The sequence below is a fragment of the Panthera pardus genome, unplaced genomic scaffold (genome assembly GCF_024362965.1).
Source record: "Panthera pardus isolate Hobbes unplaced genomic scaffold, ASM2436296v1 HiC_scaffold_13, whole genome shotgun sequence".
Lineage (NCBI taxonomy): Eukaryota > Metazoa > Chordata > Mammalia > Carnivora > Felidae > Panthera > Panthera pardus.
Window position 1 is genome coordinate 190129421 of NW_026526688.1, and position 72089 is coordinate 190201509.

A 72089-nucleotide genomic window follows, 5' to 3' on the forward strand; every position below is an offset into this window, starting at 1 on the left:
CATAAGGGACTCTTAAATACAGAGGACCAACTGAGGGTTGATGGCGGGGGGGGGGGGGGGGGGGGATGGGTGCAAGGGGGAGGGGCGGGGAGGGAGGAGGGGGGGGATGGGTGCAAGGGGAGAGGGGAAAATGGGTGATGGGCATTGAGGTGAGGGCACTTGTTGGGATGAGCACTGGGTGTTGTATGTAAGCGATGAATCACGGGAATCTACCCCTGAAACCAAGAGCACACTGTATACACTGTATAAATTATATTTTAAAAAATTAAAAATAATTTTTAAAAGATCAAAATGAAAGAGAAGACATTCTTCTCTTAAGGCAATTGTAGCTGGACAATGGGCACAGGAGAAATTCCTGACAACTCTTATTAAAGAGTTACCCTCATCTCCCCTACAGGTTGAGATATTTGGTGGAGAATTCTCAGATTCTCCAGAATTGCAGCAGCTTCCAGTTTGAGAATGATCGATCTACTTTGGTACTTCCAGTTGAGATGTCAGTGTTGACTCATCTGACTTGCAGGAGACCCTCTAGCTTTCAGCGGGAGCTTCACTGATCCCTGACCCTCCGCCTCTTCCAACAGATATTTAATCCCCTCATTCTACATTAAAACAATTATACCTGAATATATAGGGTGGCTTCTGTCTTCCTGACAGAACCTTGACTGATATGTTAATTGTTCGGACTTTCTGAGTTCCGCGGTATTTTTCACCTTATGTTTACAATCTAAATGTCCTTTTACTACAGTCTCTCTCTCCCTTTCCTCTTTCATCCTATTGTCACTCTCATACCCTCTGCATATCTTGAGTATTTAGACAAATTTGTATTATTTTGTAATAGTTACCTTTATACTTCATTCTTTTTTTTCTTTTTGAATAATGTCTACTTGTTTTCTACCACAAGCGAGTTTTTTTGAGTAAAACCTCTTCCTTCTCTGCCTTCTCTCTCATTGTACCTAATTTAAGGACATATACTTTAACTCCTAGTTTATGTCCATTAGGCAATCAATAAACTCATTCTGCTTTCCTTCCTCTCATTCTTCCTAAAATGATTTTAGTTCTATTGATAAAATTATATTCAATGCTTACTGTAAATACTTATGACAGTGCTTCTTTAGGCTTTTTCAATACCCTAAGATCCTTCTCTAGTACATTTCTTATGAAGGACTCACAAAAAAGTAATTGACACTATGCATGTTAGTAATAGGATATCTATATTATGTAAAATGTATTTACATTTTAACATCAGTTTGGATGTGTGACTGTGGGCTTACATTTTTTTTCTCACATATATTACTACATTGTCTTCTGGCACAAAACAGTACTTGCATAAATTCTGATAACCATCTTATTTTTCTTGCAAATGACTCTATCTTTTGGGGAAGATGCCTAAAAATTGTTTCTCTAATGTCCAGAATTGTGCTAAAAATTAATCTTCCTGGTGTAGTGTGTCCTTTCAATATGTAGTTTCAAGTAATTTTTTATTCCAAGAAAATTTAGTTGAATTCCAATTTCTAGTATGGTTTCTTCTCCTCCTCTCCTTCTTCCGCTATGACTACCATTATACATATGTTGCATCATCATTACCCCTTTGTGTATATATCATTATCTCAAAGCCGTTTTTTTCTTTATTTCTATTGTCTTTCCTTTTTTCTCTTCTTTCCACTACCTACATCCCTATGACCTATCTGTGGTCTTCTTTCTTGTTTAAACTTTACTTCTGAGGTTATCTTTTTTTCTTTCATTCCTTATTGTTGTACGAAATCTGTTGGTTCTTTATATTCTCATTTGTTGAATGAATTTTCACCAAGATTTTCTAATTATGATTTCTATTGTTTCCTTAATTCCTTTTTGGATGATTTCAAATACCAACATAGGTTTTATCTCTTTTTGTGCATGTCTTTCTGGAAATAATTAAATGTCTACAGGCATGTTGTTTTGCTCACTTTACTTACAAAAATTTAAAAGATTTCTATTACAATATATTTCAACAGCTGATTTCTAAGTGAAAATAGGTTTTCCTGGACTCCTAGAAGGGGAGGGTAGGCTAAAATACCATCTAATCACATGACCCTAGAGCAATTTTCTCCACTCTTGTCATATAAGATTCAAAAAGATGGCCTTCTATTTTCTGAGATGTGCTAGCTCTATTCCTTTTGCTGACTTTTATATGAACTATCTCCTTTGTACTTAATGCCTATTTTCTGCTCAGTGTGCATTCCACTCACTGTAATTTCACCTACATCTGGTGCTTTATTCTAAAAGTGAGGATTTCATTAACCACAAGGCTCAACGTTGTCTGAAATTCCTTTGGTCACCATTAATTTCCTTGAAAAGCTAAGCCTCTGTAGACACTTCTAGTTGAGCTGCTTAAGATTTTTCCATCAAGTTTTCTACAACAAATGCACCAATTTCTGGATTGTTCAGTGCTCAGGGACATTTGAAGATTATTTACTCCCTGTTTCTGCTTTTTCTTGCATATTTGTTGAAATCATACAGTTCTTACTGCTGTTTTTGGTTTGACCCCACACATAAAGGAATAATTTTCATATGATTTTCTTGTATATGTTACCTGTTATATTACTGATATGTTATTTTAGTGGTTATATCTATTTCTGTAAGGAGGTTCTGGGCTATTCAAATAAATACACCATCAGCTACCATGCAAACAGAATATTTATATTTGTAACTACTACCCATAGACAAAATGTATTGAAAGTGAAAAAAATATAGCCATTAGAAAAATTTTTTTTCAAATGTTATCTTTAAGATAGACTTAGAGCTACAAATCCAAAATTTATTGCATTTGTATATCTTTTAGCAAGGCACATTGTTGTGATCAAGAGAAGGTTAATTTCATCAAACTTAAGAAAAAAATACCTGATTATTATAAGTCTAGGTGAATCCAACTCAAAAATGGGTTTTTTTTTTATTGTCCATGAAACCACTTAAAGCCCTGGGGCTTATTTTGATGTGTATCGAACATAAGGCTGAATAGTCTCTTAGCGCTTTCTCTTTCAGATTTCTAAGATTTCAGTAAAATAGCTTCCCTGGTGTACCTAGGAAGACCCAAACACGTGTAATTTATGTGAGAGACCATGAATTAATCCCATCCCTCTCCCTAGTGAACGAGTTTTCATGTAAAGTTTTCACTTGATATAATGGTGAGTGATAAAAATATTTAATTTCCAATTAATCTATAGCACAAGAATGTGGATTCTAACATGGACTAAAGTACTAAGCTGTGTTACCAAAAAAAGAGACTATCAACTCAAAGAACAAATCCTTAAACTAATTTAAGGTGTGTCACTCCCTGTATTAGCCAATAAGCATTAAGTAGAAAGCATTTTTCCAAAATGTAGGCTTTAGAATAGAACTTGGAATTCTCTCATTTTCAATCTTCAATTTTATAAATCTAAAATTCTCCTCCCTGGGGTGCATAGGTGGCTCAGTCAGTTGAGCGTCCAACTTTGGCTCAGGTCATGATCTCACAGCTCGTGAGTTCGAGCCCCACGTCAGGCTCTGTGCTGACAGCTCAGAGCCTGGAGCCTGCTTTGGATTCTGTGTCTCCCTCTCTCTCTGCCCCTAACCCACTTGCATTCTGTCTTTGTCTCTATCAAAAATAAATAAACATTAAAAAATATTTTAATTAAAAAATAAATAAAACATAAAAATAAAAAATAAAAATAAAAAATACAATTCTCCTCCCTACTCATAGTAGAGGGTCATTTATCTATAAGATAACATGATTTAAGTCAGTTCTCCTCTGATCATGTGCACTGTGGCTGAATTACAGATCCAAGGTTATTTTTTAATCGTTTGAAATGCTCTTAAATTCAGAGAATACAGTTGGAAGCAGATTAGGCTGAATTCTAGGAAAATCCTCTTCCTGGTACTTAATGAAAGCAAGGTGAATCAAATTTCAGTTTGAGTATTGTAAACCAAAATATGCAAACCCTATCTTGGCTTTCAAAAATCTTTGTTGGAAGAATCATAGTGTTCAAATTTGGAAAACCTGCTGAGTTTTCCCTATCTGGCATAAGTGGTCAATTTTGGCCTTTTTCCCAGGGAAATGTTGCACATAGGATTTGATAAAGGAGTTTCATATTGGGCTATTTCCCAAATGCTTAGAGAAGACATATTTCCATTCTAGACCAGAGAGGCCCAGAGAAAGAACAAGGAAAAAATTAACTGTGTTCTGAACAATCAGGATAAAATCAGGAAATATAAACTGAACAAGATCGCATCATTCTGAACCACAAAAATTTGCTCAGTCCAAAATTCCATTTCTTTACCCAGAAACATGTGCATTATCCTTGAAAGATCCCCCAGAATCCCAGAGCGCATCCCTTCCTAACTCAACAAGCTCCCCTTAAGGTATTTTTTAAATTAACAACAATATGATTATTATAAATTGATTGAAAATAAATAAGAGCAATGCTTTGCTTAAAATCAGGAACATATTAAGCCTCACCGCATGAGATATAATCCATGAGCACAATAATAAAACAAGTGAGTGGCATTATGTCAGAGACTTGCAGCTGTGAAAATTTCTGCCTCAGTATAGTATTCATTTTCTTCCCAGGTTCTTGGGGGAAAAAACTAAATATAGAGGGAATCTGATTAGAATGCACATTGCTCTGTAACATGGACTACAACTCAGTCTTTCTGTATCTAGTAAAACTCCCTTGACATTACAAACCTAACCATCAATATTAGACAAATTTCAATAAGCAAGCTTGACAAATTCCCCAAATCTTAAGATATCTTTAACATTGTCTTATCCTACTTTTGCCCCACATTATTGGTAGAGAGAGGACATAATTTCTCCAAGCTTACACAGCTAAGTGCAAGAGCCCTGAGTAGCATACCATTTCCCACATTGGTATTATCTTGAAGACAGTAGCACTAGACTGAAGATTTTCAGCAAATTCCTATTTCCAATTCACTCCTCAGTCCTCGGTCCTGTATTTCCAACTTCTTCATGAATGAACAATAAGCCCTCATCGTCAACATTTTCCAAAATTATTCATTTTCCCTTTCTCCCAAATAAAACTCTTTCTTCTCCTATTTTACCTCTTATAGTGGGTGATGTCAGCATTCATCCAATCTTCCAGTGGAACACCACCGAGGTTATCCTAACCTTTCTTTTTTTCCTTTATCTTGTATGATGATTTGCTTCTACCTCCTGCCCCTCTTGTTTCCCAAGTTTCTCATCAGACTGTTAGTCCTCTATCCAATCCAGAGCGCTTCTGAGTTCGAGTCACCATTATTCTTACCTTTTAATTGAAAATAACTCCTAATTGAATTCTTGTCTCTGTTACTTCTTTGACCCATTAACCATTCAGCCCTGAAAGTGCTACTTTTAAAATATGTCTTATTGTACCATTCCTTGGTCTGGAGTTTTCTATAGGGGCATTTCCTCATTACTTTTCTACAAATTTCTCCATCTCCATTCAATGATCCTAAAGAGGACATTAGGTTTCATATGAAACAACTAGCCCATTACTTGGCGAGGTCATTCTGATATTTTCCCAAAGCTCATCCATAAAATACGTAAGTTTTGCTTTAAGAAAAGCAAATGAAAATGTATAAATTAAACAGTATAAGAGAGTTAGACACAAATGCATTGACTTTCCCAATTGTTTACCCTTATCTCATTAATAGGAGTTTTGTTTTATGTATTTTGTAATATGGGGGTTTTTTTGCATTTTTGTTTTATTTTGTTTTTGTTTTTTTTAATAATCCTAGAAATTATCTCCAAAACCATACATAGTGTTATATATCTATTGCTGATTTTCAACTTGATACAGTATATCTTCCTAATATAAAATAAAATGGTTATGATTCAATTACCTCCTGTCGTGCTTTTCATATACCTGTTCTTCCCAAATTATGTCAAATTTTATTTCCAGTGTCCTATTCATTTATATAGATTTGCATACTTACTTAAATTTTTACAACCTATCAAATGAAGACATTTCTTTCCTTTTCATGATATTAGCTAATACAATGCCCCATGTACTTCTATGTTTTATTTACCACTACTTTTTCCATAAATGCTTCTGATATTTATTCTTTTTATTTTTATAAACCGAGTTCAATGAACAAATATTTATTGAACACATACCACACAATACAAGGATAATGGCACTTCATCGTGTTTCAAGTTGCTGCTAAACATCCTACAATTCACAGGACAGCCCCCCACACTAAAGAATTATCTAACCCCAAATGCCAATAGTCAGATTCAGAAAAACTGCACTAAGGTCATATAACTTTCATAGGATTTTATTTATTACAGTGAATCCATTTTCTTCAATGACTTCCTTAAACTTTTGACTTGCTGTTCTACTTTAGTTTATTCATCTTCTAAGCCAACTGTACAGTTAAAAGCTGGATTTTTAAATTTTACTCAAATTTTACATGATGTGTTTTGAATCCCATGTCTTCCTTCTTCCTGTATTTTGTCTTAAATTTGTTGGAGTGCATTCTAGAAAATCACTTTAGGAGGTTAGTGGTAAACTTTAGGAGTCCATGTATATCCAAATATGTGTCTAAGCTGCACTTGCCCTTGATATTTTGGCAAGGAATAGCCTTTTCCTTTGGAACTTAGAATAACTTTTCCCCCCCACTGTCACATTCAGTTTTGCTGACGAAAAGTCAAATACCATTCTAATTCTCATTTCTTTGTGAGTAGCCAGCTTGTTGTTTTGTCTCTGTGTATTTTTGGAATCTTTTAAAATATCTTTTATACTCTGAGATTTCATGAGGGATGTGCCTAACTGTGAATTTCCATTCATCCTCCTCTGTCCTTGATGGACTCTTTTGTGCTGATGATGCACATCATAGTTTAGCTCTAGGAAGTTTCATCTTACTATTCCTTCCCTATTTTCCCCTTCATTTTACTATCCTAAGACAATCTGTCCAGCTCCTATTAGAAATCAAATATTGAATCATATGCGCTCTAAAGCCAGGATGTCACTGAATCCCAATTATATCTCTTATTACCTGAGTGACTCTGTACAAGTTACTTTACTTCTGTGGAGCTCAGTTCTTGAGTATGTAAAATGGAGACTACAATAGCACCTACTTCATAAGGTAATTGTAAGGATTGTGCTGGCATTCACTTAAACAAATTAAAAGTTTATCTGGCTCATAATGCCTTTAAAATTTTTTCTAACATTATTTCTATATGTTTAGTATACTACACTCTGCTATCTCTATAGGTCAATAAAAATACTTCTGGCCATTGCAAAATGACAATTATACAACTTTTCTCCTAGATAAGATTAGATAGCAATTAGCAAAAATAATACATATGTAATTTACTTATCAGTTCTGTTTCTATAAATACTAGACTGTCAATATGATCACAGATCCATTTAATTACTTCAGCTTTGCAAAACCATTCCAAAGATTGTGAAAAGGAAGTTTTAGTGAATGAATCTCTCCACTAACAGATGCTACCAGTTGTTACATACATACATGTGTATACATACACATATATACAAAGAACAAAACCTCATACAACAATTCAACAGACCTTGACAATACCATTCCTTCTACATCAACTCCATTAAGAAATATCGGACATTCCCTTTCCCCTTTTGACACTCATTTTTCAGAATACCGCCCCCCCCCCGACCCCGCCAATCTGAGGAAAGAGCATAGTCTTTGCATCAAAAGACTTAACTTCCATCTTCTCTCCATCATGTGCTACCTGCAAAGTCTTAAGTAAGGTACCTCCCAAGGTTTCAGTCTTCCTTTAGTTTCTGAAATGCAGTTAACCAAGTGGTGTAAATGAGATAGACAGTACATGGCATATAGCAAATATGCAAGCTTAATCTCTTCTTTTCTAACCCTGATTTCAAGCAAATTAACTAATGGGAGAAAGAATGAGGTGTAGAGAGTGATCACAGACTATAGCTGAACCTGCACATAAAACTCTCTAATTTGGTTCTACACCTGTAGAACCAAAGTATTTGGTATTTCATAAGTGACTATGGTATCATCATATATTTCACATCTCTCTCTTTATATTTCACTTTAACCAACACTCACATTTCTTTCAAGTTTCATTTTGTTGAACTTTAAATGCTCATTATAGACAAGGTATATGGAATGTTTACGTTCTCGTGTCTAAGTTTCTATCACTTTCAACCTGTCAGGAATATTTATTTCTCCTAAGAATAACAGTACTGAAAACATAGGTTTTCTTCTTAAAAAGAACTACTATTTCTTTTCCTCAATGGGAATTCTTGATATTTTGGCACAAATATATGGAAAAAATAAAATCTAGTTGGATGAGTCCCAAAAGGAGAAATATTTGACAGGCTTGTTCTGTTAATAGTAATTAACTTAAAATGCAAATTTTAACATCACTCTCTATATAATAAAATCTCTTCGGCTAACCTCAGAGTATTAAGTGATTACAATTTTAATGGAAAATTTCTGGCAAAATATTCACCATTGGCTTGTATAATGTCCCAAAGAAGGTCTTTTAATACCACCAAAGGGAGAAGGTTAAAGTCCATTGAAAGTGCCCTTCATTTTCCTGGAATGGTGCCTAGCTCTTGGAAAGCAATTTACAAAAGGCCTTTCTTTCTACTATAATCTTTTTTTTCCTTCCTGATGACTCTTTTATTTTAATGCTTATATAGAGTGCCAGATAGCCACTTAATGCAATGTTCTGGTGCATTAGGCAGTGTTCATGAATGAGTGAAAAGATCTAAGATATGGAGAATGTGAAGATTGGGAAGGACATGAAAAAATGAGCTAGTATCATTGCCAGTATCATTTATTAATATCAGCTGAAGAGATCATTGCTTTTGCAAAGAGAGGCACCGACCACCTCATTTGTTAAAAACAATTCCACTCAAAGTAACCACCAGTTAAGGAGGATGTTTTCCATCTTCTCCCCCTTTCTCTTTAACCTATACCCATATATCAGAGTCATCACAACCATTATAAAATTCCTTAGCTGCCGTCTCTGAAAACTGTCAAATTCCAGATTTTTTCAACTAATATTTTATTTAAAGGAGGTAGGACAAAAACATGTATAATTTCAGTTATTCAGCCCAGTGGTGGATTAGCTTCCTACTGCTTTACTGCTGCTGTAAAAAACAAAACGAAACAAAACAAAAAAACTGTATTGGATTAAAACCATACAAATTCGTTCTCCTAGTTTTAGAGGTCAGAAGTCTAAAATCAATGTGCTGGTGGGGCTCTGTTCCTTCTGTGAGATTCAGAGGAGAATCCATTTTCTTGTTGTTGCTGTTTTTGTTGTTGTTATTTTATCTTCTAGAGGCTGTTTGCACTTCTTGATTCGTGCCCCCTTCCTCCATCTTACAATGGATCAATTCATCCTATGTTTCCATTATCCTCTCATCTTTTTCTTCTATGGTCAAATCTCCTTCCCCCCCTCCCTCTAATAAGGACATGTGTGATTACATTAGCCCCATCTAGATAGTCCAGGATAATCTTCATATCTCATATTTCATCATCACAACTGCAAGGTCCCTTCTGCCATATAAGGTAACACCAGTTCCCAGAAGTGGGACGTGGACCTCTTCAGAGGACCATTATTCAGGTCACAAGTAGAAGTGAATATGCAGACTCCATGATGCATTCAGACAAGTTTCAAAAATTACATATTTGCCAGGTATTAGACCTATTTACATAGAAATATGAGAACCACTATACTATTTACAAGAATTTCCCATAAAGAAAAAGACTCATCAAAACTATTAAGCGGGGCACTTGGGTAGCTCAGTTGGTTAAGTGTCCGACTTCGGCTAAGATCACGATCTCATGGTTCATGAGTTCAAACCCTGCCTCAGGCTCTCTGCTCTTAGCGCAGAGCCTGGAGCCTGCTTCAGATTCTGTGTCTCCCTCTCTCTCTCTGCCCACCCCCTGCCCCGTTCACACCCTGTCTCTCTCTCACATATAAATAGACCGTAATTTTTTTTTAAAGTATTAAGCAACATGATTACAAAAACATTTTAGAAATTAAGAATGGAAATAATAAGTCCAAAATAAAAATGCGTACAGTTGAAATGTAAAGATTTCAATATGATTCATATACTTATTACCTCAAAAGTTCCTTTTTTGTTGTTTTCACCTAAAGGGCTAAGGCTATTTGTAGTAGTTGATATGTTTTAGCTGCTAAAATAAGTTATATGGCTTCCTTAAAAATATTTAGATATTTTATAACTATTTGAGAATGCTTTTGGTAAGGTCCCTTTTGAGGAAATGTCTTAGATGGCTCGGGGCCCTATTTACAAATGTCTGGAAGGTCAAATGATATTTGTCAGTCAGTCATATTTTTTTTAAATGTATTCATCTTAAGACCAAAACTGGATACTGTGATTGAGTTGAAAAAGTTCTGATTTCCAGGAGAGTTCTATGTTTAAGGCCACTGAAATGAATTTTCCAGATAAACTTAGAATTTAAAGGTCAAGGGAAAGAGTTAATAATGAATAAATTATCAAAAAAAGTGCTTCTGTTTTGTTTTTCACAAACCATATACCAAGTCAAGGTTTAAATGAATAGTATCTTAAAATGATAATGACGCCGATAACAATATTACTGGTTGGCATTTTATACATTCACATGCACAAACATACGTACACATATATCCATGGAATTTTTTTTTTAAATCTCCACATATAATACTGAATCTGGATATGGAAATAATGCCATAGGTAAATAAAGTTCAGAGATAGCATACATAAAATTGCATACTAAATGCCAAGACCAGGGTAACCAAGATTATGCAGTCTTTTTATCTCCCACAGATCTAATTTGGAATACAAGTCTTTGCAATCTGATTCTAGCAATTACCTGGAATTGATACATATCGATATCATGAACCCTAAATTTGGGAGGAGCTTTAAGAAAAACAGCATATTTGTTGAAAAATGTAAATACCAAAAGATACAGGTTCAGGTCCAACTTCTGTTCTTAATAGCTGTAAATTCAAGAAAATTACTCACTTCTCCAAAAGTCAGTAATTTCTTTTTTTTTAATAATTAATTTATTTTTAAATTACATCCAGCCTAGTTAGCATGTAGTGCAATAATGATTTCAGGAGTAGATTCCAGTGATTCATCCCCTATGTATACTACCCAGTGCTCATCTCAGCAAGTGTCTTCCTTAATGCCACTTTTCCGTTTAGCCCAACCCCCCACCCACAGCCCTTCTAGCAACCTTCAGTTTATTCTTTGTATTTCAGAGTCTCTCATGTTTTCTCCCCTTCCCTGTTTTTATATTATTTTTGCTTCCCTTCCCTTATGTTTATCTGTTTTGTATCTCAAATTCCCCATATGAGTGAAGTCATATGATATTTGTCTTTCTCTGACTGACTTACTTCACTTAGCATAATAACCTTTAGTTCTATCTACCTTGTTACAAATGGCAAGATTTCATTCTTTTTGATTGCTAATACTCAATTGTGTGTGTGTGTGTGTGTGTGTGTGTGTGTGTGTATATATATACATATATATATATATATATATATATATATATATATATATATATATATATCACAACATCTTTATCCATTCATCTGTTGATGGACATTTGGGCTCTTTCCATACTTTGGCTATTGTCAAATCTGTAATTTCTGGGAGAGTTTTAAAACTTGACAATCGGTAGGAAAGAGGAAAACATATTAGCTAGTCCTTACATTCTTAGTTCAGAAGTCATATGCTCAAAGATGTAGAGTAACTCAAACATTCAACTGGAAGCATAAGTAACTTTTTTCACCAGTCTGCATGCCTCAACTAAGACACTCCACACATCTACAAAAGTTGAGTTCATTTTACTAGCTCACACAGAATCCTCTGCATGTGTTATCATTATGCTACATATAAACCAGGCTCACTACTCTCATCTCAAGCAACTGGTGGCCGTATAAGCAAGTCCAGGTGATGGTTTCCACAGTTCAATTTATACATCACATTGTACACATGATTTATTTTAAAGGTTATTTATCAGGTATGTGGTTTCTAGATACACAGGTACTTCTCCAGTTTTTGTTAAGGTGGCTGTCTTGTCCCACCCCATGTAGAATTAACTACACCCACAGCATTAATACTTTCTATCTCTTCCTAGCCTCTCTCTACTCTCTCCTTGAACCTCTGTTCTAAGGAAAGACCACAGAAAAAAGGCTCCAGCTGAAGATGCAGATATCACCCAAAATCTCTTCTTCAGTTCATGGCAAACACTATGTATAAAAAGAATTGCAGACATTTTCTGGAAGAGATGAGCCTCTGAGTGGATTTCTCTGGATGGAAATTTATTGTACCCAGTCTGTCAACAAAACTGACAAATTGATGCAGCTGGGAAAACTCAATTCTTTCTCTACTGACAATATATTACAGAGTCCAAGCATGGATTCATTTGTCTTTATTTCAAAGTTTCAAGCATATACTTTATTATAAGAACTGCACTAGTCTGTATGTACATTTGTACATATGCAAATATGTAAGCATTTTTGCAAAACACGGGTCAATCGATTGGCAGGTAAAAATTTTAATTATCTTTACAATAATTCAATTTCATTTTCAGGGCTTTCTGACAATATTCTGGTTAGAGAACTACCACATTTTCAAAAGACATGTTGCTTTTTCAGTCCTAGAAAAAATATAACAGCTTGCTCCCCTTTGAGAGATATCATAATTTCACTTCAAAAAACTTATGATGAGTTAAAGTAACCTTGTCCAAAGCCACTATGATGTTCTTCTGAAGCTAGATATGGTAGTATTTATTCTACCATAAGAATAAGTTGGGAAGAAATGCATATTTAATCACTCTAACTGACATGTACTACACCGGATGGTAATTTCAACCAAATATTTTAGATCATTATTAAAGGTCTTAAGATATCAGTTTTAATCACTGAGTGCATTTATCATCCTGGTTGTTTCAAACCATCAAAGTTTAGACAAGAGAAGTCAGCTACCTACAAATCTCTTCTGGAAACAATAACTCTATGGTTCTTATGTATTTATTCCTATTTATAAACTTACATTTCCAACAAAGCTTAAAGAAGAAAGAAAATTATTTTATTTTTCGATGAGTTCTAAATTACAAAATAATCCATTTCAGGTGTACATGTCTGGGGGTTGTGGTGATGTGAAACTAGATTTCAAGCTTTGCATGGTAATAGTGCCCTCTCCTATCAGCTGCCTTTGTTCCGGGTACAACAGCCTTCAGGACCGCCAACTCACCACATCAGGTAACAAGGCAGGAATTGTGGCAATTTACTGAGTCAATTTTGAGTGTTCCAGAGATCCTAAATAAGATTTGCTAGAACTGTAAATGTCTGTACTTTTGAGTAAGTTCATGGTTCCTTGTCATCTTGTAACAGCTATCTTTGGTATAAACAACAGCCTCCAATTTCCCTAGAAATCACATTTTTGCGTTTAACAAATCTTACAATATCCAAAATCCAAAATCTTCTTATAAAACTGAGACATTTGGAATATTTAGAATAAATTTATTCTAGCTACAAAATTGAACTTCTTAAATAAAACTCCACAGTGTCCATGTCAAAATTTAAATTGTTAGCTGGTAGTTTGTGGCAAAGATGGTTAAGTAATGAAGCAAATTTGAAATTATATATTTCTCTGTTGAGATTATCATTATTTGTCTTACCCAAGGCAAATGACTTGAACTGGATGTCTGAAATACAACTTATTCAGGAATAGTTCTGTAAACATATTTAAATAAACTGTAGAGGTATTTTATAAAAGTAGTATTTATACTAAAACATGATATTTATTACTTCTTTTGTACTTCAAATCAGAAACACAACAGAAGAATTAACACAAATCTTCTAAGTTCTGTTCTGAGACAAACTATTTTAAATTTATTAACTTTGACACTCTCTTATGTTACTTGAAGACATAGGATAAAAAATACAAGGATATTTAGTTCCAAGATAATTCCTGGGCCACAACAATCAAAAACCATGGGCTCTCTTGAAACAATTTTTTAACCTTTTTCATCATCAGTATTGTGATCTTTCCCAAATATGCATGTAAGCAAGACTGGTATTAAATATAAGGAATCAACTATTTGATAAGAAGTACAAAATCTAATTTTGGGTTTAGCTGTGATTTCAGTTTCCAAGAGGCTCTCTTTCCCACTCAAACATCTCTCTAGTATGTTTATTCATTTTGATTTAAAGAAAGGAAAGGAAGAAGGGAGGGAAGGGCAGAGAGGTAAAAGAAGAAAGAAGGAAAGAAGGAAAAAAGTAAGGAAGTGAGGGAGGGAAGAATCTAGAATAGGAAGTCCATACTTCCAGCACAGCACAATTAGACATTTCTCTCGAGTGAGAATATTCACTGGAGCACATGAAGCACTGCTCAAACCTGTACAGCAGTTACCCTTTGTCCCCATTACGTACCAGCTAAAGTATAAGGGCAAAGATTCACATGGGACAAGTGTGGGAGCTACTTTGTCATAGAAGCATCTTTCTTCATAAAAGCCAAGATCTCATTTCAGCCCAAGGGTTCCCCCAAGAAATGCACTCAGTTAGAAGATTCACTTGCACTCAGGGGAACCCAAGGCATGGTTCCCATCACATATTTATAATGCACCCAGGCCACTGCCATGTACCAAATCAGAAGTTGTCTTTACTATAAATGCTAATGATTCACTATTATCAGATTTCCAGGTAAACTAGCAAAAGGAGAAAGTGCTTTATTAATCAAAGGCTATAGAGCAAAATATGTGTAGCTATTTTCTGGTACTTGTTCTTAAAATCCTTTGCTATTGATTATGACTGTGTTTTTAAATCATAAAAATAATATATACTTACCTGCACTCAAAAGAACCCAATATGTACAATATGTACAATATCTGGGAAGTTAAATATATGGAAGCAAGAGAAAGAATAATATATCTATAACCCTACCAAATGGAAACACCACTGTTTGGATATTCATTTATTTCTTTTCAACCCTATTAAATGTGTTTTACATAATGGGAACCATTATTCTCAGCATTTTCCAGCTTGTTACCATATTTTAGCTCAATATTACATCATAAATGATTTCTCTGACATTGCATCATGTAGAGATATGAAATCTGTTGATTCTTGTCAAGTTTCTAACATGTAGGTACTTGTGCACTATTTTCAATAAATATTTACAAAATTTCACAAAATATATTCATTTGAGTCCTGTGTTTAATTTAGTTGTTTTTGTTTTGTTTTGTGGGGCTTGAACTCGGACCCTAAATCAAGACCAGAGCTGAGATCAAGAATCAGATGCCTAACAGACTGAGCCACCCAGGTGCCCCCCTGTGTTTAATTTTATTTTGAAATACATTAACACAAACTCTCTATATAAATGTATATATGTATACATGCATGTGTGCGTGTATTTATTTATTTATTTATTTATTTACAAATTTTGGCTTAAAGACTGATATTGAATAGATTACCAGTGCACCCACCAAATAAAAAATCGCCAATATATTTCAAGTCCACTGTGTATGCCTGATCTCAGTCTTCTTCCATGTAAGAGGTAACCTCTGTCATTAATTCTGTGTTTATTATTGTTTCTCCTTTTTATTGTCTTTGTCATATGTTTATATTCCCAAAAGAATGCATTGTTTAAGTTCTCATTGTTTTTGTTTTTGTTTTCAAAGTTTATTTTGAGAGAGAAGGGGGAGAGGGGCAAAGAGAGAGGAGAGAGAGAATCCTAAGCAGGCTAAGTACTGTCAGAGTAGAGCTGGACACAGTGCTAGATGTAACTAATTGTGAGGTCATGACCAGAGGCAAAATCAAGAGTCCAAAGCTTAACTAACGAGCCACCCAGGCACCACAGGTTCGCATGTTTTAAACTTTATATTAAAAAATATATATTTTTTGCTTGCTTTCAGGACTTGCTTTCAGGATTGTCCTCCTGATTTTTGTATTCATCTTTGTTGATGTACGTGTCTAAATTCATTTGTTTTCACTCCTGTTTAGTATGAGTTGCATTATTTTAACATAATTTATTTATTTACTTTGTTGTCATGAGAATTTTTCCCCAGGCTTCTAGTTTTACAACTGATATTGCAAATAATGCTAAGCTACAAATATTTAAAAGAACTAAAAGTTTTTTTTAAGTATTAAAAAGTATTTGCTTAGTGTTATTTTCAATTCTTTTAGTTGCAAACTCCCACTTTCTTATGCCTTTTGTAATCGCCTTGCAGTTGGACTTTTTTAAGCCATTGCTCAATACGCTTGTCTATTACCTGGAGATTACGTTCATTTTGATTACTGATATATTTGGATTTAGTTCTATTTCCTGTTTTGCTTTCTATTTATCCTACACGCTCTATGATTCTTTATTTTTCGTCTTTTTGAGAAAGTATTTGACTAGATATTATTTTTTTCTCATGACTTTCTTCTCCCTTTATTAGATCAGAAAGTATTTCTTTTTTATTTCCTCATTTTCTCTCCAGATATCTTAATATGTCAATCTTTTAAGCAAAGATAACATTAATCAGTATCTTTACCCTGTTCTTCCTCAATATCTTTGACTATAGTCATCTTTTTTATTAAATTCATTCGACAAAGCAGTCTAGTATTCTTTCAAGTTATTAAGATGAAGAAGACATGGTCTGTAGCCTCTAAGAATAAACATTCTTGTTATAAGAGTTTTACAAAAATATCTTCCCTGTTCATGGAAGTAAGTGAAATGAGAGCATGGTGGAAAGTGTCATAGGGGAAGAATAGTCCATCCATCCTGAAATACAAATATTCCTGCAGGACTTGATGATGGGCTTGGTTCCTGACAATGATGAGGAAAAAGGATACAAAAGAAAGTTGAGGAAGAGATATTTTAGTCCCCCCCATAAAATGCATAAGCATAAGCTCAGATGTCAAAAACTGCCATCTAGACGAAAACTTCCCAGTGTATTAAAGGTGCTGAAGCAAAGAGAACAGATCAAGAAGTACTAGATTTTTCTAGAAGAAAGCAGAGAGGAAGTAAAGAGACTCCAGTAATTTAGAACATCTGATGTATCCAGAGCACCTGGAATACTAGAAAGGAAATTGCTAGGTCAAAGGTATAAATGATGTTAAAATTCTTGATATATTTCAGATAGTTTTCATAACTATGTCTGCCATTCTCTTTGATGTTCCTCCTATTCCCTTACATCTCCCCCTTTAAAGCCAACTTTCCTGGCTTGCATTTAAAATACCAGCCTTCCCTGATTTAGTATAGCACATTGAAACGAGTCTAAGTGAATTCAAAACTCCTCCCTTTTCCTAGGAATTTCTCCATCGTCATTCCCTGGAACAAGGAAGGGCAGCAGCCTGCCTTATAATGTGTGACTCTGAGACCAGGTCATGGCTGTTAAACTCAACAAATCATCCAATACTGTCTAAAACCACCATCTTCCCTCTCACAGAAATTTGGGGCTCAGATTAATAGTAATTTGTGTCAGACTCAAATTCTGTATGTACTTGGACCTATGACTTACACATTCATTAACTGTGAACTTGTCATATTATATACAATGTAGAAGAAGGGGAGTAGGGTAGGAAAGAATATCTATTTGGTGTAGACAGATATTTCGGAGAACTCGGGTCTAGTACCATAGCAAGGCTGGAAGGCCTAGGGAGCAGAAACTCAGAGAAACAGAGAAACTTGCCAGACTTAATCCCTTCCCAAGGCCACTATCAATCTATTCTCCGTAGTGTAGCCAGATTAATCTCCCTAAAACTCAAATGTCTTTGTCACTTTCCTGCTTGGCAACTTGTTCACGATTCCCTATCACCTACCTAGGATAAATGCTTAGCAACTAATATGTTATATAAAGTCCTTCCTATCTTTTTCTTCCTTATTTCCCAGCCTCAACCATCAAAGACACTCTCTGCACTCACTAAAGTCCAGTCATGCTGAATGTGCCATGTATTCTCTCACTTCTAGAGCATTACAGTTTCTGTTCTCTATGCATGTTTATTCATGACATCAATTCCAGTGTACTTTTCAAGACTCTGCTCATGACCTCTCCTCCCAGAATCCTGTCCTTAGACACCAGACCGTGGTCTCAGAGAACTCTAAAAATTTCCTTTAGGAGTTACCATATTACGCTTACATGTTTTATATGTGTGTGCACACATATTGAGCCTCTACTAGCCTATAAACATATGTGTAATACCAAATTTTACTGAATAGATGTAACTCATTCCAGGGTTTATGGCTCAATGGGGTGGAGCACTGCATGGTCTTTAGGAGACCATGTGAATCTTAAACTGAGCACTTTAAAGCAGTGCACAACCTGCATAACCATGCATTGTGGACCTATTGGTCTATTTTTCTCACACACAACTCAACCCCCCTTCGCCCCCCCAAAAGGAAGGTGATTTATTTAGTTTTGTAAAAGTAAGACCTAGCAATAGTACCCAGTAAAAGCAGGGCTTCAGTTCAATTGCTGAATTACTGACAGGTGAAAATAAGATTATTATTTAGTCTATTATTTTTATTTAGCAAGTCTTTGATTACAAGTGAGTTTTTTGAAGTTGATAAAACATTTAATTACTTTCTGATGAATTATGGGACTTTTTCCTTTTTGATCCGTATGAACTTTATGTATAAATGATATTACCGTTTAATGTGTCATATGTGTTGCATGTAGTGTTTGCTTCCAGTTTTCTATTTGAATTTTAATTTTATGATATTTTTACAAAATATTTCAAAAGCATCAAATCTCATATATCCTTTTGTGATTTTTCCCTTGCTTTTATGATGAGAGCATCTTCTCATCCCATCTTACAGATTAAAGTATATTTACATCTGTTTCATCCTTTTTTATTTAATCCTGCAACTATCTGGGGTTTGTTTTGTGGTGTGGTGTGACTTAAGACTTACAATTACTTTTGTTGGAGAGAAAATAATAACCAATTTGTTTCAGAGTCAAATTAAAAGGGAGAGTCTTTATTTGCTTGGCCATCTAACTGCACAGTGCAAGGGAAGAGTATCTTTCACTTTTTCAAAACTGTATTTCGAAGTCATAAAAATCACCATTGGCTGGACCCTGAGGCTACGTGTTCAAAAACCCAATGTGTTGTATGCTGTTACTGTTTCCATATTCTTGTTAGCACTTTTATTTTCTGTTGTTATTGTTAGCACTTTTAAATAATTGAATAAAGTAAATTATCATGCTGCTTTGCAAGAAAAAGAGCTTATATGTGATGTCTGAGGTTGATCCAAGAGTTGGAAATTATATTTCAGTCCCTGCTCATGCCAAGATCACATATTTTAATCTAGAGACCATTTTGACTCCCAACACAGTGTTAACTGCTAATCCTTCTGAAATCAGGGGAAGGACATAATCTTCTAAATTCCACTGAAGAAAAAGTATTCCAGATAGGTCAAATGAACATAACCAAACTCAAGAATAAATATTTCAAAATTGTAAGTTTTATGTAGTTTTTGTGAACTAGTACATAGGAACTGGAGTCCACCATTAAAATGTTAGTGGCTACCTTGGGCTGTTATTGTAAGCTATTAAGGAGCCACGTTCCACTGATCTCTGCTATCAGGTGTGTGCCTGACATCAGGTGTCAGGCAGATTGGACTTGCTGGTTTAAAATGGCTTCCTGGGTCATACGTGATGACTGGATCCTCCCTCCACCTGCTCCCTTACCCTCCAGCAGGCTAGCCCAGCTTGTCCACATGCTCAGTTCCAAGGGCATGAGCCTGGAAACTGTTAAGACCTCTTGGGGCATAGGCTTGAAACTGTCACAATGTCACATTTGTCACACCCTCCAGATCAAAGGTTTAACAGATACAAGGCATGGGGAAATTGAGCCCACCACTAAATGGGCAGTATTGCAAAGAATGATGGCCATTTTTGCAATTTCGCACAAAGAGATGTAGCTTTGTGTTTCATTCTGGGAATCTCTACTTTGCAGGTGGGATGGAGCGAGGTCTTCAAGTGAAGCAGAAAGGATCTCATTATGACACTGGTGGGCTCTATCCCACACTCCCCTTGTTGACCTGTTCCTCCACTAAAAATAAAAAATCCTCTTTTACTGCATTTGTATAAGGTGGATAACAAGAGTATATTCTTTAGTGAAACTGCAGTAAAACTTTTCATGGGCCTAAAGCATTGTGTATAATGTGCCTTTTGGATAAATCAACGCTTATTGCAGGGGAAAGAAAGAAGAGACTTCTAAATCATCCTCATTTACTTTTTCACTAATCTACTTTCTGTCTTCATGAATTTGTCTATTCTGACATTTTGCATAAATGGATTCATACAATATGTGGTCTTTTTTATCTGGCTATTTTCATTTAGCAAAACACTTTCAAGGATCATCTTTTCATAGCATACATTAAGTACTTTATTCCTTTTTATAGCTAAATAATATCCCATTGTATAAATACACTGCATTTTGTTTATCCATTTATTAGTTGATGGACATTGAGATTGTGTCTACTTTTTCCCTAATTTAAATTATACTTGTATAAGCATTCATGTAGAAGTTTTTGTGCAGACATGTTTTCAATTCTCTTGGAGATATATATAGAAATAGATATATATACATAGACATATAGATCTATACACACACAGAGAGATATATGTACACACCTTAGAATGGAATTGCGAAAGTGAAACACTATGTTTCACTGTTTTAAGAATTGCCAGACTATTGTCCAAAGTAGCTGCACCATTTTATATTCCCACTTGTAGTTTATGTGGGTTCTGATTTCCTCACATCACTCATTATTATTATTCACCAGTACTTGTTATTATCTGACTTTTTTATTACAGCCATCCTTGTGGGTAAACTGTCTCACTGTGATTTTGATTTCCATTTCCCTGATGACTAACCAGGCTTACCCTCTTTTCATGTGCTTATTGCCATTTACATATCTTCTTTGGAGAAATATCTATTTAAGTCCTTTTGGCCTATTTAATTGGGTTATTTTTTTTTATAGTTGACTTGTAAAAGGTTTTTCGGTACATATTCTCTATATGAGTCCCTAACCAGATATATGATTTGCAAACATTTTCACCCATGTATAGGTTGTCTTTTCATCTTCTTGGTTGTGTCCTTCATAGCACAAAAGTATTTTAAATTTTAATTGAGTCCAATTTATCTATTTTTACTTTGGGTATAATATTTAAGAAACCATTGCCTAATTCAAAGTCAAAGGAAATCTTCAAAGGAAGATTTACTCCCATGTTTCCTTCTAGTTTCAGCTTTTACACTATGCCTTTGATTCATTTTGAGTTAATGTTCGTATATTGTATAAGGTGGGGGTCTAATGTTATCCTTTTGCACATAGATAGGTAGTTGTCTGGATCTGTTGAAAAAAACTGTTGTAAAAACTATTCTTTTTTTTAAGTTGAAGTATAGCTGACGTGCAATGTTATTTTAGTTTCAGGTATGCAACATAGTGATTCCACAATACTATACATTATGCTATGCTCTGCAGGGTATGTGTAGTTACCATCTGTCTCCATACAAAGCCATTATGATATTACTGACTGTATTTCCTGTGCTGTACTTTTCATCCTTGTGGCTTATTTATTTATAACTGGAAGTCTGTTCCTCTAAAATCTATTCTTTCTCCCAGTGTATTGTCTTGACACCCATGTCAAAAATCAATTGACTATGAGAGTTTATTTCTGGACTCTCAATTCTGTTCCATTGATACAAATCCTTATGCCAGTACCACACTGCACTGATTACTGTAGCTTTTTAATAAATTTTGAAATTTCAAAGTGTTAGTCCTCTGATTTTGTTTCCTTTTTACACAATTGTTTTGGCCATTATGGGTCCATTTCCCTATGAATTTTGGAAAGCTGGTCAATTTCTGAAAAAACAAAAAGGGCAGCTAGATATTGATAGGAATTCCTTGAGTTTGTAGATTAATTTTGGGAGTATTATCACCTTAACAATATTAAATCTTTCATTCCATAAAAATAATGTCTTTCCACTTATTTAGATCATTTAAAATTTCCTTTAATGATATTGTATACTTCCCAATGTACAAGTCTTATACTTCTTTTGTTCTAGTTTATTTTTAATGAATGTATTGTTCTTGACATTATTGTAAATATTTTCTTAATTTCCCATAGTTTTAACCTTAGCTGCTATCTAGAATCAGTTACAATATCAAGACAACTTAGTAAGTATCTAATATATATATACTAACAACTTTTAAGCACAATGAAAATTTTGGCTTATGGAGGATACAAGGATTCAATAAATAAAGCATGAAATAATATGAAAAACATGTTGATCTCTGGCCCAAGTTCTTTGAACAGAGCTCCTAAAATCTTTACAATTTCCTAGGTAATAGGAACACTAGGAACATCTTTTGTTCTAGTATTTGAACTTTGACCCTGGTTCCTGATACAAAGCTCCTAAATCCTTTAGAATGTCCTGGGTAATAGGAATACCTTTTGTCCTAATGAGGCAACTCTTAGTGGGCTCCCAGATGGTTTCAGGATGGGAGCTGGTCACCAGAATGACCAAGCCATGATTAGAAGCTTAGAACTTTCCATACTACCTCCCACTTTCAGGGAGGGGAGTGGGACTGGACACTGAGCTGACTGACCATACCTATGTGTTGAGGACCTCATAAAAAAATCCCAAAAGTACAGGGTTCAGAGAGCTTCCAGATTGGTGGACACATCCACGTGCTGCAACTCCATGGGGGCAGAATGTCTTGTGCTAGAGACACTTCCAGACTCACTCTGTGCATCTCTTCATCTGACTGTTCGTCTTTACCCTTTATTATTTCCTTTACAGTACACTGATAAACATAATTTAGTGTTTCCCTGAGTTCTGTGAGCCATTCTAACAAATTACTGAATCCAAGGAGGGGGTCATGGGAACCCCAAACTATAGAGAGTCAGTCAGAAGTACAAATGACAGCCTGAGACTTGCAACAGACTTCTGAATTGGCACAGTCTTGTGGGACTGAGCACTTAACTTGTGAGATCTGATGCTATCTCCCAGTACTAGACAGTATCAGAACTGAAATGAATTATAGGACACCCTACTTGGTGTCACAGAGTATTCACTGATGTGTAAAAAGCCCACACATCTGGTTTCAGCAGTATTGTGAGTATGAGAGTAAAAAGGAAACACAGGAATGTTTCCCCAAACTGTTGTAGGACACTCTTATGCCATATTAAATGGCAGAGTATCTGCTATATAATAAATGCTTGTGAATAGCAAATAAATGAATGACATAATGATGGCAGTGGTGATAACAATGTTTGCTTTACTTATTTTTTATAATTTTTTAAATTAATTCATTTTGAGATAGAGTGAGAGCATGAGCGGGGGAGGGGTAGAGAGAGAGAGAATCCCAAGCAAGCCCTGCACTGTTAGTACAGAGCCTGATGCAGGGCTTGAACTCACGAACCATGATATCATGACTTGAGCTGAAATCATGAGTCAGATGCTTAACCAACTGAGCCACCCAGGCACCCTGATGTTTGCTTTAATCAAAGGCAGAATATGTAGCCTCTTAGTCTATTCATAACCCTACTTCCTAATTCCTGTCTCTCACTCTATACTCCAAGAATTCCAACTACTTATATCTCCTAGAATGTGCTATTTCACTCTCATACACATCAAAGAATATGCCTGGAACACTTTTATGTCCCCTGCCCAAAGCTCCCTATCTTTGCCTAACTCTTTCTTACCTCTCTAGTCTCAGCCCTGTCTAACTGCCACTTCCATTAAGAAGGCTTTCCCAACATTTTCAGGTTGGGTTAGGGGCCCTCCATGTGTCTCCCATGGTGACTCCCAATTATCCCTGTGGTGGCACCATCACATATCTCTTTGGTTGTCATGCCTACTAGGTTGTAAGCTCCTTGAGGTCTATCTTCACCATCCAGAACAAAGGCTGCTACATACCAAGTGTTCAAAACATAATCAAACACAAATGAATAAAATTATCCAGAGCAGTCTGTGTCTCTAGGGTATTGGATTCAATCAACATTTCTCCCTTATTTTCCTGTTTTCTTTGTTCTTCCATTACCTTTCTACAATTGTCTTACTCTTTATTTTAATTTTTATTGTCATGTGTCTATTGTCAAACATGGTCCTGGTTGAAAGCATCTTGAATGATTCCCTCTGACCTTAAAATGGTCATAAAACCAATTAATTGGTAAATAAAACCATGATGAGACAACTCTGAAGATGGATGCAAATCACATTTCCAGACCCATTGCCTATTCCCACAATACCCACACACCAACTGGGGTTGAAATCATATCATGCATTTGAAAAGACAATTTTTGACTCACTGGATGTGGTAGTATTTGGTATTTTAAAACTATGTATAAAATCACTATGTTTTCAAATCAGTCTATTGTTTCACTCTATTCTCTTCTTTTCACCAACATGTTCTCTGTATTGCACATCTGACCTAAGGTTTACTGACCATGAGATGTTAGGCATGTCATTTTACTTCTCTGACTCCTGGCAATGATATGTGAACACTAACACCCATTTCTCATGTCATATGGAAGGAATGAAATCTAAAAAGTCATGTAAGCTGTCATACCCTATTCCTGGCATATTGAATATGTATAATGATTTCCTTCTCTATCCACCCAACCTCCTATATAGACACAACTACGATCTTCAGATAAACGCCTAGATAGAAACCTTATTTTTTAGTAGGCATGTGGTTGATGGTCACTTTGAACCATTTATCAATAAAAAATAATAATAATAAACATACTATGAGAAAAACAAAATAAATTGATTTCTTACATTCCTTTTCTTTGTTATTTTTATAAATGTTATTTAAATCTAAGAAATTATTATACTCTCTTGGGATTGGCTCTGGTTACTCCTCAATATATGTACCTCCTTTTAGAATGTCAGTGTTGTTCATGGACACTACCGTATTTTGCTCAGAGTTGAGTATTTTCCAAAACCCTGCAACCCATTTCCCCTATAAATTATTCTTATTAATGTTCCCATACTAAAATGCCTACATATTGCATTTTTTTTTAGTGCAGGGGGTGATTTCAATATTTCAAAGACCCCTATAAATCAAACATAGTGTTGTAAAAACCAAGCAATTTGGCTGGAAAAGCAAAGACATGGTTCCTGTCTGACATTTGCATCAGAAAGTCAGCCAAGCTTCTGAGTGCATTAGTCCATGGAAACAAGAGTCCTCTTATGATAAACAAGCGCTCTGGGAGACAGGGTATTATCACAAAGAGGATTATTTATGCTAGTTCGAGAAACAAGAAAAGGGGAAAAATGTAATCCCCTTCAGATCTTGAGGCTGCTGATCAAATAAAAATTTCAAAGTAAAATTTTTGAAAATTGGCTCTGAGAGTGCTTATGGTTTTAGTCAGAAAATAAGCGGGCAGAGGGACCTGGGAATGGGAGAATATCGACAAATAGAAGAGCTAATGCTGAATTCTCTTGAAGCAGGATTTTAATTCTCTTAAATATCAGAAGCTACCCCAACTTCATTATAGACCTCATTGGAAATAAAACCATCTCTGTGGGAAAAAAAATAGACTTGTATATATTCATTCAGAAATGCACACTCATTTGGAAACACAGATATGAAGTCCAGACTAGAAAACATACCCTCAAAAAACACCCAAATATGCCCATTCACAAAATTTGCATATTGATTCTGAAGTCATAGATAGGCTTAGGGATGAAAAACAGGACCAAGGGTTTAGCCAAATCTGTAATGCTCAAGAGCATAAAGTGTCTTTAAAGTTAAAATGCCAAACAAAAATTAATATCTTCTATTTTTTCTTTAACATGGTTCAAGAAAATTCTCATCTAGATTGGTCTCTGGTATTATTTTATTCAAGACAAAGAAAATTTCTTCTAATATATACAAAGGAAGCATGATTTTTACTTATATCATAAACATATAAAGCAATCTGGGTCTGTTCTGAAAAATAGATGAAAAAATGAGGGAAACAAAAAAACCAAGTCTTTCATACATACCAGGTTAAAAACTGACTGTAAAAACAACAACAACAACAACAAAAACTGACTGTAGTGACTGTGGTCACCTGTGAGAAAGTCAGACTCATTTCAGAAACCATAGAATAACAGTATCAAACATATCAGAAATGATGCAGTTTGTCAGGCATGGCTTTAAATCCCAACTCTGTCTGCCATTTATAAGTTCTATAGCACTGGAAAAGATGTTTATCCTCTCTGTGCCTCATTCTCTGCATCTTTAAATGGAGGTAATAAATATTTAACTTTCAGACCTTTGTTAGTATTCCATAGTCTCTCGTTTTAGTTATAATGCCAGGTACATATTAAGGTACTCATTCAACATAATTATTATATATTAATATAAAAGTTGCTTAAAATAGTTCATAGATTACATTTAATTTAAATCAACTCTAACATAATCTAATTCAAGCTACATTAAATGAGTAACAAAAGATGTTTAAAAGAGATTAAGAATTTGAAAGCACAACTGTATGACTAAAACACTCTTTTATTCCAAATGGCTGTTTATCAGTAAAATTCCTGGGATTTCAGGAGAAAGGGAGCCCTTGATGTGCAGCCACAATAAAACAGATGAGCAGACCACAGTGCACAGGTTAGAGGTGACCTTAGGGGAGATGACAGGTCTCCAGAAACAACAACATAGTGGTAAACAACAACATAGTGTCAAGTGGAAAATCCACCCCATCAAGCAGTTGTCTTCATTACTCAGCACCAAAAAAAAAAAAAAAAAAAAAAAGGGTCTGATGGATGTTTCCCAGTGAATCAGCCACCTGCTGTTGGTGCTCTTGTGTCCTAGGGACTCAGGTTTGAAGCAATCTTCCATTCTACGTCTCTGTAATCTTATATCCTAAGTTATATCCTAAAGGATAGGTGCAGCTTGATTATGAGATAAGAATATGGCAATTTAACAAGGGACAGTGGCTAAATGGAGGGGATCTAAGTTCAATACCAGAAGAGAATGGAGCTAATAAAGAACATGTTTGGAGCTATTAAGAGAATGCAATGGAAAGATTAATGTAGAACACTTAGCACATGATAAGTTCTCAGGAAATGTTGGTAAATGTTTTTATAGAAAAGTGTACAATAGAATCAACTATTATTCTTAAACGAGCATATTAAGTTATTACTTTAATATTATGTCTAACAAGAACTTCTGTCAACATGTCCAAAGACTGAGATTAGGATCAAATGTCAGAGATCAAAAACATCGAAGACAACAAGACAATGAGACCCAAGAAGGGGATCAAGATAGTGACAGTAAATTACAATAGGGAATTACTAAGAACCTTTTGTTAGCCAAAGAATAGAAAGGGAGATAGCTTATGCCAGAGGAACAAGAATGGGACAAATATAATTCCTACAGCCCATTTCACATCCCTGTTCCTCATTTCAACTTTCAACTACTTGTGCCCCATGAGACCTTTGCTACCTGCAAATGAATATCTTTTCTTTTCCTAGGTCATTATATCATAACCATGTCCCACACGACCAAAACCTTGCTTTGTGACTTCAAAATGACAGCTGATAAATATGTTAAAACTGCCCATGTTGAGGAGATATTTTATTTTATTTTTAATGCTTATTTATTTACTTTTGAGAGAGAGCACAGGCAGGGGAGGGACAGAGAGAGAGAGGGGGAGATACAGAATACAAAGTAGGCTCCAGGCTCTGAGCTGTCAGTGCAGAGCCCAATGCGGGGCTTGAACTCCTGAACTGTGAGATCAGGACCTGAGCCAAAGCAGGAAGCTTAACCAACTGAGCCACCTAGGTGCCCCTTGAGGAGATATTTTAAAAGTCTCTGGCCCACTTCTACACTCAGGATATAGATTTTTTTTCTCATAGTGTTTGTGGGAGGGGGGAAGCACAATTTATTATAGACTGAAATGTATTTCATCAAAATCCGTATGTTAAAGCTCTGACTCCCAATGTGACTGAATTTGGAGATAGGACATTTAACCTTAAATTAAATGAGTTCCTAATATAGAGATTTCAATCTCTCCCTGTCTCCCCCAACCCCCTGTGCAGGCACAGAAGGAAGCCCATGTGAGGACACAGTGAGAAGGTAGCCTTCTGCAACCCAAAAGAAAGGTCTCACCAGAGACCAGATACCAACTCTGCCATCGCCTTGCTATTGGACGTGAAGCCTCTAGCACTGTTAAAAAATAAATGTCTATGGTTGAAGCCACGCAGTCTGTGATATTCTGTTACTGGGGAGGAAGAAATTTTCCTCTGTCCAAGATTTTTTGTCTGGACTATTAAATTTGCATGAAACAGATTAACAGGAGAAAATCAAATTTAGTGTCCTATGTATAAGGAATCCACAAAGACATGAAATTCCAAAGACAGGCAACAGGAGGCTTACCTGACATCCTGGGCCAAGGAGAGGAGTAGGAGTCTCAAAGAGGAGGAAGATCATTACCAGATCTGTAAGAGATGTCTGGAAAAAAAAAAAAAAAAGGCTGCCCTGTTATACAGATAAGTTTCTTAGGTGAAAAGGAATCTCTGTTAATAGCTCTCTTTCTGATATAGATTCTCCTTTACAATGTAAATTGAGGTAGCTGAAGGGGAAGTTAAAAGCTTTTCCTGAATTAGTTGGGTTTGATTGCATTTTACTCAAAATAGTCTTCATGTCTAAATGATCCATATTGGGGCAGCCTACCCTTGGCCCCCACACATGTGTCACAGTAGCCCTTACACACTAATATATGTACAGCCTTATCCAAAGGACTGCATAAAGTGGTGGAAATTTCAGATATCCTCAAAGACAGGATAAATAAAACATACGAGTATGGTAGATTTTATAAAGTCCTCAAATTAATCTGCATAAAGTCTTAACAGCATTTTTCTATTATCATAGTTAAAAATTTTGCTTAATTCCGGGGCACCCGGGTGGCTCAGTCGGTTAAGTATCTGACTTCAGCTCAGGTCATGATCTCACAGGTCGTGGGTTCGAGCCCCGCGTTGGGCTCTGTGCTGACAGCTCAGAGCCTGGAGGCTGTTCTGGATTCTGTCTCCCTTTCTCTCTGCCCCGCCCCCACTCACACTCTGTCTCTGTCTCTCTCAAAAATAAACATTAAAAAAAAAAAACTAAAAAAAAATTTTTGCTTAATTCTGCACACTTGAAAATTAATATATTATAGGGCTCACTGAGTGTTTATTATTCAAATATTGACTGATAACCAAGGAGAGAAAACTTTCCAAAAGCTACTAATACTAGGATTCTGAATTTATTCATCAGCTTTTGGTGGGTGGGGACACTAAGATGAGGAATCTATAGAGGTGAGACTGTAATGTGAAATGCTGAGAGCATAGCATTCTTTTTGTTATGGCTCTCATTAATCAATGAATTTCACCAAATAAATCAACTGAGATTCTCTTTATAACCATGATACTCCATATACAGGCACATCTGTTTTCAAATTCTAGGTTCTCAGTGTTTGTTGCCTCCTACTAAAACCTCCCTACTTCCCTCCAAAGTTACCTTTCAACCTTTCTTTAAGGAGGATTGATAAGGTAAAAAAAGGAGTGTAAAATCTAGTGGAATCTGAGTCTTTTTTTTTTTTTTTTAATTTTTTTTTTAACGTTTATTTATTTTTGAGACAGAGAGAGACAGAGCATGAATGGGGCAGGGGCAGAGAGAGAGGGAGATACAGAATCTGAAACAGGCTCCAGGGTCTGAGCAGTCAGCACAGAGCCTGACGCGGGGCTTGAACTCACGGACCTCGAGATCATGACCTGAGCCGAAGTCGGATGCTTAACCGACTGAGCCACCCAGGCGCCCCAAGAGTCTAATACAATAAAAAAAGTCAAAGGATTTTAAAAGTATATAACTCTAATATTAGATAGTTGATTTAACATTTTTAACGCTTAAAAGGTTTTAAGATTTTTTTTCTTTTCTTCTTTTCTTAGAGAGAGAGAGAGAGAAAGAGAGCAAGCACGAGTCGGGGAGAGGGGCAGATGGAGAGAGAGAGAATCTTAAGTAGGCTCCATGCTCAGAGGGGAGCCTAGGATCATGATCTGATCTGAAATCAAGAGTCAGATGCTCAACCAGCAGAGCCACCCAGGGCCCCCTAAGATTGTTTTAAAATAATTGGAAGCTCCTGGGGCACCTGGATGGTTCCATTGGTTAAGCATCGGACTTCGCCTCAGGTAGTGATCTCATGGTTCTTGAATTCCACCCCCACAACGGGCTCACTACTATCACCTTGTCAGCGCAGAGCCCATTTCGGAACCTCTGTCCCCCCCTCTCTTTGCCCCTGCCCTGCTTGCATGCTCCTGCTGGGAAAATAAGTAAAGTTCTGCACCATAAGATGGCCATGGGACTAACATAAACTCTAGTTCCTAGCTTAGAGACTCTTCTTCCAGAGGTTCTTCTTCCTGCCCTGCTTGCCATGGGTGCCAAATTACTACTAATGGGGAATGCGGAAGTAACAGAGGATAAATTGTCCCCCATGCTTGTGCTTGGGACTCAGATCTCTGGAGAAGGAGCTCCTCTGAGCCCCAAGGTGTAAAATAAGACTCAGATCCACCAAGATCTCCGAGTGCCACTTGGTTTTTCTGCCAGCGATCCAGCCTGGTTCCGTAACACTCTCTCTCAAAAAATAAGTAAAACATTAAAAAAAATAATTGAAGTTGCTCAGAAATTTCTCCCCATGAACGGGAGGAGTGAGACAGTGATTATGAACTGCTGAATATGTCCTCTTAATGCATGGATATATTCCCTAGTATTCTTATTATCACTGGCCCTACAGCATTTTCCCTCGCACGCACCTAACTTTTCTTATCATTTTCCTAAGGAGAAAGCTCAAAAATTATTGTGTAAGCTATCCTTCCAGACACATATTTATTTATCCAGGGCAATTTTTAAACAATTTCATGGCTCATAGACATCTGACCTCAAAATTTTGGCAAACTGATAGGCTTGTGCAACGTTTTTGCTCCTGCATTTTTTATTATCTTGTCATCCTTGTATTTTCAGGGTTGAATTTGTTTTGTGTGCAAACTTATATTACTTGTGTTCCCAGGTTTTTCTCTCAAATTGAAAATTCAACTAAAGCTGATGGTTTAAAAAATGGAGATTTTAACTACCCAAGGCATATAGGAGAATCTGTGAGACCTGTCTAATCATATAATCAAGTAATTGAAAACAAACCTTGCTCCCCCCGACCCCCCAAGGGCTTAACTCTAGCTACTACTTTCAATGATTTAATTTTCTTCCTGTTATGTCATCTCCCACAAGATTGCCTGCAAAACAGGCTTGCCAATGGCATGTGAAAACTGCAGCTGCCTGTTTCCTGATGGGTGGCAAAACAACATTAAGTAGATATGTGTTTTCCTTCTCTTTTAGAGCTGAGAACCTAGTATAGTGCTGCTGCCTTGATTATAATCATTCTTCTTCTTTGATCTACATATTTAAGTGACTTTTGACAAGTACTCTCCTCTCTCTGAATTTCAACTATCTTATCCATTGAATGTAGACAATAAGAGCACCCCTAGAGAACTGTGCAATGACATGCATGTGATACAGATTACTAATTATTCCCTAGTATCCATTTTTCCTTTTCTATTTTTAATAATGAAGCCACTGGGTTTCAGCGGAGCACTAGCCTCCTGGTTAAAGACTATACATCGCAGACTCCCTTGCAGCTAGTTAAGACCCCCTAAGTTTCCGCCAGCTAAGGCCAGCTAATTGTGATGGAAGTGACGTGTTCAACTCCTTGATAGTGTCCTTAAATGAAGTTCCTTCTCCCCTCTGTCCTCTGTCCTCTTTCCCAGGCTTAAATTTAACATTCTTCTGGGTATGTCTGTGAGGTGTTTCCAGATGAGATTAGCATCTGAATCATGGATCCCCTTCCTTCATAAGGTGGCACCCTCCAATCTGGTGAGGGCCTGAATAGAACAAAAGGTGGAGGAAGGAGGGATTCACCCCCTTTTCCTGCCTCGCTGTCTGAGCTGCATCATCTCATCTGATCTTTGGCTTTCAGACTCAGATTTAGACCACTGGCTCCTCTATTTCTCAAGTCTTCAAATCTGAACTGAATTACCAGCCAGCTTTCCTGGGTCTACAGCTTGCAGATGACAGATCGTGGGACCTCTTGGCTTCCGTAATCATATGAGCCAATTCCTCATAAATATCTCATGACATAGATACAGATCTATTTAAAAAGACACAAGCCCAAAATGGAACCATTTGCCGCCCCCCCCCCCCCCACAAGAACAGCTAACGGAGACTTACTTACAATTTCAACCTATCCCAGGAATGTGACCTTTTAAGAGTCAGTCTAAAATTTCCTGATCCACACTAGTGAGGTCATCTGCATAATAAAAACAAAACCCTATTGTTGCAGTTGCCTTCATCCCAAAAAGGGGTCCTGCCCAGAAACAAACCTTTCTTTTCTTTTGCTAATAAGTTCTCACCCCACCCTCTCATCTGTAAAAACCTTTTATTATGTACAACTCCTCAGAGCAGCTCTCTACCACTGGATGGGATGCTGCCAGGTTCATGAATTGCTACTACTAACTCTGTTTCTCTGGAGAGCCTTAATACCCGTAAACATGCAAATTCTGTGGAAGTACTTATCAGATAAAAGAGCTATTTAATCATGTATTTAAATGTCTGTGATTTCCCTGCTTTAATCTGATTCATCTTTAGGTATCAGATCAAATACGCCTTTCTCTCTGAATTCTTCCTTGATTTTCTTAGGCATTTAGACACTTGCTGTGCTCTGTTTTCACATGATGGGTTATAATGCTTATCACATCCTATTATGTATCTTGTCATTTCTTGGTCTCCCTCAAGTCAAAAGCTTGATTTCCTTAACCTTAGCTCAGGCCCTAACTGGCTTATAGTAGGTGTTCAATAAATATTTTAAAATAAATAACTAATGCCAATAATATCTTCAACCTTTACAATATGTCAACCACATTCTGATCCCACAAGGTAAGGGGCTATTATTTGCCCCAATGCACAGGTGAAAAGCTAAAAATTAAACAACTTGTTCAAAATCATACAGCCAGAGCTTTGCGCAGTGGCGGTATTATAGCCAATGAGGTTTACCCAATGCACGATTATTGCTTATTCAAAATTACACAGCCAGTAGGAATCAAGGAAGATTAGACCCAAGGTTTATATGATATCAGTTCGTGAACACTTAACCACAACTTTGCACCCCTTCTCAGCTGACGGAGAACATGAACCAACCAGAAGTGCCAAGCACCAGCTGTGTGCCTCTTATTGTGCTAGGCACCAAGGTAATAAAAAAGTTATAAAAATCATTACTTCTGGCTCTCAAAAACAGATGTCCTGTTTAAACAGAGGCAAAGAATATACAAGTAAATTCTCAATCGTGTGTGATGGGTGGAGGGAGAAAATGACTAAAAATCAAATAAATATCCCCTAATGGTCTCCACCAGTTTCATCTAAATTCATGAAGGGAAATGATGAAGTTCAATGATCTGCCATATGATGGTGGTATAAAAACTCTTCTCTCCATAAGCATATTTATTTCTAGCTTCACTAGAATGATGGACTATTTATTCACGAAAATAGCCTGGTAAGAAAATACACTAAACTATGAGCTAGGATTAGCATAGATTTCCAAAGAAACTAATCATGCCCAAAAACATGAGTCTTTTTGTCATACCATTCTAAGATAAGTCAATTAAAGATCATTGAAGAAGTACTGGATTATATTTCATTTATTCAGACCCAAGTTAGTGCCTCAGGAAAACTTGCGCTCATATTAAGCAAAATTGTTATAGGTGCTGAACGAGTACTGTCTAATATACTGCATACTAACTGAAAGGTCATAAAACAAAGAGTAATCACAAATTGCCTGGCATTTAGATGAAAATGCTCAGACTACAAGAATTTACAAAACAGATATAATGCAAAAGTGATGACTGTGCCAGATTATTTCTATAAACCGAAATGCAGAAAATCGTAACTCTCTTATAAATGGGAGGGCCAAAATGTCAAATAAAACAATAGTTTGAGAGGTTATCCTCCACCTATCTAGTATTTGTTTTTTTTATATAACTATACACACTACGCACATAGTATCATTTTCATGATTCATTCAACAATTCATTCAACATGAATTCATTCATTCAAGTTAGTACCCGCTCTACAGAAGGCATTAGAAATAGGTAGAAATAGGGGCACCTGGGTGGCTCTGTCGGTTGAGCATCTTTTGATATCAGCTCAGGTCATGATCTCACGGTCATGACATTTAGCCCTCCCTGCATGGGGCTCTGTGCTGAGCGTGGATCCTTCTTGGGATTCTCTCCCCTCTCTCTCTGCCCCTCCCCCACTAGTGCTCTCCCTCTGTCAAAAATAAATAAACTTAAAAAAAAAATGTAGATAGAGACCAAAGACTTTGTCTTGTAGAATGTTACACACATTAAATCATTTAATTAAGAGTATGCCATGGCTATTATAGGCTGACCATGTCCCCTCAAAAGACCTCCTTCCCCCATAAATATGACTTCATCTGGAAATACATTCTTTGTAGATATGATCAAGGTAAGGTCATTAGAATAGGCTAATTCAATATGATTAGTGATCTTATAAGAAGAGAGACACAAAGACAGATAAAAAGGAAGGTGCTTATGTGAAGATGAAGGCAGAGACTGGAGGTAGGCTGTCAAAAGCTAAAGAACTACTGGGACTATCAGAAGCTAGAAGAAACAAGGAAGGATTCTTCCCAGGATCCCCTAACTGACCCTGAATTTTCAGACTTCTAGACTCTGGAACTGAGAAAAGAAACTTACTGTTTTAAGAGAAAGAGAGAAAGAGAGACAGAGAGAGAGAGAGAGAGAGAGGCCAACCAGCTGACATTTCCTTGGTGCTTAATGTGTGTCATGCTTTGAAGTAGGAGCTATTCATAATGTATCTTTTTTTTTTTTAAGTTTCTTTATTTATTTTGAGAGAGAAAGAGTGAACAAGGGAGGGGCAGAGGGAGAGAGAAAATCCCAAGCAAGCTCTGCACTGTCAGTGCAGAGCCCACGGGGGCTAGATCCCACAACCACCCTGAGCCAAATTCATGAGTCGTTTGCTTAACCAGCTGAGCCACTCAGGTGCCCCCATAATTTATCTTATTTAAAGATGGTGTAGTTCTGTACTTCAGAGCCTGGTCTCACATGCCAGCTGTTTGCCCTTGGCCAAGTCAGATAACTTCTCTGTTCCTCAGTTGATTCACAGGGTTGCCGTAAGGATTAAATACGGTAAGACATGTGAAGTGTTCACATTATCACTATCTTGGTCTTCCAACTCTCAGAGGTAGCGGCCAAAAGAGCATATGCCTCAGTATCTGTGAGACCTGAAGTCATATCTTGTTCCACTAGTTTCTATTTTGTGACCTGTGGCTAGTGTAGTCAACAATTTGCACTTCAGTTTCTTCATAATTAAACTGAGGACGATACCTATTTTTTAAGACGGTTTTAAGGATGAAAGGTAATGAACTCAATTTGCCTATCACCATGCCTGGCAAAATAAAAATTCTCATAGAATAGAAGCTGTTATTGTTAAGAAAATTGCATTGCCCTTGGAGCTCACTACTTCAATTTCAAATTCCAATGGTTGTTCAGAAGCTATTTATATTTTAATAAAAAATTCTGATTGCATGTTCATAATCTTTCATGATTAAAAGCATATACATCCATAATCCCACAGCCCACCAAGCTTATATCCCTAAACCCTTGAGCAAGTTTTTCTTCTATATTACTTTTTATTCTGCACTATTTTTAAAGACATACCAGATGTCTGAAGGGTGAAGGGGTCAGTTAAAACTACTGTTCAGTGTCAGACATGGTAAATTACTTATCCTACGCAAACATGTTCTTAACATCCAGATGCATTTTGCATAGCTGTTGCTTGCTTAAAAACCAAAGATTAAAAAAAATATTTGAGATACTCAGTTTTATGACTTATATGAGATTAACTTAGAAATACCTATTTCATGAAAATATTAACTTGGTTTGGTTTCAGTTTTATAATTCATTTTAAGATCATTTTATTCTATATAAATTCCACCTGTCTTTAATTTAATTAAAAGCAATTAATATTTACTAAGGATTTACTGTGTGCTAGGTCCTGGGAATAAAAATACAAAAATGGTATACCCCTTGCTATCTAAGAATCTGAATCTATTGTCACAGATAAATTGGAGACTTTGATTATCACTAGAGCAGGGTCATTATATATTTGGTACACTCTGTAAAAGTATTCAAAACTATTAGTAATCAAAAAAACAAACAAACAAACAAAAAACTATTAGTAATTATTATTACGAAAACAAGATTAATTCTATTGATCTTTGACTCAAAATATACAATTCCAGGGGCGCCTGGGTGGCTCGGTCGGTTAAGCGTCCGACTTCGGCTCAGGTCATGATCTCACGGTCCGTGGGTTCGAGCCGCGCGTCGGGCTCTGTGCTGACAGCTCAGAGCCTGGAGCCTGTTTCAGATTCTGTGTCTCCTTCTCTCTGTGACCCTCCCCCGTTCATGCTCTGTCTCTCTCTGTCTCAAAAATAAAATAAAACGTTAAAAAAAAATTTAAAAAAAATATATACAATTCCAATATAACAAAGTTGTACACAACTTAAGGTCTTTTTATAATTAGTTGTAAGTATATATGCAGGTTCAAATCTTCTAGTTAATTTTGTTTGTGTACTTCCTTGCTTGCTTGCTTTTTTCTATTTTAGTTAATTAATTCCATCAGTGTTTTATGGCTGGGTAAGAGGGTATAGTGTTGAATCTGGGGCACTACAGAAATCCTTGTCAATGAAGAATCATCTAGGTTGTCAGAAAATTTGAGTACTTTCCTCACATAGGGGGAAAATATTTTAAAATAGAAAAACTCACAAAAATATTTTAAAATGGGTTGTAACTTATCTCATACCATAAATATGTGGTTGACATCCAACAGATCGTCTATATTTATTGAATAAAACCATCTTCCATATTTAGCTATCAGAGCAAGGTATTTGAAAATAGGTAACAAATATAGGAAAGTGAATAAAGCAATTCTAAATGTCATTCAGCCTCCCATTTAAAAGACTTGAAAAAAGATGACTGTTCCCTCACTGTACCACAGACTGAGTGTCCCAAGTGTTAGATGAAATTAATCTGAAAAAATGAAGGTCAAGATGTAAAGGTCAAAATGACACTCTACCCTTCTCATAGTGTTTATGCATTATACCAGATAGTTTTCATATGATCGTTTCTTATCATCTAAAAAAAATATCCTGGAATGCAGGATAGCTCTTCTTATATTCATTTTACAATGAGAAATCTAACACTCAGAGAAAGAATTTTTACAAGGTTACATAATTAGTAAATGGAAGTATAGAAAGTAAGGTTCAAGACTTTTGACTCTATAATGTAATCTGGTAAAAATATGTAGGTCATTTTTTGACCATTTTAACTTCTGGGCTACTTACACTCTCTCTAGCATACTAGTTCTGTTTTATGTGCTAGACAATTCCAATATACTTTTTTAGATTATTCTTCCCCATCTTGGCCTCTCTCTTTCAGTGTTGATGCCAACTCACCTGCCACAGTCACTCATGCCCATGGCTCCACCTCAACCTTATCATTTCCAGCTATGGTGACTGTCCTGTGTCTTTGTTCCATGCATACCCTTCTCTGACCAGCATCCCCTTTCTTTCCAGCTTACTCTATATTCCAATTCTACCAGTCCTTATGTAGCATCATGACTTAAATCCATTGATCCTACTCTTTTTTTCTCCTTGAAGGGCTCAAAAATTACAGGCATTATCTTCTTTATACCCAGAACTCTCGTCTCTCTCTTTTTTTATCATACTACTAGATTGATCTGAAAAAAATAAAAGTGAAAAATGTTAAGAATTTATAATATACCCCATTGGCACAAGGAACTGGGAAAAAATAATTCTATCTTTCCAGCCTGCTGAGAAGTAGATGACTCCATCCTCATTTTACTTGAGAGAAAACTGATCCTCGTGGGATTAAGTGACTTGCCCAATGCAATAATTAATTTGTGTCAACTTGACTGGGCTAAAAGAAGCCCAGATAGCTAGGAGAACACTATTTCTCGGTGGATCTGTGAGGGTTTCCATAAGAGATTAGCATTTGATTGGTAAACTGAATAAAGATCACCCTCACCAATGTAAGTAGGCTTCATCCAACCAACAGAGGGACTGAATAGAACAAAAGGGCAGAGGAAGGGTGAATTTGCTCTCTTTCTTGAGCTGGAAGATCCATTTCTCCTGCCCTCAGTCATTGTTGTTTCTGGTTCTTGGGTCTTTGGGTTTGAAATGGAGCACCATTTCAATGGTGAAGACATTGATGTCTTCACTGGGCTCCAGTTTGCAGACGGCAGATTGTGGGACTTCTCATCCTCCATAATCACCCAAGACAGTCAGTCCCTCATAATAAATCTCTTTCTATGTATCTCTCTCTATAAGTACCTATATCTATATATACTCACATAAAGATAGATATCCTATTGATTCTGTTTATCTGAAGAATTCTAACAACACCCAATGTCAAAACAATTTAAACCTAACTTCCCTACAGAGACAAAACTTAGTGAAAAGATTACCATTTTAGGAATCTAGAAACCCCTAGATTGCAATTCAAAAGCAGACTCTGTGAATTAGTTTAATAGACTAAAAGCACTTGAAAAAATAACTGCAGATAATAAGCTATGTTGAGAATATTAAAAATAATGTCTTTTCATCTATTTATTCATACAGAAGATAGATTCAATATCTTTGGTTTAGAAATTTGGAGGATAGGATTATCAAATTCAAAGCAATTCATCATGCGGTAGGAGAAACATAGATAGATTGTATCTATATATCTATGTCTTTGTCTTTATTTTTATCTATCTTTATCATGTTTATCTTCATCTTCTCTGGAGAATCTGGAAAACCCTGACTGATACAGGGACAAAAAAATAATTTTGTAATGAAACCAGCAAAAGTTTACTGTAGTTTGGGGGAAAATTTTAGTGATAGTTCTGAAGGTAAATTGCCATATTTGAAGGAAGGTTAAAAAGTAGAATCAACAGAATTTGGTGGCAGATTTAATGTGGAGGAAACCTAGAAGTGATTAAGTAAAAACATGGAGTTTCTGGTTACGTCTATTTGGACTAGAGTGTTACTCATCAAAATAAATTCTGACTTGATTTCAGAGATTTCTCCAAGACCCTCTAGAGAAGAAGAGACGTAGGCAAGACAGTAGGCTCTGTCAGTCTGAAATTCAGAAGAGAAGTGTGGGACAGAGGTATAATTGGTGGGTCATTGGGATACAGCCAATGATTAAAGGTACAAGAGGTAAGGTGGGCAGAGAACAAAGAGGAAGAAGAAAAGGGAGGCCCAAAATCGAGCTGAGAAACTTCAACAGTAAGAAGTCTTGGGTTCTACATTATTCTTGATCCAAATACATCACACCACAAAGAGCCCAGGCCTGTTTCCCAGATTTCATGCTAAAGTTGGGACAGTTTTAGCTAAAAGAAAGAACTGAGTTTGTCAGACACAATGGCTAACATTGGCCAACTTTATCGAGTTTCTAATATATTGTTCTCTCCAAAGACACTTCACAGGTAGAGTAAACTCAGAGGTTTCCTCTTCCACAACGTCCCTACTGATCACCTCCCTCTTCCCTGGGTGCTCATCTTTTCAGCATGTACCTCCGTTAGAACAGTTGAGGATTTCTACTCTGCCTGTCCAAACAGATGTTTTTGTTCTATAAGGGCAGTAGCCATAGCAATTATCTGTGTCCCCACTACTCGTCTGGCATTTACTGGATATTCAAAGAGCCGTTATGAAATAAGTTCATGAAATCTTGTAAGTGTATTCTTTATTTTACCATAGCTATTATTGCTAGAGTCTTCGGAGCACAAATATTTTAGCAAAAATTCCACTTCCAAATCAACTTTCTAAAGGCTTTTAAGGTAGAGTATGAAGTGCCATAAATCTACATTCAATCTACGCATTTTTCTTACATAATGTGTTTCCCTTAATGATAACATTTTAATCAGTACTTTGTGGATCCTTCCACGAAGGTCGTTTGCTTCTGATCTCAGCAATCCATCTCTTGTGCAGCAGAAGACCTTGTATGATGGCTCAGGTACATCAGAAAGCCAGAGCCCAGGAGTTTGGCAACGATAATGGAAAGGAGGTGTGCTCTACACCGTGTCAACTTATCACCATCTAAGAAGAGAAAGTAATTTGAAGGCTTTCATTCTGTTTGTGGACAATGAGGTCAGCATTAAACATTTTATAGAACTGCCCCCAAAGTGACCTCCTCTAACAACTTTTCCTCAATCTGTCAGGTTCTATGTGTTCAAAATAAGAACTGTGCATTCTACATCTCTACTCAAGGTTACTGAAAATCCTCTTTTGAAAGTGCATCAATGGTTTTAAAAATACACATGGAGAGAAAACTGAAACATGCATTTTCTAAGAAAAACAGAATTAAAAAGCTTCTTCCTTGTTGTTTTTTGTGGAGTTTTGTTTTTGGTTTTTTTTTTGTTTTTGTTTTTTGTTTTTTAAGATGGAATCAGCTTTGATGTGATGGGTGCACTGAACATGTCAGGCAGAATGCTATCAAAAGAAATAGTTTGAAGCCGTTCCTGGGGGAATTTATATTTTGATGTCCAACTGTCCTTGTCTTACATAAAAGTATTTGGTTTAGACAAAAATTTACTTTGACCCAGAAATGACAAACATGTACAATTAATGTAAAAACAACAAATCTAGGCCTTGGAATAGGGGACTTTGAACTCTTTGATTAAAGGTAGTTCAAATAACCTGACCATATATTGCATTTATAAGAAACCCCAATTTGTAAACTGGGAAAAAAAAATTCTTTCACTAGGTGCTCTGAGAAAATGGCAAATCTGGAAACTGAATCTTGAGTATTCTTTTCGTCACTGAAAGATGACTAAAATCCACTGCTTCAGCAAAGATAATGTCCACATTGCCTGACTAAACATCTTAAGAAGTTAAAGAAATACCTCTGTCTCTCTCTGTCTCTGTCTCCTTTTCTTCTTTAACAAACCAATTGACAAGAAAATGAGAGCAAAACAATTCTTGTTAGAGACCAGGGATAATTGTCAACCCACGCTGTTTTTCCTTACATTTTTGTTTTGCCTGAAGCTAACCTCATCTGTGAGTAAGGACCCTTGTGCATGCTAAAGAAACCAAATCCTTTCTGATTATAATCAAACAAAAACAACATTTCATGTATGAGACTTCAGTAACCACTGGGCAGCAAATATGCCCTTTCAGTGGGCAAGACCATCCAAATCTCAGACAAATTTCCTGTCTGACTTGACATGCACAGAAGAAAATGATATGGAGCCTTAAACTCAGCCCCATGGCTTTGCCTGGGGAACTTGGCTGGAGCAGTTGCCCAAAGCAGAAATGCTTCTGAAAGAGAACTTTTCAACCTCTTGTCTTCTTTCTTTTCTTTAACAGCAAATTCCTGCCGACCCCTGCTCAGCCTGGAGGCATTTGTCTAACAAGTGGAGGCACATCCTCAAAGGCAGAAAGAGAGATATAAACCTTTGCCCTGGAGGATTCCAGTAGGAGCTGAGGGAACTGACTGGAGGTAGGGGAATGAGAGGGGAAGCTTCCAGCTTCATGCACAGTCATTTGCTAACCTCCAGCAGACAGACCACCAAAGAGCAAACAGGAGCATGGGAGCAGGTGAGGGGGGACCTGGGGGGAAGAAGATAGAGGTGGGCTGCGGGGACAGGAGAGGAGGGGCCAGGGCGGAGGTCCCCAGTCATTGTATTTCTCTTGGGAAAAAATGCACATCTAGGAAAGGAGCTAATGTACAAGATGAGGAATCCCACTTAATGTCAGTGTGTTCTATATTTGGGGTTTGCATTTATTTTATGTCTCAATACGATGGAGAAGGGCCAGCCATCCAAATCCTGACAGTACCCACACATTTAACTCAGTATAAACCGTGCCAGTTTTCTCAGTGATGTGCAAAATCCAAGGCATTCCCATTTGACAAAGCTCCTGCTCTCCTAGAAAAGGAAGTCACAGAATAGGGTTATAAAAATGGGCTCTATTTTCAAGGTTCATGTTTAAAAATTAAAAGGATGCAATAAGCACCTCTTCTAATATTATCTAAGCAGACACATACTGGGAGAGTATGCTTAACTTCATTTGCAAATAATGCCCAAGTAGAGAAGAGCAGGCTGGGGCACATGAGGTCTCCCATCTTCCTGCTCCCAGGGCACAGGACCAATCCCCCTCCACACCTCACTACCATCTTGGGCCTCACCTGGAGAGGCCCTGAATCCAGGTACAGGGAAGAAGGCTCAATCGGCTGAGTCAGCCTGTGTGCTGAGAATCATCCTAAGTGTCCTGTGATGAGTGATGAGATGGTGAGTGGTGGCCCTTCAATACTGCTTAATGGCAGGAAGAACCTACCTCTGAGAACTGCTCACCACCCTCCCAACAGAGAAAGTTGCTTTTTAGTAACCTTGCCTTCTCACAGTGCATAGGACTGGGCTACACTGAAGGAGTCTGAAAGCCATCTCCAAGTGTCGCCTTTCAGGCTGCAGAACTGAATTAACTGAAACAAAACCCACTCATGAATGCAAATGCACACTCTCTCCTGCACACACAAGGTAGTCAGGAAAAATAGTGACCTTTATAAAGCTGTGCCCCAGGCCCAGTGTTGATGCTGGCTAGCAGAGGCTGCTTAGAGCAGCGGTGGATGATGTGAATGCTGTAGCCCAGCTCCTGGGTGCCCGCCTGGGCACCGAAACCTGCTCCATCACTCACTATTTGTATTCTGTCATTTAGGTCTCGTTTTCTCACCTGTAGAAGAGATCATCACAGTACTTATGATTATAGTTGTCAGGAGGACTAAATGGCTTAGTTCGCGTGAAGGTGTTCAGGAGCACGCAGGTGCATAATGAGTATCTACTAAGAGCTGTGAATAGGATATGTTCACTCCTCACCGTAACTTAAGCCAGTATCTATTATTGGCCCATTTTACTGATTATCTCTGAGACTTAGTGCACATCTTGGGCCAGTGAGGAAGCCGCCTGTGTCACATCATGTATAAAAAGCTAGGTGGAGGTTCAAAGGCAAGCGTGTCAGACTCGAATGTCTTCTACACTGATTAATTTTTATTTTCCCACGTTATTGACACCATCCCAGAACAAGTTGGAACTGATGCAAAACTAAAGGGGAAAAATGCAGTGCACAGCATTTTTCACCTTTTTTCTTTTTCTTTTCCTTTTTAGGAAACAGGAATAGAGAAAGCTGGACAGTTTATTTTACTTCATTTTACTCATCAGCTTCCCTTTTGTCTCCTCTGGCTCCTTATCTTTCTCTCTTCTCCTTTGCTCTCTTTCTAATGATAAAATGATCTGACATAACACAAAATGCAAATTATGAGCTACCGCCTTAAATTGTTCCAGTTCATTTAGCTCACCACGAGCATTCATTACAGCTAATTATCCTAACAGATTTTTATTATTCATAATTATTTTTTCATCTTGTAATGATCATAAATTTTAAAAATTCTGGCCATCACGAGTCACCATTCATGTTTGTCAGGGATTTTTTTTTTTCATTTTTCCTTACAAAACATTTAGAAGCTCATTATCATTGATATATTTGTAGGTTGGTATTACTCATATCGAATAAAGCCCTTTCGGGGTATTCGCAGTGACTTCAGAAACACAGCAGTTCTGAGGCCTAATGACAAACTGATGCTGTGCTTAATTTTAGAAAATCAAATTAACCTCCTCTGATTAAATGTACGGCAGGTTTCACTGTGTTAACTCTGTCAGGTTCAGGACTCCAGGCAGAGAGAGATACTTCCTTAACTCATCACTATGCAGAAAGTTGTTTGGTTTTTTTTGTTTTTGTTTTTTTTTTTAAGATCATCTTCCCAAACTGGCACATGAGGCAAGTACCAGCATTCCCCGGGAGTGAGAAAAGTATGAACAACCACCACCACCACCACAACCCAAAACCTCTTTCTGTTAATCAGGTAAGTGTATTTGCACCATCAGTGATCCCAATCAGGGGTAGCAGGTGCACATCTCAGGCCACACGAAGCATATCTTATTTCATTATTTTCTTTAGATCAACTTAGTTTGGTTCAATTGCCCATTCCTTGTCTAGCTGGTGAGAATTTCAGCTCTTCTCAGTACATCACATTCTTTGAAGTGCCAAGGGCTCTTGAAGGGCACCCTGCTGGGGTGGTGTCAAGATCAGGGACCTATTCAATGCCGAGGTGTCAGGTGGATGTCTCTGGTGGCCTATCGCCCACCCTCACTCCCTCCCGCCCACATGCCTCTCCTTCATGGTTCTATCAGTTTGGTTTCTCTGCCACGACTGAGGCAGAAATTTTTGACTTAGCTGGGAGTCCTGGACACAGAATTCATCCTCCTGGTGCCCCCCCTTCCCCTGGTGCTGGAACATCCTCAATGTTATCTTAAGTAGTATCAGTCCCCTTCTTCAGCTAGACCTACAGCATTCACTTCTCTGTGGCACAGTGTGCAGGAATTCACCAAGAGGCAGTCTCTTCTCTGTCAACATGCTCATCTTACGGAGATCTCCTCCAAGTGCAGGGCATGAAGTAGCCTCTAATTACTCAGGATTCCTAAATGTGAACCGCAAGTTCTCACCTACTCTCTGAGCTTCAGACTGTATACTGTCTCAATCTCTTCTTATGTATCTAATAAACATTCTAAACTTTGCATGCCTAAATGAAAATACTGATTAGCTTTCCAAAACCTGCTTCTTTATAGTTTCTCCATTCCAGTAAATGGCGCCCTGCCTTCTCACTCACTAACTTGGCCTGAGAGTCATTCTTGATTCCTTTCTCTCTTTTCCACAGCTCAGCAATCTGTCGGCAAATCCTACCAACACTGTCTCCAAAATACAGTCAGCATCTGACTGCTTCTCATGATCGTCCCTGACAAAATCCTAGAGCAAGCCCCACCACCTAACACCTGGACATCTGCAACTCGTCTCCAAAGCCTCAACTTGGGGCACTCATACTCCATTCTCTGTGCAAGGCAGATCCTTCTAACGCATAGATCAGATCATGGAGCACTTTGGCTTCAAACCTTCCAGTTACTTTTCACTGCACTTAAAATCCAAACTGTCCTTTCCTGAGAGACCATATGATCCGGCCCCTGACTTCCTCATCTGCTGCTGTACCTTCTGCCTCTTTCCCCCTCATCCACAACATTCCAGCCATACTAGCCTCCTCCTCATCCTTAAATAGAGCTAGCTTATTTACCTGTCCAATAATATGTACTGGTCCAGGTGTTGTAATAAAATACAGGTCTTTTTTTTTTTTCATTTAATCCTTGCAACATGCATTTAATCCTAATTTTTAAATTGGGTACCATTATTATTGCTATGTTACCAATAAAAAATAGAAGCTTAGAAAACATATACTATTATGTGGTTGATCAGGATGAGGGAAATATGAAGCAGATAAGAATTTTAACACAGGTTGGTTGAGTTGGTGTCCTGGCACTATTTCCTCTGAGTCAGACAATTTCAAATAGAGGGGTTTCCTCCATACTTCACCATACTGCAAAGCTTTGTCTCACAAACAGTCTTCCTACCCACACTGGCTTCATCAGTTACTCTCCTTAACCCTGGGCATCTTTTTCACTCAGTCGCTTAGAAATTACAAGTCCGGGGCACCTTGGTGGCTCGGTCGGTTAAGCATCCGACTTCAGCTCAGATCGTGATCTCACAGTCCGTGGGTTCAAGCCCCGTGTCGGGCTCTGTGCTGACAGCTCAGAGCCTGGAGCCTGTTTCAGATTCTGTGTCTCCCTCTCTCTCTGCCCCTCCCCTGTTCATGCTCTGTCTCTCTCTGTCTCAAAAATAAATAAACGTTAAAAAAATTAAAAAAAAAAAAAAAAGAAATTACAAGTCCAAAGACAACTGAAATAGATTAAAGCAAAAAGAGAAAGACAGTGAGATAGAGAGTAAAACAGAGGCAGAGAGAGGTTAGGAGAAAGAAAGATGTTCTTTGAGGCTGAACATACTCTATCAAAAACTAGAAACAACTGAAGTTGCCATCAACAGAAGAAGGATATGTACATTATGGTTCCTCTTTATTAGTGATTCTCAACTGAGGGCAATTTTGAACCCCAGGAGACATTTGGCAATATCCAGAAATGTTTTTGCTTGTCCCATCTGGGAGGCAGGGAGATCTAGTGGGTAGGGTCCAGGTACGTTGCTAAACATTCTACGATGCACAGGAAAGGCCCCCACAATAAAGAATTATCCAGTCCAAAATTTCAGGAATGCTGATGTTTGGAAATCCTGCTTTATGATGGAATTTTACATTGCTAACAAAAAACGTTTGAAAAGATTATTTCATTACATGGGTACAAAGCATGAAGATACGTAATGATAGATGAAAAAATGGAAGACAAAATGTATATGCTTTGATTTCAAGAAAAATACGCAACACACATAACTTCTGTAGAAAAAGAAGACCCAACAGAGATACACCCAAATAGTAACAACAATTATCTCTGGGCAATAACATGGCAATCATTATTTTATTCTTCGTGCCTTTCCTTAGACTCCTTCAAATGAACATGTATTACTTTAGGCATTTTTTTTCTTTTAAATACTTCTGAATTTGTGTCTCCAGCTTTGCTCAGAAGGCAGATGAAAACTGTCCCTGGGGGCCTTCCTGGACCTTCAGTAAATAGTGAAATATCTGAATCAGCCATATCTAAGAATTTCTTTACTTGTTGATAATAGTTACAGAATTTCACTTCCAAAACATGAAGTTCCTCACAAGCACTACAGATCAGTCTGCAAGCTGAATCTGACTTATATAAACGAAACCCACAAAAAGCCCAAAGGGACGGTCGTCCCAGAAACGCAGAGATAGGATGGAGGCTACAGGCAGCCTTGCTGCACTCAGGGACCAGGTCTTCAGAGAGGACGCGCCAGGAGGGCCGAGGTGGTGACTACAGTACAGACTTGGAACAAGCAGTTGATGTACCGGGAGTGTCTCCAGCAGCAATACAGGGAGACCTGTGGCAGGCGTGGCCCCTGGACTCCTTCAGGCTGCTCCAAGTGTCCTTAAACTTATTGGTCAAGAGAGGAAGTTAGAGATGTCACCATCTCTCTTATTTATGTATTCTGTCAACATTTAACCTGTGCTCACGATGTCAGTGAGCATTTTGCAAGGCACTGGAAATACAAAAACGCATGTGTGCAGAAAATGATAAAACAATGAGAGAATGAAGAGATAAAATTATTCACAGGGTATTTTGGAAGCCCTGAGAAAGAGGAGCATGTAACTCAACCAGGCTGGTGTTTGGGGAAGACTTTCTGGAGGAGATGCTACCTGAGACCAAAGACAGATGAAGGGGAGGAGAAGCCAGGCCACTCCTGGCTGAGAGCATAGTACTTGCAAGGCATGGAGATATGCTAGAAGCCGCACTCTAATTTCAGACCTTGGAATCAATGCTGGCTTAACTACAGTCCTTTAAATATCATCTGCATGAGTTTTGTCCTATCCATGCGCCACAGTTACTATTACGTACTTAAGATTTCCATATGAATCCAACTCACATTTTTAACAGAAATAAATTTGCTTATAGATTAACTGTATATCCCATTCCACTGAAGAAAAAGCAACTCAGTTTGCAACAGAGTATGCATAAAAATATAGTGAAAAGTAAGCAATATTGCTAAATTATAGCTAGATATTGTTGGCTGCCAAAGATAGCTGAGTCTGGTCTTCTTTTTTGAAAAGGGAGAGGTGCAGGCATTGACAAAGTATTAAAACATCTAACTTAGAATTTAGACTCTCTAAACAGGAGGAAAAGAATTGGAAAGGGAATAACATCACACAATGTTATTTACTACTATATGAAACCAGATTCCTAAGAAACCAACAATTATCTAACTTACTATCTAAAAATCAACTCCTGCAACCCCATCAAGAATTCTGTTGGAAATACTACTGTTCTAGTGCAGTGCTTCTCGAACTCTGAAGTGGATTCGAATCATCCAGAGGTCTGGTGAAAATGAGGATTCTCACTCCATAGATGTAGGGTAGACCCTGAGATTCTACATTTCTGATAGGCTCCCAGGTCATGCCCATGCTGTTGTTTGTGGGACCACACCAAGGATAGCATGGTTGTAGATGTTACTACATACATCACTAGGAAGGAAACACAAGGAAGGTCGTGCTCAGAGAAAGGCGTAGTTTTAATTTGTGGGAAGGAGGAGATGAAGTCCTCTCGGGTTTACAGTGTTTCATCAGCAGAGGAATTGATTGGTCAGCATTAACACTTTATGGCACTGAATTATAGTGATTTGAGGTCAGAAACCATTAAACACACACAAATGCACACACTTCAGTATGTCTTTTAAGAGGGAGGAGGAGTGAGGTCCTACCTGGCCCGTTCAGCATTTCTCAGCTGGAAATTGCCAAATCTCCCCGTCAGGGGGCCCTAGTTGTTGGTAATATCACTGGGTTCTAAGAAAAACTCTAATGAGGAACAACTCTGACCTTCTTAAATACAGTTGGTCCTGGAATAACATGGAGATTAGAGACATCGACTCCCCGTTGAAAATCCATGTGTAGCTATGGACTTCCCCCAAACCTGACTACTAATCACCTACTGCTAACCAGAAGCCTTACCGATAACATAAGCAATTGATTAACACATATTTTGTATGTTATATGTATCATGTACTGTATTCTTGCAATAAACTAGAGAAAAGAAAATCATAAGGAAGAGAAAACACATTTACAATATTATACTGTACTTACTGAAAAAAAATATACTTATAAATGGACCCACAGAGTTCAAGCCCATGTTGTTCAAAGGTCAGCTGTATACTCTTACCCTAAAAAAAGTGACTCTATTTTTGGATACCCATGCCTTTCAATTGGATCTTGTCTAATCTCTGAGCCTGAGTCCGGTTCAGTGCCCATTCACTGTACAGGCCCACTCAGGCTTTACTCGGAACACATTAACTGAACTTTTACAAGGAATGCTGGGGAGAAGAATAACAGAAGACAGAAGTGACACAGTTCAGATGGCAAGCTTTCTCAATGTTATGGAGAGAGAGCAGCAATCATATCCCCTGGGTCCACACAGCTATGCAGCAGCCAGGCAAACCTAGATCTGGTACAGTTGGCCAAAACACAGAAAGCAAAACCAATTACTCCAAATCCAGGAGTAATAGTAATGTTTGGTCACCAATGGGCATCTAATTAGCCTGGCGATTTCCTCTTCGTGCCCTGGAGTCGTGACCCTGGGCACAGTTGTAACCTTGGACAGTCATCACAGACTCCATCTCCCTAAATTCAAAAGTCATTTGTCAGCTCTCAGCCTATGCCAGGTGACACCAAAACAAGCCATTTTAATCTCCTCAGGCAAACGGCCAGTCAGCTAAATGTGAAATAATCAGCCAAACTGATGTTTAACTGAACTGACTAGGTGTCTGGTAACTTTTTTTTTCCCTTTACTCTTCTGAATTGACAGGTCAAATTAGTCAGAAGAAATTTCCAGCCCCAGGGAGACAAAGCCTAAATTATTTCTCCATGCTCTTTCCAAGGGAAGGTTAAAATGACCCACCAGAGGCACGTGGGTGGCTGTCAGTGGAGCGTCTGACTCTTGATTTCAGCTCAGGTCATGATCCCAGGGTTGTGAGAACAAGCCCAGTGTCAGGCTTTGCACTAAGCATGGAGCCTGCCTGGGATTCTCTCTTTCTCCCTCTGCCCCTCTCCCCAGCTCATGGTCTCTCTCTCTCTCTCTCTCTCTCTCTCTCTCTCTCTCTCTAATACAATACAATACAATACAATACAATACAATACAATACAATAAAAATCACCCACCACAAAGCTCACTGCCACTTTCACTCCATTACTAAAGTCACACTCAAGAGAGGCAAAGATAAATCAGTTTTGTTTAACAAATAATTCATTAGAGTTTACTATCCACTAGATACTTTCCTAAGCTCTTTACTGACATGAACTATTTCAATCCTCTTCACAATCCTTGAGGAACCTCACCAACCCCATTTTACAGATAAACAAACTGATTCACATAGAGGTTAAATCACTGAGAGAAAAGCAGAAAGCTAGTTAGTGCTAGAGCCAGAATCACTCCAGGATACCCAGGCTCCTGGCCACGAGTGCTACACTCTTTGACCTCAGACCCACTGTGGTCAGATCACACACCTAAGTTTATAGACATCCTTCAGACATTCAGAAGTCTGAAGATACTAATGAGCTGGAAGTCATGGAGCCAGCAGTGGCCAAGACAGCGAGATGTTTTTGCAGAAGAGATCTGGTAGGATTACAGTTGCCCTCCACAAGCATTGACAAGGTTATTATTTATAGAATTAACATATTATGAGATTTCTCCAGCAGGCCAGGCTGGATATAATGAGGAAAAATAGATATGATATTCCATTCACTCTGTTTGCTTATTTTTTCCTTCCTCCACTCAAAATTATTGTGAGCATGACACAGTAGTTCAGAGCCGGGTCATTAAAGTTGAGCAGACAGGGGTGTAGGTGGTCAACGTTCTCATGTTTAAAAGCTGCAGTTGCCATGTTTTCTCTATCCATTCATTGAAGGGCATCTATGTTGTTTTCATATCCTGTCTATTGTGAATACTTAATGAACATGGGTATGCAGATATATGTTTGAGATTCTGATTTTATTTCCTTTGAGTGTATACCCAGAAGTGTGATTGCTGGATCACATTGTAGTTCTATTTTAATTTTTTTTAAGAACTGCCATGTTGTTTTCCACAATGGCTGTACCAATTTATATTCCCACTAACAGTTCACATGGATTCTCTTTTCTCCACATTCTCACCAACATTTGTAATCCTTTGTCTTTCTGATAATAGCCATCCTAACAGGTGTGAAGTAATACTGTATTATGGCTCTGATTTGCATTTCCCTGGTGATTAGTTGAGCACTAATGTTGCCCATTTGTATGTCAAAAATGTCTATTGGATGATACACACACACACACACACACACACACACACGGGAGTACTGTTCAGCCATAAAACAAAAAGAAATCTGGCCATTTGCAAAAACATGCATGAATGTGGAGGGCATTATGCTAAGTGAAATAAGCTAGACAGAGAAAGAAAAATACTGTCTGGTATCACTTATATGTGGGATCTGAAAAAAAAAATTAATGTCAATTTCATATAAACAGAGAACAGAAAGAAAAAGAATGATGGTTGCCAGGGCTGGTGGAAAGGAAAATGGGGAGATGTAGGTGAAAGGGTACAAATTTTCTAGTGGAGAGAGGCAAGGGCAATAAACACAAACATATGTAAACATATGATGAGTTTTATGGTGATAAGTGCTATGGAGAAAATAAAACAAGGAAGGGGGATAGAGAACATTGTAGTGTGGTCACTATGCTATATAGGGTGATCAGGGAAGGTCTCTGAAAGGTGACATTTAACCTGTAGACTATAAAATCATGAGCCAGAGAAGAAGTGGCCAAAGATATAGGAGGCAATAAGAGAGTGGATCCCAGGAGCCACATGTAGGTGATATGGCAAAGAGGATGCAATTACCAATTTTCTTAAATGTTGCTGATATACAGACTCATAATAGATATTGGAGTTGACAATGAGAAGGTAACTAGGGTAGGTCAACAGTAATGAGTTGCTGTAATGAAATGATGAGGACAGAATCTGAGGGGTGGGTTCAAGAAAGGCCAGAGGAGAGGGAAGGAAGATATATAAATGACTCACTGAGATTTGCTGTGAGGGGAGCAGAAAATGGAGCTTTGCATAAGAGGAATGTGAGGTCAAGGAGTAAATTTTTTTCCTTCTCTCTTTTTTAGATGGCACATGACAGCATATTTATATGCTGATATGAACGATTCATCAAAGAGAGAAAAATTAATAGTACACAAAAGAGAGAAAAGGATTGCTGGAACCTTCCCTGAAGTGGAGAAGAGGGTATGGGATCCACTACACAAGGGGTGCAGTTGGACTCAAAGAGAAACATAGATATTTCATCCACAGTGATAGGAGAAAACGCAGGGTAAAATGGGCTCACATCCAGAGAGGATAGAAGATGTGCTTCTTCCTTTCTGTTTTCTTTTGCTATTTTAATAAAACAGAGAGCAAAATTAACTAGCAAAGACTTGGCATGGAGTGGGGAGTAAGTGTAGAAGGTCTGAGGAAAGAGAGAAGATACAAAATAGTCACCAGGACAGCAGAAGGTTGGTCTGGAGAAAGGCCACGAAGCTACAGCTTGTGCACCAAATCCAGCCCTCTGCTTGTTTTTGTAGCTACTTTTGTTGGAAGACAGCCACACCCATTTATTTATGTACTATCTATGGCTGCTCTCCTGATCAGATAGTCAAATTGTGACAGAAACCATATGGCTCCCAAAGCTTAAAATACTATCTGGCCCTCTACAGAAAACATTTACCAACCCCTCGTCTAGAGTTCAGTTGGATTTTGAGTTGGTTTCAAGAGTCACAAGGTTATGGTCACAAATTTGAAGGGAGAGTGGTAAGCATGGATGTGACTGTTTGAATATGTGGGGCTAGGACTGGGGAAGGGAAATTCTCTCCAGATATCTTTAGCTGTTCAGATACATGTATGGAAGAAGAAGAGTTGGAATTAACCACGATAGGTGTTCAGTCAAAACAAATATAATAAAGGTAAAGAAGGGTAGAGAAGCCGAGGGAGTATAAAAGTTATGAGTAATGGAGCCTGGAATCAATGCTGATTAAGTGAGGTCATGAGGGGAAGAGTGTCAGGAAAATGAAATGTCAGGGGATTCTAAGTCTTAGTGGGCTTCAGGAAATATTAAATTAAAGGGAATGAACCCTAAAGGCATGAGGAAAAAGAAGATGCTTGAAGTTAAAATTATGGAGGGGTTACCATTTTGGAAAATAAGGAAAGGCAAGTGAATCAGTTTAATGAAGTGGGGATAAAATACAGCAAATGTAGTAATACTCTTCCAAAGGAAAATACCATACAAATTTAAGAGATCATTTCCAATCTCCTAGACCCGTATTTGCATGTGTTATAGCGTTTCAATTTGGGGAGCACACTTAGAAAGCATAAGCAATGAAGAACTTCCCTTGTTTGTCTAGTTTCCAAGATATTAGTGAAATTGCATTAGGAAGAGGGAAAATAAAAAGCAGGTAGGCGAAAGTGTATGAGTTTTCAATGTATGTCTTATTAATAACGCCATCTCTCCAGGGAAATGGCACTGAAAGACACTACCCAGGATTACTGTCCCTGGAGTGGTTTAGATGACAGATATAAAGCAGGAACAGCAAATTTTGTTATTTCCCTACACTGTTGATGACATGGAGCCCAGGCTGAGTTATGTGAGGTTGTTCAGGTCTTTCCAAACTAAACATAGTTTGTCAGTTTTCGAAATCGTAAAGAATGACCCATCTTCCTACCTTTACCCCTGACCTCACTCATAGCTTTTTCTTTTTTAATTATTGTGCCTCTTACATCAAACACTTAAATGGGGAGATTGCTGGTCTTAGCTGACTCTACCCGTGCTTTCCATCCTTCCTCATCCACCTTCAAAGTTATGGATGCATTCCAAACTGATTAAATGGGTCATAGCCTTTTGGAGAGGTCAAAGCCAGCTGGTTCCAGTCAATTGTATTCCTTCCAATTGACAAACGATAAATGGAGTTTTTGCTCAGGCGGTTGGCTCTACAGTTGGTGATTGATGACTTGATATTATGCCTTTCAAGCTGGAGTAACATCTCACCCCCAGCCAGAGTCCATGAATCTATCTAGATCTGGGGTTAGCCCATCTGCCCACACTACAAAACACCGTATATGAGACTATTTCTAAGTTCAGTTACATAGTCAAGGAGATATTTATGAATCCATTTTCTTCAATATTTATAGAGTAGACATATACACCAATCTATTGGCTGTGAGGAAATAGAGCTCTATCTTTAAGGATAAGTAGTCATTCTTCAATAAACAGAAGGAAAATCTGATTTTTTTTAAAAAAGCAAAGAAAAGCACATGAAGAGAGATAATATTCAGAAAATTTAAGTAATTTGATGTGGCTGTAGCATAGACAAAGAACAGGGCATAGAAGGGCAGACTGCAAAGATAGACTGGATCCAGATTAATCAAAACATTCATAAGGGGAATATATTTTTGGCAGTTCCAAAACAAGACATGTTATCAGAATTACTCACCTAGACACTTAAAAATACAGATATCTGATTCTAGTCTTACTAAATCAGAATCTCTGAGAGCAGGACCCAGAAATGCATATATTTTAAAAACTTAGTTTCAGGAACTATCAGAGCCTTGTTACTCAAAGATTGGATATTTGATAGAAATGCTGAATCTCATAGCAAACCTGCAGAATCAGAATCTGCAATTTCATAAAATCCTCAAATGATTCCTATGCATGTTAAAACTAAGAAGCATGGTCTAGTCTAGAGAAAGTCCTTAAGAGTACCTAAGTGTGTGAAATTAAAGATCAGAAATACATAGTAGGCTTGTGCAGCACTGTTAGTTAAAAAACAAAAGGAATGCATATGAAAACGTGTACATTTGGATCACCCTTTCAAATCTGTCCCACATGGTAAACTGAGTATTTATCAGTAATATAAAATATGACTAGCTTTCATAAAATCATACGGGGAAGCAAGGGAGGGGTAAATGTCACCATTGATCATAAAATAACCTCTTATGACCCAAAATCCAATCCTGACATAAATCTGCATCTCCCGGGATCAAAAAATAACCTCAATATTTTAGAGCCAATGAAAGGCATTGGAAACTTTACTCAGTTCATTATACAATGAAAGGAAATAGCTATTACTTTTAAGAGCATTTCACATTTGTCATTCCTGATTCACATACTTTAATTCCAGGCTAAATTGGAAATTTAACCTAGCTAAGGACAATGGAGCAATAGCTGACTATAAAAAGCCGTCATCATCATCATCGTCGTCATCGTCATCATCATCATCATCATCACCATCATCATCATCACCATCATCATATAGAGAACATTTGCAAATGTCCAGCACTGTGCTACTATTTCACACAAGCACTGGTTTCTCATAGGAATTATCACTCCATTTAACAGATGAAAAAACTGAGATGTTGAATGGGAATGTCTGTGGTCACATGGCTAAAAAGCAGCAGAGTTGGAATACAATCCCCTATCATCTGACTTCCTATGTCTTGCTTCTGACCACTCTAACTGAAACTTAATTGTAAGAGGATATGCATGCAAGCCCCAGCTATACCATCCTGCAGACTTCATCATAAAATGTCTCAGCCAGTTTCTCCACCTGCAAGTCAAAAAAGAAATATCTAATCTACCAGGTTTTTAATGATTTGCTGAGATTGAGTCTGAGAAAAAAAGCATTGTATGATGCAAATCACAATAAGCAATCAACAGAGAGCTGTTATTTTGACCTTGCATAGCTGTCTCTGAATAATTATAATTATCTTATAAAATTGTGTTTCTATCAAATGCACACTTCTTGAGAGTAGGAAACTCTCTACAATATCTCTGGAGTGTGTGGTCGGGTAGACAGGTTAGACACCTAGTGAAGGGTTTCTAACTGAAAGAAATGAAAGACAGTTACCTGTGAAAATAGAAAAAAGACACGGTGACAGTTTGGAAAAAACATTAGCTGGGGAGCAAGCTGGTCTAACTTTTTCTCCAACTCTTGCTCTGATAAACTATATAGCATTGGACAAGTCATTCCTGTACTCCAAGACCCCACACTGTCATCAGTAATATGACCACATTGGTCTATAAGACTTCTAAGCTCTCTTTTAGCTCTAAGATCATATGAGTCTGTGTTTAGGCATCGAAATTGCTATGCTCAGAAACCCCGAGGTGTTACACCACTTTACAAAAAACCCGCTAGACAATGGATTACAAAGTATATAATGTCAGGGTCTAGAAGTATGACAGTAAACTCTAAGGGAAAAAGAATATAGTCAGGTTCTGTTTTATCCTGTGGTTTATACTTGGATTTCATCTACTCATTTCTGAAAAGCAGTAGAAAGGACAGGTAAAGTTTCTGCTTTTCATGGAGCTTACAACTGAATGGAGGAGACAGAAGAAAACAATAAACAATGAATTAACTACATTCCGATACATGCTGCGAAGGAAATAGGGTGCTGAAGTCAGGAATCAACTGTGCCTTGGTGAAGGAGAAGCTTAGGCAGGAGAATGGTCAGACCTCCATTTCAAATTGTTGACATTCAACTGAGACCTAGACCTGAAGGGTAAGAAGACAGGATAATTTCAGGCAAGGAAAAAAGCCAACACTAAAATCGTGACATTAGAAAGAAGTTGGCATGTTGGAGGACCAAAAAGAATTCAGTGTTGTTGGCACAAAGGAGTAACATGGAGAGAGGCACAAAATAAACTTGGTAGGAACCCTGACCTTGGAGTCCTTGGCTAAAGGATGGTCTATTATTTAACTTTCCTGATACAGGTTTTTAAGCAGAAAATTTATAGCAAATATTCACTGAGTTCTTCTTATTTATCAGGTGCTGTCCTCATTGCCTTTCATATATTAATTTATTTAATTATCACCATAATCCTATGAGGTGGGAACTGTTATCACCCATGGATGAGGAATGTGAACAAAGAGAGGTTAATTAACTAGCTGAGGATCACACAGCAAGGACATTTCTGAGCCCAGATTCATTACTAGGCAGCCTGACTACAAAGCCTGTCCTCTTAACGAATGTGCCATGCAGGTGTGTTTTATAACTTGGAGGTTTCAGGTGCTTGATTTGTGTTGACTGAGAACATTCCAGAACCGAGTTTGATTTCCCTTTTCCCTACGTTATGAAGAAGCACTGCTTGACACGATGTAACAGTACAAGGAGTGTTTGTGAGTGCCATGAGCCCAACTCCTTCAAAATGAAAAGTCAACCCTTAAAAGAACAGACTAGTAAGCAGAAGGTTGCTGATATCTGAAAGATTATTTTCTTAACACATTTCATGACACATTTAGCTTGTGTCTTCAGACTCAGTGAAATTAACCTCAGTATAAGCTTGATTTATATTATTCTGGATGAGGTGGGGTTTTTTTTTGTTTATTTGTTTGTTTGCTTTTTTTCAGTTAAAACAACTGACTCAGATCCACTGGCAGAGTTGCTCAGAGTTCTTTGTGCCTCAGTTGGCACACCTATGAGATGGAGATTATATACCTATGTGCAAAAATAGACAAATAGTTCAGATAGAAGAGTAGTCAGATAGATACATAGACAGACAGATAGATAGATGATGGATGGACACACAAACAGGCAGGCAGATGGGGCAGATATATGAGAAGGTATTTAATGACACTTCTATTATTAATATGCTAAGCAAACAATAATGTCAATTTACATATATATTGAGTGTCCTGTGCGTCAGTTGTGTTCCAACCATTTTGCATGAATTCTCTTAATCCTTTACACAATTCCATAAATTACATATAATTACCTCCATTTTACAAATGAGGACACTGAGGCACAGAGAGATTAAGTAACTCCTTCAAGGTCACAGAGTTATTAGCAGGTAGTGGTGTCAGGATTCACGCCCACCAAATCCATCTTTAGACTCTTTCTCCTAACCACTACCTCTACTCTCCCTCATGCATATCTTAATTAGTCCTCCTTTACTACTGTCAGGAAAGACTCATTCCTTTTGCTTTTCCTAACCTCACTATATAGAGCATAGTAACACTGAATAATATTTCTGATAGCTGTCAAAGAGAGTAACTAATTAAAAAGGAAGAGCATGTCAGTTTCTTCTTTGCAGGGGAAATCCTTAAAATAACATTTATCTACCTCTCTGACTTTGTGCTTAAAGAGGCAGGTCAAGATATCTGGAAAGAAGTCAGCCTTTTCTGAGGCACCCTAAGGTGGGTGCTTATATCCTAGCCCATGTTCCCATAAAACTTTCTCTCTCCTGCTCCCATAGCCCTATCTAGAGTCATTTAATGGGTATCTAAAGGCCTTGCCAATGTACCCAGCCTGTATCTGTCCCGGAGTTGCTTCCAGCATACCCCACAGTAGAGCAGTCAAACTTCCATAGCACGAGTGTGTCCACAGAGAGAACTTAACCCATTGGGATCAGCTGTGTTAACAATGCACCATTTTTGTTTTGATAGCGCCCAATGCATCCTCACTATAGAACAATTACATCACGAAGATTGCTGTGCTTCCTGATTATACCTCTTTCTTACACTATTGTATAAGTGATCAAGGGTAGGTGCTGTCTTGTTTCAGAAAGTGTCCGGATTTTTTCTTTTTTTCTGTAAGAAAGATATAATTAAAGATATTGCTAAGGACCTCTCACTATTTTTGTGTCATCTGCCTTTTTTTTGATTGCTGGAAAAAGCTTCAATTTTATGTTTTCTTTTGTAGAAAATCAAAACTGGAATAACTGGGCATCTTTATATATGCATCCCATGTTTTTTGGTCACCAGAAAACTACAGGTTAATTCTTTCTATCTATCCATCCATCCTTCCATCTTCCCATCCATCCATCCATCAGTCTAATCTAAGAAAGAATCATCTCACTAAACATTTAGTGAAGGAAGGAAGGAAAAAATTGATGTCATATAGACTAATGTCCTTTACTAAGTATCTTGAAACAGTATGTCATAGATGAATAAGATAGGCACTACATGACACAAACCCATCTGTACAACTGGAAGAAACACTCGATTTTTCTATCAATATTTTCCCTAAATACTCATATTTTTTGGTAAAAACAAAATAAGGCTAAATACAGAGATAAAGAAATGCACACAGCTTTGGCAAACAATATAGCCACGAGAACACATCTAATCAGTCATATCTACAGTAGCTATATTTTGGTAAAAATTCTGCCTATACCTGCACTCGAAATCTAAAACTTGCCATGGCAAACACCTGCTGAGATACGTTCACGTACTGCTATTCTTTCTGTAGTAAACAACTTTTGTCTAACACTCCCTGTTCCTTGGGGAAATTGCTTCTTTCTAACTTTATTGATTTGATTTGAGTACAACTGCCACCCATTACCCCCCCTACCCCCCGAGCAGAAAAGCTGACCTGGACTTAATGAATCATAACAGCCCATTTTACTAGCCACAGTGTTTGATCCAGGAATGGACAAATGAACAATGTGGAGCCAATGAATCTTTCTCTTGGAGTACTCAGTTTGGAGCTGGATGTAAAAGGATCACAAAGCTACAGTAAGGTGAATTGAAGGTGTTCATTGTCATCTTCTCCACGATGTAGGAAAGAGTGACAAGTACAGTGTTGGAGAGAGAGAGAGAAGAAATGGGAATAGGAGGGAGACAAGACAGGGACTAAGGACTTCCTTCAATGGACTCGTTTGTCCCTTTCACGCTTGAAATCAGCTCCACTTCTGGACTCAGACTCAGCTCATGTTCCCACACTTAAACCTGCAGGTGTTCTAACTAATATAGTTCCTGAGAATTCTTTCTCTAGTCACATTAAGCTATTAAACTACTTGTTATTCAGGTTAGAATGCATTTTTTCATACTTACCTCTGCATTATGCACACATACTCTCTATTTCAGTTATTTATTGCTGTGTAACAAACTACTCCAAAACTTAGTGGCTTAAAACAGTCTTTCATTTTGCTCATATTATTGAGAATCAGGAGTTTATAAAGGGCCTGGCTCCATGCGGCTTCAGCTAAGGTGTCTGGGACTAGAAGTCATACTTCTAAGTCTCTTCATGTACATGTCTGGTGCCTAAACACAAGGCTCCCTGGACTCTCGTTCTCAGTGTGACGTCCCATCCTCAGAGTCTCTTGCCAAGGCTCAGACTTCTCACACCCTACGGGCTTCAAGCAGGGGCTCTTCTGCAGTGGCTTATAAGAAGAAACATCCTAAAAGCAAGAGTTCCAAGGGGCCTAGGTGGAAGTGTAACGTTTCTTAAGGTCTAGCCTCAGAAGTTACACAGCATCAACTCTGCCACAGTGAGAGGCAAAGGGCCAGCCCAGTTAAGGACTGGGGACCACATAAAAGCAGGAATACCATGAGGTATGGCTCATGGTCTCAGGAGAGATCTTTAGAAACCAGATATCACCCACCCAACTCTGTCTGGAATTGGATGTCCTTGTTGTCCTGGTTATTCCTACATACCCCTGGGTTCTTAGCACAAATACTCCCTTCTCTGACAAATCTTTCTTTCTTCCCATGTACATACTTCTGTCACAGTGTGTTATATCTCCTTGTAGTATGATTTATGAGTTTGTCTCTATACTAGGCTCTGAACACCTTGAGGGGGTTAAAGATGTCTTAATTCATCTTTATATCTGAGACCTTAACTTATCGCTGGTGCTCAATAAATGTTGTCTGGGTGAACAAGCATATATATGTCAACACATTTACTCTGCAAGTTGAAAAAAATTGCAGAAGATGGATTCAAGTGGAACTCTTGCTCCCAGAGAAGTTTCTGGGTCAGGACTACGTCAGCTTGTGGACTATTTCCCTACATGATATTTTCACACATGATGTCAACTAATATCAGGATATAAAAAATCGACTCAGCCCAAAGTAGTCAAAGCAACTGATGTCAAAGTGTTACAGGATCCTGTCACCTCGATGAGCCCTGTCCTTCTCACACACTTCAAGAAAACTTGTGAAGTCATACATTTATCTAGTCAGGTCCACAAAAAAAAAATGTAGCACAGGACAAAACACAGCTGGGATTTAGTTAGAGGAAAATTATTTTCCATGATTTTTCTAATTTGATATTTCATAATATTTACTAAGGCTCCATGTGACTATGAGCTATGAAGGTACCGCCCTTACAAGGATGCATTATACAACCCTCTGCAGATGAGAAGCTGATACACGTGAGCTGATACACGCGAAAATATAGACACTTGCATGTAAGTTCCAATAACCACGAGGGTGAGATACACATCCCAATCATTGCCAACAGAAAATTAGATTATTCTAAGCTTCCTTCCTTTCACCTTACTAAGTGTAAATCTAAGAAATCACAGGAATTTATGTGTGTGTATGGTTCTGTGCGTATATGTGATAAGAACACATTACATGAAATCTACTCTCTTAACTAATTTTGAAGTACATGATCCCATATTGTTAACTATAGACACTAGGCTGCACAACAACAAATCTGCAGGACTAATTCACCTAGCATTACTGAAACTTAGTACCCACTGAGCAACAACTCATAAAAAAAACAAAAACAAAAACAAAAACAAAAAACCAAATAATGAAAACAAAAACCAAAGGGATACAACATTCTGGAAGGTGTTGGATATGTCTCTTTTTTCTTTATTCTGGTTAAGGTATCAGAGGTGTTTGCATATGTCCAAACTCATCAATTTGTACACATTAAATATATGCAGTTCTTTGTATATCAATTACACCTTAATAAAGCTGTTTCAAAAGAAATCAGTCAAAAATTTTCATTTTCTACTGTTATACTTTGTTTCTGTAAAGAATAAGGAGGGACATACTTGAAGAATGAACTAAGAAGACCAATGAAAGGAAAAAAAAAAAAAAAACAACACAGAAGATAACTGAATGCTGAGATCAGTAAAGAGGACAGATCCTTAGAGAGAAACAAGGAAAAAGAAAACATAATTTGGGATAGGGAATGGGTTGAATGAAAACCCCACAGCAACCTGGAAAAACTCCGAAATAGAATTTTTTTCAAATTGTGGTTTGACCCATGCTGCCGCTTAATTAAATGTTAACATGCAGGTTAAGCTCAGCAAGACATTAGAAATAGTAAGATAAGAAGATGAATCCACAGAAATATTTAGAGAACAGCAAAAATACAATGAAAAAGAAAGTTAGAGGGACACCTTGGTGACTCAGTTAATTAAGCATCTGACTCTTGATCTCAGCTCAGGTCGTGATCTCAGGGTTGTGAGTTCAAACCCTGCGTTGGGCTTTCAGTTGGGCATGAAGCATACTTAAAAAAAAAAAGGAAAGAAAAGAAAAGAAAACAAAAGAACAACAACAACAAAAAAAGCTAGAAGCATATGACAGAGAATGAGAGTGATTCATGAAGCTATGTGATAATTGCCAGGATGTTCCAGGCCCAAAGCAAGACACACAGTGTAACCTGTTTGGATATTTACTAATTTGGCAGGCAGTGAGTGTTCCTACGCCTGCTGACTCTAAAACTTTATTGACATTACCTCTCAGAGAGGAGTTGTTAGCATCTTTCATCAAAGTCTCTCCTCGAACACGAGAAATGGGTCACATGTATCCAAAATTTGTAAGAATTATAAACCAGAATTTGGATCCCTCAAGAGTATGGCTGTCAACTGGGAGACATCAAACACCAGGACCAGACTGTAAATTATCACAGACTTTGCAGACCATACTATCTGTCACAATTGCTTAACTCCGTCTTGTAGCATGGAAGCAGATAAATACAGTATGTACTGAAACTGGTATATTTTGTGTTTCAATATAGTTTATGTATTATGATGGAATTTTGAATTTCATTTGGTCTTCACATGCCACATTTTTTTAATATGAAATTTATTGTCAAATTGGTTTCCATACAACACCCAGTGCTCATCCCAACAGGTGCCCCCCCACAATGTCCATCACCCACTTTCCTCGGCCTCTCCCTGCCGCATCAACCCTCAGTTTATTCTCAGTTTTTAAGAGTCTCTTAGGGGTTGGCTCCCTCCCTCTCTAACCTCTTTTTTTTTCCTTCCCCTCCCCCATGGTCTTCTGTAAAGTTTCTCAAGATCCACATAAGAGTGAAAACATATGGTATCTGTCTTTCTCTGCATGACTTATTTCACTTAGCATCACACTCTCCAGTTCCATCCACGTTGCTACAAAAGGCCATATTTCATTTTTTCTCATTGCCAAGTAGTATTCCATTGTGTATATAAACCACAATTTCTTTATCCATTCATCAGTTGATGGACATTTAGGTTCTTTCCATAATTTGGCTGTTGTTGAAAGTGCTGCTATAAACATTGGGGTACAAGTGCCCCTATGCATCAGCATTCTGTAACCCTTGGGTAAATTCCTAGCAATGCTATTGCTGGGTCATAGGGTAGATCTATTTTTATTTTTTTGAGGAACCTCCACACTGTTTTCCAATTTGCATTCCCACCACCAGTGCAAGAGGGTTCCCATTTCTCCACATCCTCTCCAGCATCTATAGTCTCCTGATTTGTTCATTTTAGCCACTCTGACTGGCATGAGGTGATATCTGAGTGTGGTTTTGATTTGTATTTCCCTGATGAGGAGTGACGTTGAGCATCTTTTCATGTGCCTGTTAGCCATCTAGATGTCTTTAGAGAAGTGTCTATTCATGTTTTCTGCCCATTTCTTCACTGGATTATTTGTTTTTCAGGTGTGGAGTTTGGTGAGCTCTTTATAGATTTTGGATACCTGCCCTTTGTCTGATATGTCATTTGCAAATATCTTTTCCCATTCCATCGGTTGCCTTTTAGTTTTGTTGATTGTTTCCTTCGCAGTGCAGACGCTTTTTATCTTCATGAGGTCCCAATAGTTCATTTTTGCTTTTAATTCCCTTGCCTTTGGAGAGGTGTCAAGTAAGAAATTGCTGCGGCTGAGGTCAGAGAGGTTTTTTCCTGCTTTCTCCTCTAGGGTTTTGATGATTTCCTGTCTCACATTAAGGCCTTTATCCATTTTGAGTTTATTTTTGTGAATGGTGTAAGAAAGTGGTCTAGTTTCATTCTTCTGCATGTTGCTGTCCAGTTCTCCCAGCACCATTTGTTAAAGAGACTGTCTTTTTTCCATTGGATATTCTTTCCTGCTTTGTGAAAGATTAGTTGGCCATCCTTTTGTGGGTCCAATTCTGGAATCTCTATTCTATTCCATTGGTCTATGTGTCTCTTTTTGTGCCAATACCATGCTGTCTTGGTGATTACAGTTTCAGCAATCAGACAACAAAAAGAAATCAAAGGCATCAAAATTGGCAAAGATGAAGTCAAGCTTTCACTTTTTGCAGATGACATGATATTATACATGAAAAACCTGATAGACTCCACCAAAAGTCTGCTAGAACTGATACATGAATTCAGCAAAGTCTCAGGATACAAAATTAATGTACAGAAATCAGTTGCATTCTTATACACTAATAATGAAACAGAAAGAGAAATAAAGAAACGGATCTCATTCACCATTGCACCAAGAATCATAAAATACCTAGGAATAAACCTAAAGAAAGATGTAAAAGATCTGTATGCTGAAAACTATAGAAAGCTTATGAAGGAAATTGAAGAAGATACAAAGAAATGGAAAAACATTCTGTGCTCATGGATTGGAAGAATATTGTTAAAATGTCAATACTACCCAAAGCTATCTACACATTCAATGCAATCCCAATCAAAATTGCACGAGCATTCTTCTCGAAGTTAGAACAAGCAATCCTAAAATTTGTATGGAACCACAAAAGACCCCAAATAGACAAAGTAATATTGAAGAAGACCAAAGCGGGAGGCATCACAACCCCAGACTTTAGCCTCTACCACAATTTTTTTTTAATTTGTTTAGCAATTTAAAAATGTAAAAATAATCTTAGCTTTCTGGCCATACAAAAATAGAGGGCAGACTGGATTTGGTTCATTGTAGTTTGGTGATCCCTCATACAGACTAACTCTAGTTAGTGACAGAATAAAGGGATCAATTCTTTTTGCACCTATACATATCCAAAGGTGTCAGCTAGAGTTACCTTATCTTGTTTTTAAATCTGATTAGTTTGGACTACTATTCCACAAGTTGAAAAGCAAACGTCCAAAGTCTTCTCTCTCCCGCTTTCTCTTTCTTTGTGCATATGTGCCTTTGCCTATCTCTGACATCACTCTCTATCTCTATCTCTGTATCTCTCTATGTCCCTCCCACTCCCCCCACAACATTTATTATCCCTCTTTCAACTCATCCTTCAGTTCCAATCAGCTACAATGTAGCAAAATTTCTTGTTGACCTACATTTGCTAACACTTAAATGGTTGGAAAAATTTTACCGGGATAATATTTTGTGTCATGTGAAAATTACATTTAATTCAAATTTCTGTGACCACAAATAACATTTTCTTTTGGAATACAATCTGGAAATTGCATTATAATGTTTTTATATGCAGGAAAAGAAAAGAGTTCTAAGAATCAGACAGCCCTGAGTTCAAGTTAGAGCCCCACCAAATGAGTACTATATATAATCATTGCTAAGCAACACAACTAAATTTCAAAGTAATTTAAAAACACTTTTTAAGAGGGCACCTGGGTGGCACAGTCAGTTAAGCATCCAACTTCAGCTCAGGTCATGATCGCATAGCTTGTGACTTGGAACCCTGCATTGGGCTCTGTGAAGACAGCTCAGAGCATGAACCCTGCTCTGGATTCTGTGTATCCCTCTCTCTCTGCCTTTCCCTCACTTATGTTCTGTCTCTCTTTCTCTTAAAAACAAATAAGCATTAAAAAAAAAAGTTTTAATAAAAAAATTTAAAAAAACACTTTTTAAGCAAAATTAATGGAGTCCTATTTCAATTAAGTCATTCAGCCAGCATTTAAGCCTGGTCAATGACACAGCTGAGATTCAAACTCAAGTCAGATTCTGGAAACTTTCTTCCTCTAACAATGATGCATTATCGTTTTCGATCAAGTCATTTTTTCTTGTGTAGGCAGTTCTGTGTAGGGACTTCTACAATAATCAGGATTATCAGGATAGAGAATGATTTCCTCATGGCGCAAAATCTCAGAAGAAACTGAGGGTCAGAGAGCTAAAATGAATTTCAGAAGAATCCTTGCCGTTTTCCCATGCTCTGCCACAGGGAATCTAACTGGATATGGATGGAAAGAAGTGTAACAATTGCTTGTTTGTTTGGTTTTTCGTTTTTTTTTTTTTAATCAGAAAAAGGTAATGGTCAACAGTTTTAAGAAATGGACAAGACAGACACAACAATAGAAGTGAGTGCACAAAGTCCTGGCTCTGAGAGTCCAGGGAGCAGAGACAGTGGGGAGAATGTCTTTCAGCGGCTCATTTCAGTGGAGGGACCACCCCGACTTGTACAGAAAGCTTTATTACAGACCTTAAAAGAACCAATAAATGAAATATCAAAAATCACAGAGCAAAATAAAAAAACCTGAAACACTCAAGAGGAGAAATTTGGAGTGTAGACACATAGACCAACCACCTAGATTCTTCTTAATTGCTCTAGCAATAAGTCCCTCAAGGTTTGCTACAGCTGCAGAGAGCCACAGCAAACTCTCCTTAGGGTCGTCCACATCTGATCACCGATCAGTTTTTGGGTATTAAGGCCCAATCATTTTGGCTCAACTTTGGGCGACTCTGATGGTCTGTGTTTGTTCCAGAGCTCCTTGTCGAGTTGGGAGAGACTTTGCCACGCCTTTGACATGATTCGGTGTCTCCTTGGACCCAATCTTGCTTTCCTCTTCTCTCTTCCAAAGGAGCTAATTCCTAATAAACATCAAGCAGGCTAAACTCCATCCTAGCATCTACATCCAGTGATGCCAACCACCAATAAACGATACTGAAATTGGTCAGAGAAAGCAGGTACCGTGAGGGGTTCTGGAGATGGATCACTTGCTGCCCAGCTGGCAATAAGGAGAGCCCACCTACAGCAGGCGGGACATCATGAGACCTTGTTCCCCAAAGAGAGCACACTTTCTCCAGGAGACACAGCAAAGGTACTACACAACCATTGGCTACTACAGAACCATTGGCTACAACCATTGGCTACACGACGGGACCTTCTGCCCAAGGACCAGCAGTGAAGGAAAGGAATCACCATCTTGGCAGAAGTCACTGATCACCAAGGAGACATCAGACTGCGGTCACAAAATGGGGGTAGAGAGGAATAGGTGTGGCACCCAGGTGATCTCCTCAGGCTTGTTTTGGTAGCTTCTTGCCCAAATTGTAACTTCACAACAACAAAATATGAAATAACACTTATGTTTTCCTGTGGAAAAATATCTGCAATCTAAGAATATTATCTCTGGCCCCAATTTTTTTCAATTACGTATCAGCAGTAAAGAATCAGAGAATTTAATTCAAAAAATATGACTTAACAATATAAAAATAGAAATAAAGCTCCAAGAATGTACATTTTCCCACCATGAAACCATTTAACACCCTAAGAATATTAAAAATTGAAGTCCAGTAACAATAACTATTGGAGACGATGTGCCTGAAACTTGTCTCAAAGTTACATTTTGTGGTTTATAAAGTTGAAACTGTTGACATCTTCCACTCTTCTATGCAGACCCTGATTTTTGTATTTGAGAGACTATTCCTTCTGTAGGTGCTGAGATAACAGGGAAACTCAGAAAATTCTGCAAAATGAACAATATTTTCAGTCATTTTTCTATGCTAACCTGTACAAATTAGAACTCAAATGTTCTCACAGGTATTATTTCTTTCTCCATTCAGAGTATATTTCTTCAACAAATATTTTGGCAGGGCAAAACTCATCAAATAACTTCTCCATTCAAATTTTTTAATGTTTCGAAATCACATGCTGTAAAATTAGGCCTCATCAATTTTGTTTCACTCTGTTATTAAATATGAATTCAACCAGTAACAACTCCAATGAATTTTTTTTACCAATCAAGATGTTCCAAAGCACAAATAGGGAATTTCAAAATTATGTCTTATACATATTTGAGCACTCATTCTTCAATCTGTTAAATTCCTACTTTGATTTTGTTGTAATTAAGTGTCATTGACTTCTCATTTGCAAGCTTTGTTGTCAATAACCATAATTCAATAAAAGTGTCAAAATCTGAAGTTTCATGGATTCTATCCATGAAACACTTGATTAAAGTATTCCAGCAGATTCTGATTTTTCAAAAAAGCAACCAGGATTGAGAAGATTCAGTTATAGGTGAATACATTCCAATGCAGTAAGTTTCAATGTAGGTCACGTGTGATGACTTTCAAAATAATTGTTCTAAGGCTCAAACTTTCCTAAAATCTAAGTGATGATGGACAGCAACGAGAAGCACGTACACTCTTGAAGAATATCTATATTTATTTGCAACTGTGATTAAGTATAACATAAAATTTACCATCTTAATCTTTGTAGGTGTACAGTTTATTAGTGTTAAGTACATGCACAACGCTGTGCAACCAATTCAGAGAACTCTTTCATCTTATAAAATTGAAGATTTATACCCATTGAATAATTCCTCACTTCCCCTTCTCCCCAGACACTGGCAACCACCACCCTACCTTCTGTCTCTTTTCATTTGACTGCTCTAGGTACATGTAAGTGGAATCACACAGTATTTGTATTTCTATGGCTGACTTAAATTTGACTTACCATAACGTCCTGAAGGCATGTATCAGAATTCCCTTCCTTTTAAAGGCTGAATAATATTCCCTTGTATGTATTTACTGTTAACCTTAAATATAAAATTGTCAGTTATTTTACCAGAAAAAAATGGTTTTTTTTTTTTGGGGGGGGGGGGATAGTAGAGAACTGCAATTTGGTGCAAGCATGATATGGCAAAACCATAGTCAAGTCAAACAAAGGAGAGAAACATTATTTTACAAAGAAATAGTTGGAGGTTGGCAGGAATCGTTTTGAATGGAAGTCCACTGGAGTTCAGGTGATGACAGTTTCTCATTGGCTGAGCTGCAGGGGGAGTCGACTTCTTATAGGAAATGCAACGTACATCTTTTCCCTGTTGAGGTCTGTAACTGACAATTCTTTCCATAACCGATGTCAAATGGTATGGCTCCTCCTTCTAGCCTTCCAACTCTACTTTAGTGAGGTCTCTCTTTATTAATTTCCACAACACCACTGACAGGCTCTTTCCTTGACCAAACTTTAGTTAGACTCCTCTGAGCCCTCTTCTCAAATAGGCCTCAACCTCGGCCTCTGTCCTTGCTGAGGCTGCATAGCTCAGTCTTAGCAAGAATCCTGCTAAGTCAGTATGAAGACAATACTCAACTCTTGATATCTGGTCACTCTTGATATCTGATTAAGTTCCTCATCCCCCTCTGATATTTAATCCCTTGGCCTGCTTTCAGCATGAACCCTGCTGAGTCTAAGTTGGTTCAGCAGGAATACCCTCCCTTAATGCCTCCTCTTTAAAAATTCACTAACTACCTCACTCTGCTCATTGACTATAAATTCCCACTTGTCCTTTTATTCCTGATTTCTTTCCCTATTGAAATGCCCCTGTTGCAATAGTCTTGAATGGAGTTTCCATTACTGTTTGAACAAGTGTCAGAATAATTTCATCTTTGATAGCACATTGTGTTTATCCACTCATCAGATGGACGCGGGTTGCTTCTGCCTTCTGGCTGTTGCAAGTAACACTGCTATAAACATGAATGGACAAATATCTCTGAGACCTGGCTTTCAATTCTTTTGAGCATATACCCACAAGTGAAATTGATGGATTACATGGTAATTTTTTGCCCAGCTTTGTGAAAAATCCCTATCCTATTTTCCACAGTGGCTATATCATTTTACATCCTCCCCAAAAGTGCACAAGAGTATCAATTTCTCCTTGCCAACACTTGCTATTTTCTGGGGTTTTTTTATTTATTTGTTTGTTTTTTTAGAGTAGCCATCCTAATGGATGTGAGGTAGTATCTCATTATGGTTTGATTTATGTTCCTGTAAGATTGGTGACGTTGATTATCCTGTCATGTCTTTCTTGGCTATTTGCATATCTTCTTTGGAAAAATGTATATTCAAGTCCTTTGTACATTTTTTAAAAATTTTATTGTTTATTTTTGAGAGAGAGAGAGAGGGAGGGAGGGAGGGAGAGGGGGAGGGGCAGAGAGAAAGGGAGACACAGAATCCAAAGCAGGCTCCAGGCTCTGATTTGTCAGCACAGAGCCCAACACGGGCTTGAACTCACAGACCACGCAAGACTGACCTGAGCCAAGGTCAGACGCTTAACCAACTGAGTCACCCAGGTGCCCCCTTTGTAAATTTTTAATTGGGTTGCTTGTTTTTGTTGCTGAACAGTAGGAGTTCATTATATGTTCTGGATATTAACCCCTTATCAGATATATAATTTGTAAGTATCTCCTATTCTAGAAGCTATCTGTTCACTCTATTGATTTTGTATTTTGATGTACACAAGTTTTTAACATTGATGTAAGTCAATGTATCTATTTTTACTTTTGTTGCTTGTGCTTTTGGCGTTATATCCAATAAATCATTGGCAAAATTATGTCATGAAACTTTTTCCCTATATTTCCTTCTAAGAGTTTGGTAGGTTTCTCTTTTATGTTCAGATCTTTCATCCATTTTCAGTTAATTTTTGTATATAGTGTTTGGTTTGGTAAGGGTGCAACTTCATTCTTTTGCATATGGATACCCAGTTTTCCCTCTGTTGAAGGGACTGTTCTGTTCCCATTTAATAGTTTTTTCATGTTTGTTGAAGATCATTTGACCATATATGTGAGGGCTTATTTTGGGGTTTTCTATTCTATTCCATTGATCTATATGTATGGTTTTTACCACTAACCACCCTATTTTGATTACTTTAGCTTGGCAATAACTTTTGAGTTAAGAAGTGTAAGACCATCAACTCTGCATTTTTTCAAGATCGTTTTGGCCCTCTGGCGTCCCTTGAGATTCCATTATGAATTTTAGGGTAGATTTTGTAATACCATTTACAAAAAAAATGTTAATGGAATTTTGATAAGTATTACATTAAATCTGCAGATTGCTTTGGGTGGTACAGACATCTTAACAATTAAATATTCCAATCCATCAGCACAGGATGTTTTTCCATTTATTTGTGTCTTCTTAAAATTTGTTTAAGCAATGTTTTGTAGTTTTAAGTATATGTATCTTTTGCCTTGCTGGTTAAGTTTATTCCTAAGTATTTTATTCTTTTTGATGCTTTGAAAATGATAGTTTATTTTTAATTTCCTTTTCAGATTATGCACTATTCTTGAATAGTACGGTACGCAGTATAAAGAAATGCAACTGATGTTGTGTATTGGTTTCTTATCCTACAAGTTTGCTAAGTTCTTTTATTAGTTCTAACAGGTTGTGGGGTTTTTTGTATATGTGGAATCTCTAGGGATTTCAACATACAAGATCATATTGCTGCAAACAGAAATAATATTACTGCTTCCATTCCAATTTGGATTCATTTTTTTCTTTGTTTTGCCTAACTGCTCCTTCTAGGATGTCCAGTACTCTGTTGAAGAGAAGTGGCAACAGCAAACATCCTTTTTTCCCCAATCTTGGAGGAAGGGCTTTCAGTCTTTCACCATTGATTATGATGTTAGCTGTGGGTTTTCACACATGGTGTTCCTTCTATTCCTAGTTTGTTGAGTTTTTATAAAGGGTGTTGACTTTCACCAAATGATTTTCTGCATCAAATGAGAAGATCATACAGGGGTTTTTCCCCTTCCTTCTGTTAATGTGGTGTATTATATTGATTGATTCCACTCTTTTCTTTCTGTCCCAAGGGAGGAGCTGGGAAATGGGTGCCATATTAGTTTTCCCTCCAATACTACTTATTATGTTTCCCCAACCCAAACTCAAAATATAAAGCCAGAAAGGTATTCCATTGAGAAATTTGTGTGCTTGTCAGGAGGGATACTAACATCAGGCTTTAATTTTCTGAGCTATAGAATTTCAAAGACCCATCCTATTCTGTTACTGGGTCAGAACATATAGAATGTTTTTCTGCAAAATTTGACTAGCATCCTTGGTAAGGCAAAGGGATTTCATGTCAGACACTCTCTTTGGAACGCTTAAATCTAAACCTTGCTGAAGCTGCTTAGAACTGCACTGCAAAGAGCAGAGAGACTGAAGTTTTAATGCAGGCTTGACTGGACTTTTAAAAATATCAAGAAATGAAACTTTGTTTATATATGAAAATGGCCAAAAAAGCTATGGATCAGTTCAAAGACAGATGTCCCCAACTTACAATGGTTTGACTTAAGATTTTTTGACTTTATGATGGTGTGAAAGTAATTGGTTGGTTAGGTATACTTTGTGTATTTTCTATTTACAAGGTTTTCAACTTAACAATGTATTTATTGGGAGGGGACGCCACTGTAGTCGAGGAAGATCTGTATTGGACTGGGAAGGGGAGGGACGATGCAGCAA